Genomic DNA, 71076 nt, shown 5'->3' with positions numbered 1-71076 from the left:
GGGAATAATTAAGAAAGGGATAGATATTAGGAAAGAAAATATCATGTTGCCTCTATATAAATCCATGGTACGCCCACATCTTGAATACTGTGTGCAGATATGGTCGCCCCATCTCAAAAAAGATATATTGGAATTGGAAAAGGTTCAGAAAAGGGCGACAAAAATAATTAGGGGTATGGAACAGCTTCCGTATGAGGAGAGATTAATAAAACTGGGACTTTTCAGCTTGGTAAAGAGACAGCTAAAGGGAGATATGATTGAGGTCTATAAAATCATGACTGGTATAGAGAAAGTATATAAGGAAGTATTATTTACTACTTCTCATAACACAAGAACTAGGGGTCACCAAATGAAATTAATAGGCAGCAGGTTTAAAACAAATAGAAGGAAGTATTTCTTCACACAACACACAGTCAACCTGTGGAACTCCTTGCCAGAGAATGTTGTGAAGGCCAAGACCATAACAGGGTTCAAAAAAGAACTAGAGAAATGCATGAAGGATAGGTCCATCAATGGCTATTAGCCAGTACGGGAAGGAATGGTGTCCCTAGCCTCTTTCTGCCAGAAGCTGGGAATGGGCTACAGGGGATGGATCACTTAATGATTACCTGTTCTGTTCATTCCCTCTGTGGCACCTGGTACTGCCCACTGTTAGAAGACAGGATACTGGGCTAGATGGACAAGTGGTCTGACCCTGTAGGGCCATTCATATATTCTTATGTACAATCTCTGACAGGAGTTTGTCTAACCTGGTCTTAAAAATCTCCAATAACCGAGATTCCACAACCTCCCTCGGCAATTTATTCCAGTGCTTAACCATCCTGACAGTTAGGAAGTTTGTCTTCCTGTCCAACCTAAACCTTCCTTCCTGCAATTTAAGCCCACTGCTTTTTCTCCTATCCTCAGCGGTTAAGATTTTTTTTCTCCTTCCTCTTGTTAACAACCTTTTATGTATTTGAAAAATGTTTTCATGTCCCTTCTCAGTCTTCTCTTCAGACTAAACAAAACCAATTTTTAAAATCTTTCCTCATAGGTCATGTTTTCTAGACCTTTAATCAGTTTTCTTGGTCTTCTGTGGACTTCTCTGGACTCCAATTTCTCCACATTTTTCCTGAAATATGTCACCCAGAATTGGATACAACATTCCGGCTGAGGCATAACCTGCTGAGAGTAGAACAGAATAATTACTTCTGTCTTCTTTACAACATTCCTGCTGATACATCCCAGATTGATGTTTGCTTTCTTTGCAACAGTGTTACACTCTTGACTCACATTTTGCTTGTGATCCACTATGACCCTCAGATTCCTTTCCACAGTACTCCTTCCTAGGCAGTCATTCCCCATTTTGTATGTGTGCAACTGATTGTTCCTTCCTCAGGGAGTACTTTGAATTTGTCCTGGAAATTGATTCCTTAATTATTTCCTCCATTGTCTTTCATGACTCCTGTAGATGACTTTGGTGTAGTTTAGTTTGTCTATCTGAGCAGAACTGAGGTGGGCAGAACTGAGGCAGTCAGTTGTGTTTGTAACATCCTTGTGAAATCAACTTTTGGTCCTGTCATTTCCCCAAGGAGTGGATGTTGCTGTTGGCCAGTAGATGAACACATGTGGGCAAAGAGTCAGAGGAAGATGAATTGAACTAAGTTTTCTTGGTGCAATGAAATCCAAAATCTCAATGTGAAGCTGAACTATTTTTGCCCCATTGCCCTAAATCTTGTCAGCTCATGTCATAAATATAAAGGGAAGGGTAAATACCTTTAAAGTCCCTCCTGGCCAGAGGAAAAACCCTTTCACCTGTAAAGGGTTAAGAAGCTAGGATAACCTTGCTGGCACCTGACCAAAATGACCAATGAGGAGACAAAATACTTTCAAAAGCTGGGGGGAGGGAGAAACAAAGCCTCTCTCTCTGTCTGTATGATGCTTTTGCCAGGGACAGAACAGGAATGGAGTCTTAGAACTTAGTAAGTAATCTAGCTAGAGATTCGTTAGATTCTGATTTCTTTAAATGGCTGAGAAAATAAGCTGTGCTGAATGGAATGGATATTCCCGTTTTTGTGTCTTTTTGTAACTTAAGGTTTTGCCTAGAGGGATTCTCTAGGTTTTGAATCTGATTACCCTGTAAAGTATTTACCATCCTGATTTTACAGAGGTGATTCTTTTTACTATTTTTCTTCTATTAAAATTTTTCTTTTAAGAAACTGAATGCTTTTTCATTGTTCTTAAGATCCAAGGGTTTGGGTCTGTGGTCACCTATGCAAATTGGTGAGGATTTTTATCAAACCTTCCCCAGGAAGGGGGGGTGCAAGGTTTTGGGAGGATTTGGGGGGGAAAGACATTTCCAAATGGACTCTTTCTAAATTATATCCCAGTTAGACATTTGGTGGTGGCAGCGAAAGTCCAAGGGCAAAAGGTAAAATAGTTTGTACCTTGGGGAAGTTTTAACCTAAGCTGGTAAAAGTAAGCTTAGGAGGCTTTCATGCAGGTCTCCACATCTGTACCCTAGAGTTCAGAGTGGGGAAGGAACCTTGACAGCTCATCTCCAGCATTGCAAAGCGAGTGCAAAGTTGGTGTCAAGGAGGAGAGCTGCTTGAATTTACACCTCTCATTAGGTTGTCATAAAAGACTGCTTCCTAGATGGATGCTATGTGCTACATGTCACTGGAGGTCCCATCAGAGGAGAAGAGAAGAATGTCCTGGAAAAAGGAGAATTATTCTAAAAAAGGGCTGCTGACTCCATAATGATGTTTCAGTAGTGTGTCTGTTGGAGAGTTTATTATTCAAAATGCTCTCAAATGACATGCCAGAGATACATTCATTTAAACATTCATCCTTAGCATCTGGAGGAGCAGTGGTGATGGAAATGAGATTTGATTTGGTCTGAGAGCTCCAGATAAAGTACCCATAACAAATAATGAGGTTAGTAAAGTTTTCCCAGCATTCGTCTGTAGGAATAATCCCTGCTGAAACACCCAAACCCCGAGGAAGGGAAGCTCCATAGAACAGGGAGGGTGATTTGTGGAGTGCACTGGGAAGAGCTTTCTAGTGAAGAGCCAGACTTTCAAAGGGCTCTAGAAGGAAAGGCATCCTGTCCTGAAAGTTGCTCTGCCATTCAAGGAGTTTGGGGCAGAGTTAACTTTCCTTTATTAAAACAGGTAATGGAAGTTGGACCTCCACCCTGGTACAGAAGCCCCACATAATGCTGTAAACTACTTCAAGGGCTGAATTCTCCTATCACTCCAGGGCTTCAAAAAGTCACCTCTTGAGAAGTGCCTGATGCTGCTGGCTCTTCAGGGATGAATTTTGCCCAGGGCAATGTTTAAAGAAGGAGGGAGGAACAAGGAGAACCAGAAGACGGATATAACGATGCATCAGCGTTTTTAATGTGAGTGACATTGGCAGTACACAGTTACAGGAAAAATACATGAACAGAAAGAAAGTATTTTCAGTTTTTCAAGAAGGGCTGCAACCGAAAACCCACCTAAATGGGATGTATTTCACACAAGATGTGCTTTTTTGTTGTTGCAGCTGCAGAGGTGGACAAACAAGTTCCCTTCGCAACCATTTTTAGTTACTTTTATTACCCCAGTCAGTGGGAAGTGAGACAAAGCAAAACAGAAGCAGAGGACTACACAGCTTCTCAATTAAATGTCTACCGCAGAGAAGGTGAAAGCGAAACACTAAAGATACGTATTGATGGAAAGGACAGAACAGACAGGGTCTAATTCTGCTTCAGAGCAAGGTCACTTTTTTCCACGCTCAAGGGACTTAAAATGATAATAAATGTAACTGATGCCTGTCTTAAGGCCCCTATTTCCTTTAAACTGTGGAGTTACTATAAACAGCCTGCGTGTAATTCAGAATGAGTCTATATGTGAATACGAAAATCAGCACTCCACTGGCAAAGCCTTGAAAGAGTCATAAAGCGTAACATTAGAAATGCAGCATGGCTATCAGACCAAGGTGCTGAGCACACACAGCTCCCACTGAGCTCAACTGGAGCTATGTTTGCACAGCACTTCTGAAAGCCATGCCCAAAAGGTCAGGGGTGAATCTGTATCTTGCTGTTCAATTCCTGGTTCTTCCTTCATCCATGGCTGTTCCTGCTGGGTTTAGCATGGCCCACAGCTTCCACTGAGGTACCTATGGCAAGATACCCCAGAACCACATAATCCCCCAGAACCATAACCACCCAGGTAACCGCCTAATCCCCCAGAACCATATAATCCCCCATAACAATAACCGCCCAATCCCCCATAACCGTAACGGCCACCATAACCACCATATCCCCCTAAACCATACAATCCTCCATAGCCGTACAATCCCCCCGAACCGAATGAGCCCCCGAAACCGGGTCCGACCACAGGTGCTCCTACAGCTCCCACTCCGCTCTGCTGAGGGAAATTGCTGAGAATTGGTCCTGGGAGGGTCACGACAACTGGTGAGGGTCTGATCACCACTTCAGAGTCAGGGCATTGCCTAACGCACGGCTCGTTGCAGCTGCCAGTGACTGGACTGGGTCGGGCCACCCCGCATTCTGGATAGCAGAGGCCTGAGAAAGTCATCTTTCTGGGAAGGAGGTAAACCTGAAACACACAACAGGAACTAAAGTAAAGAGAAGGTAGAAGTGCTGGTGGAAGAAAGGCTTCAAAGCTCAGTGTGGCTCAAGAGAGAAAGAAAGAGGGACCTTAGTCCCTGTGTTCATGGCCATGTATTTCTTCCTATATCCTCTTTCTACACCTCCTGTCCACTCGCACTAAACTTCCCTCCCAACCGAGCCCCTAGAGCCCCTCTCAATGGCTTCGTCTGAAAAACACCGACTGGAACAAGTGTCACTATTTCTGTGCTGGGCACCTGGGATTCTGTGTCCATTTTAGAGATTTCTCAAAGAGAACATGTCTGGGATCATGGTAATCACTTCCTGTCATTGGAGGATTTAACCTCTGCATGCAAACCAGTTGAGTCTGGTTTCACAGTGTAGTTCTCTGGTTTTCCAAACCTTGGAAGTCACCAAAATTTGCTGATGAATAAAGAGAAAACTTTACTTTTCTCCAAACAAATCACTAAGGACAGGCTCCTCAGCTGGGATTCAGGTCCACTGACTTTCATGGAGCAACACTAAATTACACCATCTGAGGAGAAGCACCTTCAATGGGTATTTCTGCTCAGAAGAACATAGGAATTGCTAGGCTGGATCACACTACTTGTCAACTTCATCCATTCTCCTGTCTCCAATAGTGAGAAGTAACAGCTGCTTCAGGTGAAAGTAAAACACCACTGATTTGGCCCTTTCTGGACTAACCTGGGAAAGTTTCTTCCTAATACAGCTAAGTGAAAAATGGCTAAATGACTTTCTAAAGTTACTGAAAAGATTTCAATGCCCTAAATCTATTTCCAATTAATCAGAAATATGTTTCCCAATTGCACACGTTGCTCCTAAAATTCCCCTATTAGCTTAAAATCATGAGTCCACGAGCTCCTGTAACTGAATTACTACACAAAATAATTATGAGAGAACACCCTAATCCCTAATAAATATCACAGTGAGTACATGAAAGATTCCATCTTAAATGGAAATAGCCCCTACTGTCACATGTATAGAGTTCAAAAGCAATTGAGTTGAATTGGACTTACCCAGTTCACCGAGGAGATGAAGTCCGGAGAAGTGTTTAGAAGAGGTCTGAGTGGTGAGCACTTTTATACAGTTCCTAGGACTGCCTGGAGGATCTGCGATGCCGTTTGTGGAGGCGGTACTAATTAGTTACCAAACAAACTTGATTGCCTTGCAAAATCCTCCTTTGGATGGAGCTGTTTTCCTCAGGGGTTGTGATGATTGGGCTAATCTCAGCCTCACAGGGCGTGACATGCACATTGCGCTCTTCATCTTTCTTTCATCTTTAAATGGCATGGACCAACTACATTTCTCATGTCATTCGACTGACTTTATTGGTGCTGCAATGAGAATGAATGTCAAGGTGATTCTGAGCGACATCAGTAGTACAACTGGCTGTCATGAAAGGAATCCAATTTGAGCCTTCCAACTCATGCTGGTTGTGGTTATGGACATTGGGCAGTTTATTCTAAACTGGCCAGGAAGCAGGGAGCCATTTTTCTGCATTCTCACCACCTCCATTCCCAATGGGTGAGAACCAATTCCCTTTGAAGTCAATGGGCATCATTCCATTGCCACCAGTGTGTTTCCTGTCAGGACCTTAAGCCTGAAATTCACCCTTTGGCAGGGGGATGGTACCATGCCTATAGACAACTTTAGTCCCATGTTTAACTTACAACTAGGTCTTAACAGGGACTTAAGTGGAGCATGGGCCTTCGTGATGGCCCTCTGCCCATGGGTCAATATCATCATATGGTGAGTAAAAGGTGACCTACAATTGGACCTCCACTTGGGTCACCAATGCCGTCTCAAAGGGACGCCTAGATCAGATTTGCTCATGGGTCAAGGAGCGGGATGGCGGAGAACGAAAGGAAGCAGTGCTCTTTTATGTCAGGATCTCTCCATCCAGGAGCAGCCAAGAAAAGGACGTCTTCTGAGACAACGCAGCTGATGGAGCCCAGCAAGGAATGGAGGAGAGATGAAAATCACACATTCTTGAGGAAGGAGGAGATGGCTGTGGGATGGGATTTGACATTGACTTTGACCAGCCATAGGGCATGCTGTACAAAACATTCCTGCCAGAACCAGCATGCTGTTTAGAGTGTAACAGATATCCACAAGGGGGGGGTTCCATGTCCAGGGAATGAGTTGGAGGAGTCTTCCTTTGATGATGAGGCCCTGGACCTCTGTGAAGTTGAAGCAACTCTGCTGATTGACACCAAGGGGGCACCTTCATTTTCCAATAAAAATGTTTTAAAAAAAAACCAAATGCAAAATTACATTCGAATGAAAATGAAACAGACCCAGATTGTGTGGCTTTACGTTACGACCTCGTTAACTTAACGACACCAGAGCTTGGCCTCCATTTTGTTTAAAGTGACTGTATGACTCAGTGCAGAGGTGTCTAATCCCAACAACAATTTATTAATATTCCAAGAATACAACCTTTTGCAAACCAAGATTTATTGACACAGTGCAGCCAAGAGGATCTGCGCACCATCATCGCCAGGAGGTGTTGGAGATGGATCAGCCATGTGCTTTGGATGGAAACTGATTCCATCACCAGAGTAGCAGTAAGATGGACACCTGAAGGCAAGTGACAAAGAGGCCGACCAAAAACAACATGGTGAAGAGCTGTGGAAGCTGAGCTGAAATACCTGGGGCAAAGCTGGGGAACCACTGAAAGACTTGCGAGAAGCAGACAGGAGTGAAGGAGCTTTGTCACTGCTCTAAATGCCAGAGGCGTAATAGGAACATGATGATGATGATGATGACAACCCTGTGCATGTGTGAGTGTTTGTGAGGGGCTTTGAACTCTGGAGTTCTGAGGTCGCTGAAGGACTTCCAGCCTTCACACCCTGACTCTCTCTGTTTGATCGGCCTAGAAACAGAGACACACTGAGGTGAATGTCACACGGGGGTCAGTTGCAGAAACAAAAATACAGCCGAATCCTTTTGACTCTTCCTACCACAGGCTGAGCTCTAGGTTGATCCTGTTAAGGAAAAGTTAGCACATGTGACTCCATTTTGGTTTGGGGCCCACCATTGTTTAAATGCCAGCACATCATACACCAAAAGGAGTAATCCTTAGATACTGAATCCATGTGAAAATCCTCCTCCTTGTCTCCAGCCTGCCTTGATTCCCAGTATCTGGTTTTTGTCAGTCTCTAACTCCCTGTCTCTTGGCCTTGATGTGAGGCCTCCCATCCTGATAATAAAAGTTACTGATGCATGGCTTTAGAACCATGCTGTGTAATTAACATACTGGTATAGCACGAGGAATGCACCAAGCAGGGATAGGTGGTAGATAAGACAAGGGTTTGTTTATTGGCTAAGGTTTCCGATGCACGAGGGCAACATGCTTTGCTAAAAAATATATAACCTTTGTATAATCTGTATTCAGGGTCCCCTCCTGGCTAGCAGGGGGGCACCACGCTCGAGCGTAATAAACTTAGTGTCTTTTCGGAACTCTGCAGTTGTGGACTTTATTTCTGTGCCTCAGCCTAGATTCGAACTGTGCGTGTCCTATCAGGTATAATTCGCAGCATTGGTGTGCGTGTCCTATCAGGTATAATTCGCAGCACTTGTGTGCGTGTCCTACCAGGTGTAATTCGTAGCACTTGTGTGCGTGTCTCCTCAGGTGTAATTCGTAACAATCCCTGTTGCACTGTGTTACAAGACAAGGTTAATAACATGTCTGGTTACAAAATGTTTGCATCCTTGGATCTCAGCATCAACAATAAAAAGCTGGCTAATGTTTTGATCCACTTTCACTGTCATTATATGTGAGGATAATACTTCTCCTAGGGAATTACAGGTCTGTCAATTTCTCTTTTCCATGAGTGTGGTAGCATTAGAAACCTCAGTATATAATTCAAGCATCAAAAACTTGCTTAAAGTCATAGCACCCATTGGGATGAAGTCACCAAGTGCCCCGTTTGTAGTCCTTTGTCTTTCCTTGGAATCACATCTCTCTAATGGGTCAAAATAAAGCAGTGGAGACAAATTCTTTCAGGTTTGTGTAACAAGGCACAGGGTAGGTTCTCTCTTTAACATTGCCTTCTCAGTACAAGAGGATAATAATGGTCCTAAGGAATTACAAGTGTGTACATTTCAAGCTTGTTCATCTGCAGAATAGGAATAAAAATCTCAATATGGAATTCAAATGGGAAAAATTTTGGTACCAGACAATTTAAATCTGCTCAAGTGTAAATACCCACCACTGAGACAACATCTTCAAATAAAGGGAGTTAAAGTGCATTGGAAGACTCTCGATGGTTGATCATTGTTCTCACTTAGATTAGAAGATGTTTCACCCAAGAAGTTCCCCAGAAAATCAACAGAACAAAAATCCAGAATGGGCCTCTGTAAGAGTTACTCTCCAGTTAGTGATGTATTTGGAAGCCATGACATATGTGTCCAGTACGGTTTAGGAGATACAGGTTAGTGTTTGGCATGAGTAGTCCCAACTATTGGGGTTTATTTCTGATCCTGCCAATCACTCACTCCCTGTGTGATCTTCACCTGAATGTGCCTCCATTTACCTCCATGTCAAACAGGTATAATTGTAACTTTCATGGTGGATTTTCTCAGGCTTCCTCTGATCTAAGCACTTCAAAGCACTTCACAATCATTCATTAAATTTTATATGGCCAAAGAGGTGTATTATTGTAATAGTAGTAAATTTTGATTAGGATTAGATGTTCCAGTATTGAAAGTAGCTTCACTTTAAAAATGCATGTCAAGGTCTCAGATGTCACTCCAGTGCTCAGTTCATGATTCCCAGTCTCTGAAATTCTTTGCATTTCCCTTTTATATATATTAGGGCTGTCAAGCGATTAAAAAAATCATGCAGTTAATCATGCTGTTAATAATAGAATAATATTTAAATATTTTGGATGTTTTCTACATCTTCAAATATTGATTTCAATTACAACACAGAATACAAAAAGCACAGTGCTCAGTTTATATTTATTTTTTATTACAAATCTAACAAATATTCGCAGTGCAAAAAACCAAAATAATTAGTATTTTTCAATTCTCGATAACGATCCAAAGCAGTGCGGACTGACGCATGTCCGTTTTCATCATCTGAGTCAGATGCCACCAGCAGAAGGTTGAGTTTCTTATTGGAGGTTCGGGTTCTGTAGTTTCTGCATTGTAGTGTTGCTGTTTAAAGACTTCTGAAAGCATGCTCCACACCTCATGCCTCTCAGATTTTGGAAGGTACTTCCAATTTTTAAACCTTGGGTAGAGTGCTGTAGCTATCTATGGATTGAGTGCTGTAGCTATCTATAGAAATCTCACATTGGTACCTTCACTGAGTTTGTCAAATCTGCAGTGAAAGTGTTCTTAAAACAAACAACATGTGCTGGGTCATCATCAGAGACTGCTATAACATGAACTATATGGCAGAATGAGGGTAAAACAGAGCAGGAGACATACAATTCTCCCCCAAGGAGTTCAGTCACAAATGTAATTAACACATCATTTTTTTAATGAGCATCATCAGCATGGAAGCATGTCCTCTGGAATGGGGGCTGAAGCATGAAGAGGCATACGAAGGTTTAGCCTATCTGGCACGTATATACCTTGTAATGTTAGCTAAAAAAGTGCCATGTGAACGCCTGTTCTCACTTTCAGGTGACACTATAAATAATAAGCCGGCAGCATTATGTCCCATAAATGTACATAAACTTGTTTGTCTGAGCAATTGGCTGAACAAGAAGCAGGACTGAGTAGACTTGTAGGCTCTAAAGTTTTACATTGTTTTGTTTTTGTGTGCAGTTATGTAACAAAAAAAAATCTGTATATGTATGTTCTATTTTCACGATAAAGGGATGGCACTACAGGGCTTGTATGAGGTGAATCGAAAACTACTTTCCTGTATCATTTTTAGAGTGCAAATAGTAATCAAAACTTATAATATAAAGTGAGCACTGTACACTTTGTATTCTGCGTTCTAAGTGAAATCAATATATTTGGAAATGTAGAATCATAGAATCATAGAATATCAGGGTTGGAAGGGACCTCAGGAGGTCATCTAGTCCAACCCCCTGCTCAAAGCAGGACCAATCCCCAATTAAATCATCCCAGCCAGGGCTTTATAGAAAAACATCCAAAATATTTAATAAGTTTCACTTGGTATTCTATGGCTTAATAGTGCAATTAAAACAGCGATTAATCATGATTAATTTTCAATTGCGATTAATTTTTTTGAGTTAATCGTGTGAGTTAACTGCAATTAATCGACAGCCCTAATATATATTTTAAAGTTGATGGGTAGATGATGAACCAGTGTAAAGGAGGACAGTTCCATCAACTTCAGATTGAAGGAAGGCACTTTACCCAACCTGGGTGAGAGAAAACTTGATTAGGAGTGTATCTTTCTGTGCATACTCTGCATCTCCACCTACAGCAGCTCATCTCTAATATACAATGAAATCAATGGGAAACATCAGCTACTGCATCTCCATCCACGAGTAGCCAAGAGCGCTGGGTCTTGTGAGAAACTTCAGCTAATAAAGAAAAGGAAGAAGCACAACACAGACAGAGTTAAGGAACACTTCTTCAGTGGTCAGATTGCTGTGGGATTAATTGCAAGTCTATTCAAGCTAGGGCATTCTAAAGTGCAAAATTTACCCTCACTAGGATTTCTTCTAACCTGAACAGAATATCACAGAATATCACTGACATCTATGGAACTGTACTGATGTACACTAGCTCAGCATCCTTTTGTCAGTGCAGGCAGCTGCGGCATTCAGTCACCGGGGCGCACCCCTGGGTAGGTTTCCCGCTCCCACCCGGCTGGGGCACGGGGAGCCTGGGACTCCACAGGCAGCCAGTGAGTTCCCAACCCACGTTCCCAGGGTAGGCTCTCGGTCAAGGGCTCAGGGAGGCAGGGACAAAGAGACAAGTTTGTCAGTGGCCACCAAAAAAATTGTTGTGAGAACCCTTGAATCCTAACCCAAAATTTGGGGGCATCTGATCCCAGGAAAAAATTCTACTATTAAAATAATACAGCCCTGTGCACACACACAACTGTAATGAGCCTGCAGTGCTTTGAAGTCCTTTGATTTGAGGAAGCCTCTGAACATCAAGCACAATATCACTATGAGATCTGGTTGATGTGGAGGTGAACAAGCACACTGAGGTGAAGGTTACATAGGGAGCAGGTGGCAGAGTCAGCAATAAAACCAGTCCTAGTGATTACTCACCCCCTGCTCACCACTGCTCCTGAACTGCATTGGACAGTTACTTTTTTAGGCTTCCGAATATCCCACTGCAGCATCAGTGAAGTCAGTAGAATACCAGGAATGTAGCTGGCTCATAAAGTTTACAAATGAAAGAGAGCTGCCCGATATAATGTGCATGTAGGGCTGGATTGAGGGGCAGATGACCTGGGGTGATGGGCTTGGGAGGTGCTGGGCTTGCGGTGTTGTTTTTGTTGTTATCAGCAGAAAATAAAGTAGAATGTTTGAAGTAAAATGTTTCAGGTATTCCGTAGGTGGATTCATTTTTCCCTAACCTCCTAGAATGTTATGGACCTTTGTAGAATCTCGTGGAACCTTTCAAACATCTTCAGAACTATGTTTTCCTCAAACCTTCTAAAATCTTGTCAGCCAGGCCCTCATGGGTAGCTAAGGGACCAGGAGTTGCCAGTCAGTCTGTGAGATATAAGAACAACGTGAAGTGAGAGCCCAGCAGCGATACTGTCAACCTTTTTTTATTGTGTAATTGTGAAAGTGTACTCGTGTTTTAAGAGTTGAAGAGTGTAAGTAGCGACTAATACAGGACATATTTAATGAGACACCTGTGATATCTATCGAACCCCTATCTACGCAACAATAAAAAAGAAGTATGTTACTTCTTTTGCCATGCTTAACATGTAATGTTTGATGACTTTCTAAGACTGCAGAACATAGACCTTTGCTCTCCCTAATATTCTCTGTGTTCCTTCATGGAAAATAAAAGATGCCCCCAAAGAAGCCTTCAGGTGCTCAGTATAGGAAGCAAAAAACTCAGTTACAATCTAGTTTACAGCAAGGGGCAAATTTGATGGGAAAATATCAGAAACAGAACAACATAGACTGGGCATTAGCCATCGTCCCAGTGCAGAAGAAATTGAGAAATGAAGCATAAATGATGAAAGTCCTATTACTAAGGAATGAGAAGATGTAGCTGAAGATAAGGAATGCAAATGTGAGGAAAGTAATGGAGAATCATCCAGTTTTCCAGAATAAAGGAGAGTGATGATAATTATCAATGGTTCACAGCGATGACAGTTATCAGTGGTTCACAGTCATTCTGGAAGGGCATAACGAGTGAGATCCCACAGGGATCAGTTCTGGGTCCAGTTCTGTTCAATATCTTCATCAATGTTTTGGATAATGGAATAGAGAGTACACTTATAAAGTTTGCAGATGATAGCAAGCTGGTAGGGGTTGCAAGTGCTTTGGAGGATAGGATTAAATTTCAAAATGATCTGGACAAATTGGAGAAATGGTCTGAAGTAAATAGGATTAAATTCAATAAGGACAAATGCAAAGTACTCCACTTAGGAAGGAACAATCAGTTGCACACATACAAAATGGGAAATGGCTGCCTAGGAAGGAGTCCTGTGGAAAGGGATCTGGGGGTCAGAGGGAACCACAAGCTAAATATGAATCAACAGTGTAATGCTGTTGCAAAAAAAGTGAACTTCATTCTGGGCTGTTGTCAGAGTTCCTGCCCCACTCTGAACTCTAGGGTACAGATGTAGGGACCCGCATGAAAGACCCCCTAAGCTTATTCTTACCAGCTTAGGTTAAAAACTTCCCCAAGGTACAAACTTTGCCTTGTCCTTGAACAGTATGCTGCCACCACCAAGCGTCTTAAACAAAGCACAGGGAAAGAGCCCACTTGGAGATGTCTTCCCCCAAAATATCCCCCCAAGCCCTACACCCCCTTTCCTGGGGAAGGCTTGATAATAATCCTCACCAATTTGTACAGGTGAACACAGACCCAAACCCTTGGATCTTAAGAACAATGAAAAATCAATCAGGTTCTTAAAAGAAGAATTTTAATTAAAGAAAAGGTAAAAGAATCACCTCTGTAAAATCAGGATGGAAAATACTTTACAGGGTATTCAGATTTAAAACACAGAGGATACCCCTCTGGGCAAAACCTTAAAGTTACAGAAAACAGGAATAAACCTCCCTCTTAACACGGGAAAAATTTACATAAAACAAAAGATAAACTAATCCACCTTGCCTGGCTTACCCATACCGGTTGCAATATTGGAGACTTGGATTAGGATGGGTTGGAGAAGATGGATTTCTGTCGGGCCTCTCTCAGTCCCAAGAGAGAACAAACGTAAACAAACAGCACAAACAAAAGCCTTCCTCCCCCGCCCCCGGCAAGATTTGAATGTATCTTGTTCCCTTATTGGTACTTTGGGTCAGGTGCCAGCCAGGTTAGCTGAGCTTCTTAGACCTTCATAGGTAACAGGATGTTGCCTCTGGCCAGGAGGGATTTTATAGCACTGTATACAGAAAGATGGTTACCCTTCCCTTTATATTTACTTGCGCTTTTCAGAAACAATTACTGGCATAACTCAGCTGATGTTCTGAAGCAACATGAAAAGTCATCTGGCCATTTTATGGCCTACTCCAAATGGATGGAGGTCAAGTCCGGGCCCAAGCTGAATAAACACATAGACACAGAAAACCAGTGCATTATTAATGTAGAAACCCAGCACTGGAGGAATGTGCTCAAGCGTCTGATCTCAACTACCCTCTTCCTTGCAAAGAATAATTTGGCCTTGCCAGAGCTCGTCAGATAAGTTTTTCACTGAACATAACAGTAATTTCCTTGATTTGGTAGAGCTCCTTGGAAAATACGACAATGTCACACGTGACCAGCTACATCGAGTAGTTAGTAAAAAAACTATGGACTGTTACCGCAGCAAAACAATTCAAAATGAATCAATTGACCTCATAGCAAGGAAGGTGCTTGATAACACTGATGCGGCTCGCCAAAGCAAGGTACTACACTGTAATAATGGACTGCATTCCCTACATTAGTCACAGTGAAAAGATGTCATTTACAGTAACGACAAGAAGGATGGTTGTATCCAAGTAAAGGAACACTTTATCTGTTTCCGGTCTGTGGAAGACTCTACTGGAAAAGGCCTAACAGAATTGTTTATGAATGTTTTGAATGAGAATAAAACAAAGCTTCAGGTTACAACAGTGGTGTGAACATGAAGGGAAGAAACAGTGGTGTCCAGGCAAGGATCCTTGTGCTGAATTTAAGAGCTTTCTTATTGCCATGTGGCTGCCATTTTCCTCAACCTGGTTGTGTCAGATGCAGCATCATCTTTAGATTCAGTATCTCTCTTGAGAGTACTGCAAAGGATATATGTCCTGTTTTCAGCATCAACTATCATGTGGAAGATCCTCACGGACAATGTAACAAATCTGACCATGAAGCCACCAAGTGACACTTGCTGGGAGAGCTGCATTCACTGCATAAGGCCAGTGAGGTACCAAGTCACTGAGTTTTATGACACCCTGATGGAGTTGGCACAGTTGAGTAAAGCTGAGGCCGGAATCTGACACAAGGTGCAAAGCCTGGCAAACTAGATCACTGACTTCAAATTTCTGCTCTCCGTTGTGGTTTGGCACGATATCCTGTTCCAAGTAAACGTTGTCAGCAAGGCATTACAAACTCAGTCGATGGACATCATGACCGCTACTACTTTGAGGAGAAGCTGCCTTGACTTCGTTGTGGCCTACAGAGACAACAGATTTGAAGAGGCCCTCAGTGTTGCCAAAGAAATGGCAGAAAACTTAGGAGCTGAGCCTGTCTTCAAGGAAACTTGTATTCATCAGAAGAAAAGACAGTCTGGTTACTAGGGCAGAGATAAGGTGATGGGACGTTTGGAAGAAAAATTAAAGAGGGAGGTTTTTTTGCTCACTCATTGACACTGATCAGGTGTCCATCGGAAAAAGGTTGAGACAAATGAACCACAGTGAAAAGACCTGGGTTTTTTTGTATTACCGTAATAAGTGGTCAATGGACGGGAAAAGATTCTTGAGCAATTGTACAGACCTTCAATGAACGCTGATGCATGGGGAATATTCAGACATCAATGATAAAGACCTCTATGTCAAATAGGACAGCATCCATCACATTTTGCCACATGGGAAGCACTCTCCACTCCAAGTTCTCCAATTCATTCATGATGCAGAGCTGAAGGACACTTTTCCTAATGTGTGGACAGCTTTGAGGATTCCTCTCACACTGACAGTCACAATCGCTAGTTATGAGTCAGTTTTTCAGATTATTAAAATATATCTTCAATCGATGATGGCCAATGAGAGACTGACATTGCCTGCTATTTTATCTCTTGAGAATGCCATTGGCCAGTCTTTGGATCGCTCTGATGCTGTGCTTCAGTTTGCAAGGGCAAAGGTGAGAAAAGCGAACTTTTGAACTAAAGGACTAGGGTAACATTGTAAGGCTGTCAACTATGGTAACACTATTTAATACTGGTCTATCCAGTGTTGGTGCACAGTTCAATTTCTTGATAGTACATTTCAAAAATATAAAATTAAAATTAAAAAAAATTCTATAAGCTTAGAGGAAATGATTTTTTTTATTTGCTTTTATATGTCATGAATAAATACAGATTTTTAGATCCTAGCATGCAAATATATCGTCTTATGTGACGGATAAATCATGTATGCAAATCATACATCAAAGTCATGAAATAGGCTACAAATGCAATAAAAATAAGGTATTCAAAAGTTTTAAAAATGGAGGAGGGAGCACCGAAGATGCTCCTCACCTGGGGCACCATTTGGTCTAGGGCCGGCCTTGTGTGCACGTCACACCATGTGGAGTTAGGAACAAATTAGGTCTGTCAGGCGATTAAAAAAAATTAATCAGGTGATTAACCGCTCTGTTAAACAGTAATAGAATAGCACAACAGGCTCTGATTAAAGGAATCCAGTTTGGTCCTTTCAATTCATATTGGTCGTGGCCAGGGGCATTGGGTCGTTCATTGTAAACCTGCTAGGCATGAGGGAGCCATTTTTGTGCATTCTCACCATGTGCGTCCCAAGCGGATCAGATCCAATTCCCTTTGAAGTCAGTGGGAGCCATTCCATTTCCTCCAGCAGGTTTCCCGTCAGGACCTTAAATCTGAAATTCACCCGTTGGCAGGGATATAGTAAAATGCCCTATGAACAATTTTAATCCCACTTTAAACTTTCAAACTGGATCTTAGCAGTGACCTAAGTGGAGCATGGGCCTTTGTGATGGCCGTCTGCCCAAGGGTGAATCTTACCCTATGGTGAGTAAAACTTTACCTAACATTGGACCTCCCCTTGGGTCACTCATGCTGTCATAAAGGGCTGCCTAGGACAGATTTGCTCATGGGTCAAAGTAGGGATGGTGGTGAGTGAAAGGAAGCAGTGCTCTTTTATAGATATGGTTTGAGTTAAGTCTTGGAATCTGTACTCCGTCAGAAACCATCTCTCCATACATGAGCAGGAAACAAACTCAGGTCTTGTAAGACAACGCAGCTGACTGAGCCCCGCAAGAAGCCGAGGAGAAATGAAAATAACTCATTCTTGGTGAAGGAGGAGATGGCTGTGCAATGAGATTTGACATAACGTCTGACCAGCCATAGGGCATGTAGCAGAAAACATTCCTGCCTGAACCAGAATGTTGTTTAGAATGTAAAAGATATCCCCAAGGGTGGGTTCCATATCCAGGGAAGAGGGAGGAACCTCTTTGATTTTAAGGCCTTGAACCTCTTCGAAGTTGAAGCAACTGTGCTGATTTACACCAAGAGAGCACCTGCATTTTCCAATAAAAATGTTTCACAAAATACCACATGCAAAATTACATTTGAATGAAAATTAAATAGCACCAGATTGTGTGACTTTAGATCATGACCTGATTATGGGAATGACACGAGAGACCTTGCCCTCCATTTTTTTTAAAGTGACTCTGTTATTCAATGCAGAGGTGTCTAATCCCAACAATAATTTATTAATATTCTAAGAATACAACCCTTTGCATGTGTGAAATGTCATAACCATACAGTTAAAGGGTAGCATAAAATCCCTCCTTTATCTGTAAGGGATTCAGAAGCTCAAATAACCTGGTTGGCACCTGACCAAAAGGACCAATAAGAGAAGAAGATCCTTTCAAATCTGTGGGGGGAGGTTTTTTGTTGTGTGCTTCATTGTTATTCTCTAGGGACAAAGAGAGGGACCAGGCAGGAAAAAAACACCTCTCCTAAAACCATACCTGAAATAAGCCTCTAAGATTACAAATTGTAAGTATAGCAAGAGAATGCGTTAGTTTATCTTTTGTTTTAGATTGTGAATTTTCCCTGTGCTAAGAGGGAGGTTTATACCTGTTTTTTGTAACTTTGAAGTTTGGCCTAGAGGGGAATCCTCTATGTTTTAAATCTTATTACCCTGTAAAATTACCTTCCATTCTGATTTTACAGAGGTGCTTCTTTTACTTTTTTTTTCTTTATAATAAAGTTCTGTTTTTTTAAGAATCTGATTGGTTTTTAGTGTCCTAAAAACCCAAGGGTCTGGTCTGTGCTTACCTTGGTTACCTATCTGGTTGGTAGATTATTCTTAAGCCTTCCCTGGAAAGGGGGTGAATCATAGAATCATAGAATATCAGGGTTGGAAGGGACCTCAGGAGGTCATCTAGTCCAACCCCCTGCTCAAAGCAGGACCAATCCCCAACTAAATCATCCCAGCCAGGGCTTTGTCAAGCCTGACCTTAAAAACTTCTAAGGAAGGAGATTCCACCACCTCCCTAGGGAACCCATTCCAGTGTTTCACCACCCTTCTAGTGAAAAAGCTTTTCCTAATATCCAACTTAAACCTCCCTCACTGCAACTTGACACCATTACTCCTCGTTCTGTCATCTGCTACCACTGAGAACAGTCTAGATCCATCCTCTTTGGAACCCCTTTTCAGGTAGTTGAAAGCAGCTATCAAATCCCCCCTCAGTCTTCTCTTCCGCAGACTAAACAATCCCAGTTCCCTCAGCCTCTCCTCATAAATCATGTGTTCCAGACCCCTAATCATTTTTGTTGCCCTCCGCTGGGTGCTTTCCAATTTTCCACATCCTTCTTGTAGTGTGGGGCCCAAAACTGGACACAGTACTCCAGATGAGGCCTCACCAGTGTTGAATAGAGGGAAGGACAGGGAAGGATTTGTGCCCTGGAAAGTTTTTAAACTAAGCTGATAGAAATAAGCTTAGGGGGTCTTTCATGCGGGTCCCCACATCTGTACCCCAGAGTTCAGAGTGGGGAGGGAACCTTGATAATGAATATTCTAAGAATAAGCCCTTTGCATGTGTGAAACACCAGCAAGTGTTTGTGACGGGCTTTGAAATCTTGAGTTCTGAGCATGCTGAAGAACTTCCAGTCTTAACATGCTTACTACGTTTGATAGCCCTAGAAAAAATGGCACGTTGGGGTGAAGGTCACAGAGGGGTCAGTTGCAGAAACAGAAATACAGCCCAATACTTCTGACTCCTCCTACCACAGGCTGAGCTCTAGGTTGATCCCCGTTACACTGTGTTACAAGATAAGATTAGGAACATGTCTTGTTGCAAAATATTTGCATCTGTGGATCTAAGCATCAGCAATAAAAACTGACTAATGCTGTGATTCACTTTATTTGTGTCTTCTTTAAATATGAATGTAGTGGGGTGGCTGCCCCACTCCTACACTAGATGGGGCTTCAGCAGGCCAGGGAGGCGGTGCAGGTGGGGGGCCAATCAGAGGCTGACTAAGAGACAGCCAATCAGGGCCAGACTCAGCCAGGCTCAGCCATATATAAAGGCGGCCCAGGAAGGGAGCAGTCAGTCTCTCCCTGACTGGCAAGGGAGGAGGACTGGCTCCTGTGTGGAAAGGTAGCACCTTGGACAGAGTAGTGCTGGGGAAGGGCAGAAGGAGCTGGGGAGCTCCGGCCAAGAAAAACCCCAGGCTGCAGGCCTTGCTACAAAGGGCTGAGCAGGTGCAAAGGGCTGAAGGGGAAGCGGCCCAGGGACAATAGTTTGACAAGGGGAGAGAAGGAGGGCAGAGAGGCTGCCGCTAGAGGGTCCCTGGGTCGGGACCCAGAGTGGCAGATGGGCCTGGGTCCTCCCCTTTCCCCCTTGTACTACACCTGGCTGAGGAGGAGCATGGCCTGATACAGGCAGTGGCTGGCCCCTGTGACAAAGGGGCTAGACTCTGAGGCTGCAGTCGGCCACTAGAGCTAATGTAGATCGAAGACTGCTGATAACACCAAACCCCCGGAAGGGGGTGAGACCGGAGCAGGGGTCACTGCTGGAGGGCAATGTCCTGAAGAGGACGCTGCCGAGCGGGGAGCAACGAGAGTCCCCAAAGCAGCAGAGCAGATGAAGGGCAAGGCACCACACACAAAAGGTGCTCCACGACTGGACAGAGCTAATTCCCAGAGCAACCAGTGGGAGGCGCCAGCGGTGATGAGTCCTAATCCTGTCACAATGAGGATAATACTTCTCCAAAGGAATTACAAGTCTGTCAATTTTCCAAGAGTGCGATAGCCTTGTAAATCTCAATATATAATTCAAGTGTCAAAAACTTCCTTTAAATCATAGCACGCTTTGGGATGAAGTCACCAGGTGGACTGTGTGCGCTACCTTTCCTTCCTTGGAAACACATCTCTATAATGGGTCAGAGTAACTGAATGAATTCTTTCCGGTTTGTGAAATGAGGTACAGGGTAGCTTTAATATTACCTTCTTTATACATGAGGATAATAATTGTGCAAAGGAACTACAAGAGTGTACATTTCAAGCTTGTTCATCTGCTGTGTAGTAATAAAAATCTCAATATAGAATTCAAAATGGGACAATTTTTGTTACAATTTAATTCTGCTCAAGTGTAAATACCCACCACTGAGAAAACAACTACAGGTAAAGGGTGTTCAAGTGCATGACAAGACTCTCAATGGTTGGTCATTGTTCACACTTACATGAGAAGATGTTTCACCCAAAAGTTCCCCCCAAAATCTTCAAAACAAAATAAAAAAAGTTTCAGAATGAACCTGTCTTAGGAGTTACTCTCAGGCTAGTGACATATCTGGAAGTGTCCAGTAGGGTTCCGGAGATACAGGTTAGTGTTTGGCATGGGTCGTCCCAACTATCGGGGTTTATTTCTGACTCTGACAGTCGCTCCCTGTCTGACCTTCGCCAGAATGTGCCTCCCTTTACCTCCGTGGCAAACAGGTAGAATTCTAACTTGCAGGGTGGATTGTCTGAAGCTTCCTCTGATCTAAGCACTTCAAAGCACTTCACAAACACTCATGAAATTTTATACGGCCAAAGAGGTGTATTATTATAGTAGTTATAACTTTTTACTGGCATTAGATGTTGTAAAAATGCATGTCAGGCTCTCACATGTCATTGCAGTGCTCAGTTCCTGACGTCTAGTCTCCGAAATTGGGGCTCTTTGATTTTTGTTCAGTGTAGTTTTGCATTTCCCTTTTTTATATATTTTGAAGTTGAAGGGTAGGTGCTGAGCCACTGTAAAAGGGAACAGTTCCATCGACTTCACATTCAAGGAAGGCACTTTACCCAGCCCAGGGTAGACAAAACAGTGTTTGGAAACAGTGTTTCTTTGCAGAGTCTGCATCTCCACCTAGAACAGCTCATATCTAATATACAGTGAAATCAGTGGGAAACATCAGCCATTGCATCTCCATCCATGAGCCACCAAGAGAACGGAGCCTTGTGAGAGACTTCAGCTAGGAAAGAAAAGGAAGAAGCAGAAAACAGACGGATTTGAAGAGACACTCAGATTGCTGTGGGATGAGACTGGGTTAATTACAAGTCTGACCAACCGAGAGCATTCTGCAAGACCCGTCTCCCACAGAAAGCTTTTCAGCCATAATTTGAATGATTTTTGAAGTGGAAAAATACACCCCCACCAGGATTTCTTCCTTCCCTCAGTTGGAAGGCACAGAATGTCACTGAATTCTAGGTTGCAGAGTAGCAGTCGTGGTAGTCTGTATTTGCAAAAAGACAAGGAGGACTTGTTTAGTCTCTAAGGTGCCACAAGTCCTGAATTCTATGGAACTGCCTTGGGGGGACAGTGAGGGGGTGTAAGGGAAAAGCAGCGGCCCCTCCCTGCAGCACCCACCTGTTGCTCCTGAATGGCTGGTGCCAAGGGCAATGACATGCAGGACCCTGGTGTTTGCACCAGGGCGCTGCCGGCAGGGGTTGGCGCCCCGCAGGGCCCAGCCTTCTCGGGGGCTCTGGGCAGCGCTTCTGGCCAGACGCAGGGCCCCTGAGCGTGGGGGGAGCTGCAGTGTGAGCGGAGGCGGCTATGGCATTTGGCGACTGGCCGCGCCCCCTGGGCAGCTCCCTCGCTCCCACCAGGGCGGTGCAGGGGAGCCTGGAACTCCAGGGCAGCGGGGGAATTTCTGACCCTCCTTCCCCGCGCTGGGGGTCTCACTGGAGGCTGCAGAGACGCTGGCTGGTCAGAGCGGCCACCAGCAAGAATTGGTGGCCGCACTCTGAGCTGTGCTAAGCCCCTGGAGCCCTTTCCTCGGGGCTCCCACCACAGCTGGCCCAGGGGCCGGATCCGTGCCGAGCTGGGCACTGGGGCGGGGGGGGGGGACCCCAGGGGGAAGGGACCTGGCTTGGTGGCCGATACCAGGGTGATGGGCGCGCTCAGCAGGGCGGGAAGCAGAGAACGAGAGCCGGAGGGCGTGGGGGCTGCCCGGGGGGGATCTTTGGGGGGGAGGCGGTGGGGGGGGGGGTCCTCTGCCCGGCCCCGTTGCCGGGAGGCAGCGGGCGGGGGCGGTGCGGACCGGGCTGGTTGCCGGGAGACGCTGTAAACAATGGGGGGGGGGGGGGGGTAATCCCAGCCCCGCCGCCGCCGCCCGGCTCAGTGCTGCGGCCGCCGCCCCCGCAGGCTTCCCTCGGGTCCGCAGCGCCCCGCCGCAGGCTTCTCTCGGGTCCGCACCCAGGTCAGTGTTCTGTCTCAGCTGACGCGGGTGGGTTCCATCCGCCCCGCGCCCGGGTTCCCGGGGACACCCCTGCCCGCACCCCCCGATCCGCCTGGGGCCCGATCTCCCTGCCCGCACCCCCCCCCGATCCCCCGGAGCCCCCAGCTCCCTTCCTGCACCCCCCCATCCCCCTGGAGCCCCCAGACCCCTGCCCGCACCCTCCCCGATCCCCCTGGAGCCCCCAGTTCCCTGCCCGCACCCCCGATCCGCCTGGAGCCCCCAGGCCCCTGCCCGCACCCCCCCGATCCCCCTGGAGCCCCCAGGCCCCTGCCCGCACCCCCCCCCGATCCCCCTGGAGCCCCCAGACCCCTGCCCGCACCCCCCGATCCGCCTGGGCCCCGATCTCCCTGCCCGCACCCCCCGATCCCCCTGGAGGCCCCAGACCCCTGCCCGCACCCCCCCCCGATCCCCCTGGAGCCCCCAGACCCCTGCCCGCACCCCCGATCCGCCTGGGGCCCCATCTCCCTGCCCCCACCCCCCGATCCGCCTGGGGGCCCCAGCTCCCTGCCCGCACCCCCCCCCGATCCCCCTGGAGCCCCCAGACCCCTGCCTGCACCCCCCCTGATCCTCCTGGAGCCCCCATCTCCCTGCCCGCACCCCCCCGATCCCCCTGGAGCCCCCATCTCCCTGCCCGCACCCCCCCGATCCCCCTGGAGCCCCCAGACCCCTGCCCGCACCCCCCCCCCGATCCGCCTGGGGGCCCCATCTCCCTGCCCGCACCCCCGATCCGCCTGGGGGCCCCATCTCCCTGCCCGCACCCCCCGATCAGCCTGCGGCCCCATCTCCCTGCCCGCACCCCCCGATCCGCCTGGGGCCCCATCTCCCTGCCCGCACCCCCCCGATCCCCCTGGAGCCCCCATCTCCCTGCCCGCACCCCCCCCGATCCCCCTGGAGCCCCCAGACCCCTGCCCGAACCTCCCCCGATCCCCCTGGAGCCACCAGCTCCCTGCCTGCACCCCCCCCCGATCCCCCTGGAGCCCCCAGCTCCCTTCCTGCACCCCCCCGATCCTCCTGGAGCCCCCAGCTCCCTGCCCGCACCCCCCCGATCCTCCTGGAGCCCCAGACCCCTGCCCGAACCTCCCCCGATCCCCCTGGAGCCACCAGCTCCCTGCCTGCACCCCCCCCGATCCCCCTGGAGCCCCCAGCTCCCTGCCCGCACCCCCCCCCCCCGATCCCCCTGGAGCCCTCAGCTCCCTTCCTGCACCCCCCCGATGCCCCTGGAGCCCCAGACCCCTGCCCGCACCCCCGATCCGCCTGGGGGCCCCAGCTCCCTGCCCGCACCCCCCCCCCCGATCCCCCTGGAGCCCCCAGACCCCTGCCCGAACCTCCCCCGATCCCCCTGGAGCCACCAGCTCCCTGCCCGTACCCCCCGATTGCCCTGGGGGCCCCAGACCCCTGCCTGCACCCCCCGATCCGCCTGGGGCCCCATCTCCCTGCCTGCACCCCCCCCCGATCTCCCTGGAGCCCCCAGCTCCCTGCCCGCCCCCCCCGATCACCCTGGGGACCCCAGCTCCCTGCATGCACCCCCGGATTCCCCTGGAGCCCCCAGACCCCTGCCTGTACCCCCCGATCCCCCTGGGGCCCCCAGCTCCCTGCCCAAACCCCCCATCCTCCTGGGGCCCCCAGCTCTCTGCCCAACCCCCCTGATCCCCTGGGGCCCCCAGCTCCCTGCCTTCATCCCACATCCCTAGGGGCCTCCATCTTCCTGCCCAGACCTCCACATCCCTGGGGCCCCCAGCTCCATGCCTGCACCCTCAGATCCCCCAGATTCCTGCCTGCAACCCAGATCCCTCAGGGCCCCGAGCTCCCTGGCCAGGCCCCCCAGATCTCCCAGGGCCCCCAGCTCCCCTCACATACACACATCCCCGACTCCTAGGACTAGCGGGAGCAGCTGCTCTTTCTGAGCTTCCTCTCCATACAGGGTGTACTGAGCAAATCTCTCTGACTGCAGTGCTGATCCTAGCCCCTGTAACTTTCCTGCTGGGGGGTCGTCCCTTCACGGTCACTGCCTCTGTATTTCCAGCTTTACCAATTTATCATAGTGATCCTTTGCCCTCTCTAGTTTCTCCCAGCCAAAGATCTCAGAGTGCTTTACAGATATAAACACATTATATGGGATCAATATCATGATTTTACCTATTGGGAAACTGAGGCACAGAGACCCATAGTCAGAGGCACAACCAGAGAGGGAACCTGGGAGTCCTGATGCCCAGGCCTGTTCGTCTGCTCCACGCCCTTTCCTCCCCACCCTCTCCTGAAACTCTGCATCAACAGCAGCAGCTTGCCCAGCACTTGAGATCAGGCAGAACTGCAGAGGCCATGGTGTGTGGTCAGCAGCAGCTGTTCCTCTGAAAAATGGTGGGTTCTCCGCCTGCTCTGGCGATGGGACTCCCTCGTGCCTCTGTCGGAGTCCGAGCCCTGGAGCTCCCAGACATTGGTCTCTAGTCCCCCTGGAAATGAACTTTCCCCTTTGAGCTGTGGCTGACCCTGCCCCCGTTTCTTCCCTTGGCGAAATTTCAGCTGGCTCCACCCACCGCTTTCGGGCAGCCTCTGTTTGTTGTCCCTGATGCCGTGGTAACTGGACAAAAGAGAAAGCGAGAGCGTGCAGGATCTCCCTGGGGCAAACCTCATGAGGTTCTTTGCCTCAGGAAATCCCGGCCGCTGGGGCAGGTGGAGCTCCTTGGCCTTGCTGATCTTGTCTCCTTGTGCAGTTCACCCCCGGAGACCTTCCCGGTAGCCGGTGTGACCCTTGGGTGTGAGCGTAGGTGCGGAGCGGGTGCAGCAGCCCAGCTGTAGCCCAGCGTGGCATCTCAATGCACCAGCGCCTCTCCCTCTGTGCCAGCGCAGGCCTCCCTGGGGGGTGGCCTCTAATGCACCCCTGGGAGTGGTAGGAGCGCTCCAGAGAGCCGCGAAGGGGGGCTAAAAAAGCAGAGGGAAAGTAGGATCCTTCCTTGCCGTGCTGCAATCCACCAGGCGATCTCTCCTGCAGCCGAGCGACTGCTTCTGCAGACCCAGCGACGCAGGGACAGCGGCAACGTCCCCACCGATTCCTCTCCCGGGCCCAAGACCCAGCAGAGAAAGCTTCATCCCCAGAGAGGAATTCCGGCTCGGGCAGAGCGCGGGTGTGGGACAAGGGTGGCTGTGTCACCTTAGGGAGAGCCCAGGTCCGCCCGCCACCTCTGCCCTCGCCCCTGGGGTCAGGGCCCGGGGGACAGGACTCCTGCGGCGGCGTGCTGGGCTCTCTCGGGGGCTGCCCTCCCCCGGCTGACGCGTGACGGGGCCATTCCCAGAGCCGTTCTCTCTGCTGACTGAGGAGAAATAATGATCCTGGCGCAGGGAACCCAAAGACGGGGCTGTCGTGTGGCCATCCCCATTGTATCGAGGCACCCGGAGGTAAAGCAATCTGCCCAAGGTCATGCAGAGAGGCCGGAAAAGCTGGGAAGAGATCCCAGGTTGCCTCACTCCCAGTCCCCTGCTCTAACCAGCAGACATGCTGCTATGGTTTTAGATGTGCTGCTGCCCCCTACTGGAGTGTGACAGGCCAGCCTGTGTGTTGCAGGGGGATGGGCATCACGTAGGCGTGGGGGCCCCATTCCCACCTGTGGGGGCAAAGGGCTGTTGCTGCTGCCCAGCCCTCTCCCTAACCGGGGCTCTCTGTCTCCTCACCAGCTGTGGGAACGCACTGGGGATCCAGCATGTCTGCCGACGTCTGGGTGGGAACATGGAGACCCCACCGGCCCAGAGGGCCCATCGCTGCTCTCTACAGCAGTCCCGGGCCCAAGTATGGGCTCCCCACAAACGTAGGTGAGAGCAAGCGTCAGCGAGGAGCCGGCCACGCCAGCGGGAAGGGGAGCCCCCACCCCCCCCAGGCTCCATGAGGAGGGGTGGCCCGGGGCTCTCCGCGAGCATCATGGAGAGAGGAACACACGGGCCAGCTGGCAGCTCCATGCACATGCCCAATGCTCTGCTTTGGGGGCGCTCTCCACCCACAGCCGAATGGGGCTGCTCACCCATCCCGCTTTCACCCCAAGGGCGCCCCTCACCATGCCCCCCTGTACCAAGGGATCTCTTATTTCTCCCCCACTCACTGCTCTTCCTACACAACAAGGCCTGTGCTGAGGGAGCTCTCTCCTCCCCTTGCCCCTCTCAGATCTGGACTGGGGTCCATGCCTGCCCCAGTGGCCTGTGTGGAGAGAGCTCTGCCATGCCCCGTGCTCCCTTCAGGGCTTTGCTTGGGGGCTCTCACTATCTGGCCCATGCCGTCTGCACCCTGGCTTATCTCTCCTTCCTGTTGCAGGTTACCCCCTTCACGACCCCTCCCGCTACCGAGACCCTGCATACAGCTTCGGCATCCGCCACCCCTATCTGCAGGATGAGTGCTCCCCGGGGCCCAAGTACATGGTGCCTGCCAAGATGACCATGAAGGGCAAAGATGGTAACCCTGCCTACTCCATCTATGGCCGTCCCAGGGATCTGATGCCCTTCCTGACCCCCGGGCCAGGTGAGTCTGTCCCCTTCTCACTCGCTCTGTACAGCCAAGCTATGTGGGTGCGGCTTGATTTGTGTGTGGTGTGTGTGATTTAATGCCTGTGATGGAAAATGTCAGCACAGGGTTGCTCCTTCCAGTCCATGCTCCAGGGCTCTGGACAATCCACGTGTGTTTGTCCCGAGTGATAGAGCTCCCTGTAAAGCCGATTTTTTATTTATTTATTTATTTTTAAAAAGGCTCCATAGGCGATGCTGGCAATTACAGGCTGGTAAACCTGACTTCAGGTGCAGCCAGATTGGTTGAAAGGATGATAAAGAACAGAATGATCAGACACACAGATGAACACGATTTGATGGGGAAGAGTCAACACAGCTTTGGTAAAGGGAAATCATGCCTCTCCCATCTATTAGAGTTCTTTGAGGGGGCCTACAGACGCATGGATAAGGGTAATCCAGTGGCTATAGTGTACTTGGACATTCAGAAAGCCTTTGAAAAGGTCACACACCGAAGGCTGTTAAGCAAAGTAAGCAGCGACAGATAAAAGGGAAGGTCCTCTCATGGATCAGTAACTGGTTAAAAGACAGGAAACAAAGGGTAGGGATAAATGGTCGGTTTTCATGGTGGAGAGAGGTAAATAGTGGGGTTCCCCAAGAATCTGTACTAGGACCTGTGCTGCTCAGCATATTCAAAGATGATCTGGAAAAGGGGCGAACAGTGAGGTGGCAAAATTTGCAGATGATACAAAATTACTCAAGATAGTTAAGTCCAAAGCTGACAGCACAGAGCTACAAAAAGATCTCTCAAAATTGTGCAACACAATGGCAGGTGAAATTTCCATGTTGATAAATGCAAAGTAATGCACATGGGGAAAACATAATCCCAACTATACTTGCAAAATGAGGGGGTCTAAATTAGCTGTTACCATTCAAGAGAGAGGTCTTGGAGTCATTGTGGAGAGTTCTCTGAAAACATCGGTTCAATATGCAGCAGCAGTCAGAAAAGCTAACAATGTAAGGAACCGTTAGGAAAGAGACAGAAAAGACAGAAAATATCATAGTGCTACTATATAAATCCATGGTACGCTCGCACCTTGAATACTGTGTACAGTTCTGGTCACATCATCTTAAAAAAAAAGATTAGGGCTGTCAAGCCATTAAAAAAATTAATTGCAGTTAATTGCGTGATTAAAAAATTTAATCATGATTAATCGTATGATAAAAAAAATTAATCGTGATTAATGAGTGATTAATCGCACTGTTAAACAGTAATAGAATACCATTTATTTAAATAGTTTTGGATGTTTTCTACATTTTCAAATACACTGATTTTAACTACAACACAGAATACAAAGTGTACCGTGCTCACTTTAGATTTATTTTTGATTACAAATATTTGCACTGTAAAAAACAAAAGAAATAGTATTTTTCAGTTTACCTCATACCACTACTGTCGTGCAATCTCTTTATCATGAAAGTTGAACTTACAAATGTAGAATTATATACAAAAAATAACTGCATTCAAAAATAAAACCATGTAAAACTTTAGAGCCTACAAGTCCAATTAGTCCTACTTCAGCCAATCACTAAGGGTATGTCTACACTACGAAATTAGGTCGAATTTATAGAAGTTGGTTTTTTAGAAATCGTTTTTATATATTCGAGTGTGTGTGTCCCCACAGAAAATGCTCTAAGTTCATTAAGTGCATTAACTCGGCGGAGTGCTTCCACAGTACCGAGGCAAGCGTCGACTTCCAGAGTGTTGCACTGTGGGTAGCTATCCCACAGTTCCCGCAGTCCCCGGAAATGAGATGCAAAAGTTCGCGGTTCTTTTCCTGTCTACCTGGCTAGTGCATCTGACTTGAGAGTGCTGTCCAGAGCGGTCACAATGGAGCACTCTGGGATAGCTCCCGGAGGCCAATACCGTCGAATTGCGTCCACAGTACCCCAAATTCGACTCGGCAAGGCCGATTTAAGCGCTAATCCACTTGTCAGGGGTGGAGTAAGGAAATCGATTTTAAGAGCCCTTTAAGTTGAAAAAAGGGCTTCATCGTGTGGATGGGTGCAGGTTTACATCGTTTTAACGCTGCTAAATTCGACCTAAAGTCCTAGTATAGACCAGGGCTTAGACAAACAAGTTTGTTTACATTTGCAGGAGATAATGCTGCCCGCTTCTTGTTTACAATGTCACCTGAAAGTGAGAACAGGTGTTCTCATGGCACTGTTGTAGCCGGCGTCGCAAGATATTTACGTGCCAGATGCACTAAAGATTCATACGTCCCTTCATGCTTCAACCACCTTTCCAGGGGACATGCGTCCATGCTGATGACTTGGGTTCTGCTCGATAACTATCCAAAGCAGAGAGGACCGATGCATGTTCATTTTCATCGTCAGAGTCAGATGCCACCAGCAGAAAGTTGATTTTCTTTTTTGGTGGTTCAGGTTCTGTAGTTTCTACATCGAAATGTTGCTCTTTTAAGACTTCTGAAAGCATGCTCCACACCTCATTCCTCTCCGATTTTGGAAGGCACTTCAGATTCTTAAACCTTAAGTCAAGTGCTGTAACTATTTTTAGAAATCTCATAGTGGTACCTTCTTTGTGTTTTGTCACATCTGCAGGGACAGTGTTCGTTAATCAAACAGCATGTGCTGGGTCATCATCCGAGATTGCTATAACATGAAATATATGGCAGAATGCGGGTAAAACAGAGCAGAGGACATACAATTCTCCCCCAAAGAGTTCTGTCACAAATTTAATTAATGCATTGTTTTTTTAACCAACATCATCAGCATGGAAGCATGTCCTCTGGAATGGTGGGTGACGCATGAAGGAGCATATGAATGTTTAGCATATCTGGCATGTAAATACCTTGCAAAAGTGCCATGCGAATGTATGTTCTCACTTTCAGGTGACATTGTAAATAAGAAGCGGTCAGCATTATCTCCTGCAAATGTAAACAAACTTGTTTGTCTTAGCGATTGGCTGAACAAGAAGTAGGACTGAGTGGATTTGTAGGCTCTAAAGTCTTACATTGTTTTGTTTTTGAGTGCAGTTATGTAACAAAGAAACAAAATCTAAATTTGTAAGTTACACTTTCACAATAGAGATTGTCTTACAGTATTTGTAGGAGGTGAATTGAAAAATACTTTCTTTTGTTTATCATTTTTACAGTGCAGATATTTGTAATAAAAACTAATATAAAGTGAGCATTGTGCACTTTGTATTCTGTGTTGTAATAGAAATCAATATATTTGAAAATGTAGAAAAACATCCAAAAATATTTAATAAATTTCATTGGTATTCTAGTGTTTGACAGTGTGATTAATCATGATTAATTTTTTGAATTGCAGTTAATTTTTTGAGTTAATCGCGTGAGTTAACTGCGATTAATCGACAGCCCTAAAAAAGATATATTAGAATTGGGGAAAGTACAGAAAAGGGCAATAAAAATGATTAGGGGTCTGGAACAGCTTCCATAAAAGGAGAGATCAAGAAGGCTGGGACTCATCAGCTTGGAAAAAAGACGACTAAGGGGGGATATGACAGAGGACTATAAAATCATGAGTGGTGAGGGGAAAGTGAACAAGGAAGTGTTGTGTTATTTACCCCATCACATAACACACAAACCAGGGGTCACCCAATGAAGTTAATAGGCAGCAGGTTTAAAACAAACAAAGGAAGTATTTCTTCACACAACATACAGTCAACCTGTCGAACTTGTTGCCAGGGGATGTTGTGAAGGCCAAGACTATAACTTGGTTCAAAAAAGAATTAGATAAGTTCCTGGAGGACTGGTCCATCAATGACTTTTAGCCAAGATGGTCAGGGATGTAACTCCACGTTCTGGGTGTCCCTAAGCCTCTGACTGCCAGAAGCTGGGACTAGACAACGGGATGGATCACTCGAAAAATTGCCCGGTTCAGTTCATTCCCTCTGAAGAGCCTGGCTCCAGCCACTGTCAGAAGACAGGACACTGGGCTAGATGGACCATTGGATTGATCTGATGACCATTATGTTCTTATGTTACCCTGGAGAGATGATTCCCCAGCCCCATAGATATCGCTGCCAAGGACTGATCCTGAGAGTCAGCCTAAATTCCCTTCTTGTTAATTCTATGCCATTCCTCCTAATTCCCCTCCCCCTTGTGTAGCCTCCTTGCTAATCCCGCTCTGTCGCGGGCTTCACACCCTTCTGATATTTGCAGGCTTGTATGTAGAGCGCAGGGAGCAGGGCAGGAGCACTAGATATGGGGGGAGTTCTTAGTTACTCTAGTCCCACCCTCTCCCAGCAGGGGGCACTGTGGGGAGCAGGGCAGGGTGCTGGCGGTGGGGGGAGCTCCCAGCGACTCTAGCCCCAGCCTCTTCCAGCAGGGGGTGCTGTAGGGCATAGGACAGGAGTGCGGGCTATCTGTGAGCTCCCAGCTGCTCCAGTCCAGGGCCTGCCAATCAGTGGGGTATGGGGTGAGCCCCTCCCGTCTATGATCCGATATTATCCTCCCTCTTTGTTTCAGGTCGATATTCTCCAGAGAAGGCAGGGAAATGGGCCTATCGCTCCGCGCCCATCTACTCGCTTGCTTCGCGCACGAAGGAGTTTGCGAATGACCAGACTCCAGGTAGGAGAGCCCACGGGGCTAAGCTCCGACCCAGCTCCTGCTCCCCCCCGCCCCACTGCATGGCTGGCCTCGAGGTTCCAAGGTGCAAATCAGTGCCCGTTGGCTCAGACCTTTGTCTGGATTCTCCCCTTCCCCTTCCCGGAAGCCCTGACTCCAGCACATGCCTATCTCCACGCCCAGGGACCCTAGAGCCAGTTCACGGCTTTCCCAGCCTCTTATCCAAAGTGGGTGCTACCGGGCAGGGTGGCAAGAGACTGTCAGAGAAGGGATCAACCCACCGGTTCCGGGTGCGAGTGGACCCTGGATTCTTGCAACTGCTGAATGCTGCAGAGAGGCCAGAGCCGCTGGAGGAGACGATTCTGCCAAGCCTGTTGCAGGATTGGTCCCGGATCTGTTAGTGATCATCCCTCGCCCCCCGACTGCTCAGCTTCTCCCCAGCACACTTGTGGGAGAGGGGCCTGGTTCAGAGGGTGTGAACGGCACAAGCTGGGGGATAATGATCATTCCCCACGGCCCTGCATTCCCCCAGTTGCTCACGGGGGAGTGGGGCAGTGCAATCGTAAAATAACCATCTAATTGCAGCTTCCCCAACCTGGAACGTGCTGCCTGGGCCCTGTACGCTCGGCTGGGTGCTGCAGAATCCAAGCCCTTGGCAATGGAGCGCCAGGCGGGGATTTAGGATCCGAGAGATGGCAGGGGTCAGGGTCGGGCGTCAGTTGGGAGTTTCCCTGCTGACGTCACTGGAAAGGGGGGAGTCACCCTGTTCCCACAGCCGTGCACAGGGCCCAGCTCTCCACTGGGGACACCGTTGCTCTGGGTGCCCGCCCTCGATGCCAGCGCAAAGCTCGCCCGGCTAGGAGAGCGGAGACGGGCTGGCCCCGGAGGCATGTGAGGGGGCTTTTCAGATGCCTAAGGCCCAGGTAGATGGGGCTCTCGGAGCAGGGGGTCATGCCAATTCGTGGGTAGAGACTGTTCCTGCCCCTCCAGGAGCAGCAGGCAGTCTTGCTGGCTCCTTAGACCCACAGGCTTTGGCGCCGCAGCTGATCGAGTCCAGGGTCCCCGCCTCGGGGGACCCCGGCAACCGGGGGAAACGAACCCAGGTGGTGCTGCCACCCCTGGCACCGAGTCGTAGCCACTGGCTCAGATTTGGCCCGCCCGCCCCTCCGTCATGGCGGAGCAGCCAATGGGAGAGAGCAGGGCTGGCCTCACCCAGGGTGGGAGGGGAGGGATGCCACAGCCTCACAGCTGCCACTGCCCTCCCCCGAGCCCTGCCCCTCCTCAGTGTTGCCTCACACCTCCCTTCCCCACCCTGTCTCCTTCTGCCCTCGCCCCCGAGCCCTGCCCCTCCCCCTCCCCAGCCTCACCTCACTCCTGCCCTCCCCACCCCCCCATTCCCTTCTGCCCTCGCCCCCCTGAGCCCTGCCCTTCCCCAGCCTCACCTCACACCTCCCTTCCCCACCCTGTCTCCTTCTGCCCTCGCCCCCCTGAGCCCTGCCCTTCCCCAGCCTCACCTCACACCTCCCTTCCCCACCCTGTCTCCTTCTGCCCTCGCCCCCGAGCCCTGCCCTTCCCCAGCCTCACCTCACACCTCCCTTCCCCACCCTGTCTCCTTCTGCCCTCGCCCCCCTGAGCCCTGCCCCTCCCCCGCCCCAGCCTCACCTCACTCCTGCCGTCCCCACCCCTCCCCATTCCTTTCTGCCCTCACCCCCCAAGCCCTGCCCCTCCCCCTCCCCATCCTCACCTCACTCCTGCCCTCTCCACCCCCCCATTCCCTTCTGCCCTCACCCCCCACTGAGCCCTGCCCCTCCCCAGCCTCACCTCACTCCTGCCCTCTCCACCCCCCCATTCCCTTCTGCCCCCCCCCTGAGCCCTGCCCTTCCCCAGCCTCACCTCACTCCTGCCTTCCCCACCCCTCCCCATTCCCTTCTGCCCTCACCCCCCCCGAGCCCTGCCCCTCCCCAGCCTCACCTCACTCCTGCCCTCCCCACCCCTCCCCATTCCTTTCTGCCCTCACCCCCCTGAGCCCTGCCCCTCTCCCTCCCCAGCCTCACCTCACTCCTGCCGTCCCCACCCCTCCCCATTCCTTTCTGCCCTCACCCCCCTGAGCCCTGCCCCTCTCCCTCCCCAGCCTCACCTCACTCCTGCCGTCCCCACCCCTCCCCATTCCTTTCTGCCCTCACCCCCCAAGCCCTGCCCCTCCCCTCCCCAGCCTCACCTCACTCCTGCCCTCCCCACCCCTCCCCATTCCCTTCTGCCCTCACCCTGCACTGAGCCCTGCCCCTCCCCAGCCTCACCTCACTCCTGCCCTCCCCACCCCTCCCCATTCCCTTCTGCCCTCGCCCCCCTGAGCCCTGCCCCTCCCCAGCCTCAACTCACTCCTGCCCTCTCCACCCCTCCCCATTCCCTTCTGCCCTCACCCCCCACTGAGCCCTCCCCCTTCCCAATCTCACCTCACTCCTGCCCCCCGCCCCCTGCCCCGGAGCTGCCCTGTCAGATTTCTGATTTGTCCACAGTGGTGTTTGAATGGCAGATCTGACCCCTGCTGACCCCCTCTTCCCCCCCTCCCAGGGCCTGCCGCCTACGGGCTCCCCCCAATGATCGGGCCCAAGGTCGTCAGCAAGAGCTCTGCCCCCAACTATTCCCTCCTGGGGCGCAGCTTGATCGGCACCTTCTGTGAGGACCTGAGCAAGGTGAGAGGCAGCAGCGGCGCTGGGGAGGGGGGTACTGAGGGGGAAGGGGGAGATGGGGGACGCGCCTGGCCGTGGGGAATGGGGTTCAGGATGCCGGCTGGGCTGCGGCTCGGCCTGCTTTGGGGGGCGGGGGCGCCCCTGGGGGGGCCTGTTGGCGACTGAGCTCCCCTCTCCTTGTGTGCAGACGCCAGGGCCCTGTAACTACCGGGTGGTGGAACCCAGCGTGTACAAGACCCGGGCCCCTCAGTACAGCATGCTCGCCCGCAACATGCTTCCTGGGGACAACACGCAGAAACCAGGGCCCGGGGCACACAGCCCGGAGAAGGTGAGGAGGGGGCTTGGGACACACACACACACACGGGCTCACAAGAGCTGTTGTGGATGGGACGTGTTGGCTGGCGGAGAGACTGGAGAGCTCATGGAGAGATTTCCCTGGCAGTTGAACAGCGTGTGTGTGTGTGAGTGTGGGGGGGTGATGCAGTGTTTGTGGGGGGGTGATGCAGTGTGTGTGCAAGTGGGGGGGTGATGCAGTGTGTGGGTGTGCAAGTGGGGGTGATGCACTGTGTGTGTGGCGGGGTGATGTAGTGTGTGTGTGTGTGTGGTGGGGTGATGCAGTGTGTGTGTGGTGGGGTGATGCAGTGTGTGTGTGAGTGGGGTGGTAATGCAGTGTGTGTGGTGGGGTGATGCACTGTGTGTGCGAGTGGAGGGGTGATGCAGTGTGTGTGCGAGTGGGGGGTGATGCACTGTGTGTGTGGTGGGTGATGCAGTGTGTGTGTGTGTGGTGGGGTGATGCAGTGTGTGTGTGTGTGGTGGGGTGATGCAGTGTGTGTGTGTGTGGTGGGGTGATGCACTGTGTGTGTGGTGGGTGATGCAGTGTGTGTGTGTGCGGTGGGGTGATGCAGTGTGTGTGTGGTGGGGTGTTGCAGTGTGTGTGCGGGTGGGGGGTGATGCACTGTGTGTGTGGTGGGGTGATGCAGTGTGTGTGTGTGTGGTGGGTGATGCAGTGTGTGTGCGAGTGGGGGGTGATGCAGTGTGTGTGTGGTGGGGTGATGCAGTGTGTGTGTGTGTGGTGGGTGATGCAGTGTGTGTGCGATGGGGTGATGCAGTGTGTGTGTGGTGGGGTGATGCAGTGTGTGTGCGAGTGGGGGGTGATGCAGTGTGTGTGCGGTGGGGTGATGCAGTGTGTGTGCGGGTGGGGGGTGATGCACTGTGTGTGTGGTGGGGTGATGCAGTGTGTGTGTGTGTGGTGGGGTGATGCAGTGTGTGTGCGAGTGGGGTGATGCAGTGTGTGTGTGTGTGGTGGGTAATGCAGTGTGTGTGGTGGGGTGATGCAGTGTGTGTGCGAGTGGGGGGTGATGCACTGTGTGTGTGGTGGGTGATGCAGTGTGTGTGCGAGTGGGGGGTGATGCACTGTGTGTGTGGTGGGGTGATGCAGTGTGTGTGTGTGTGGTGGGTAATGCAGTGTGTGTGCGAGTGGGGGGTGATGCAGTGTGTGTGTGTGGTGGGGTGATGCAATGTGTGTGCGGGTGGGGAGTGATGCACTGTGTGTGTGGTGGGGTGATGCAGTGTGTGTGCGGGTGGGGGGTGATGCAGTGTGTGTGGTGGGTGATGCAGTGTGTGTGCGAGTGGGGGGTGATGCAGTGTGTGTGCGAGTGGGGGGTGATGCAGTGTGTGTGTGGGGGGGGTGATGCCGTGTGTGTGTGTGGGTGATGGAGGGTGTGTGTGTGCACATGCAGTGGGGGAGCTAAGGTCTCATGCAGGATTGTAGTTGTGGGCCGGGGGGGTGCCTTGAGATCTGAGGGGGGAGGGGGCGCGTGTGTGTTTCTAACGTGGAAGCCAGGCTCTCCGCAGGGTAGCAGCGGGTGCTGGGGGGAGGAGCTGAGATCTCAGGCACTGACCCTGCGGTGTTCTGCCCCCTCTCCCTGCAGTACGTCCAGCAGCGTGGCCAGACCTTTGGGATCCGCCACTCCGACTACCTGGCGCCCCTCATCGTGGACGTGGTGGATTAAGCGAGCGCGGCCGGAGGAGCCGAGGGAGCGGCTGATCGTGGGCGTTAGTGAGAGGGACGGGGCTGGACAAGAATTATGCATTTGAAAATCTTTACTGACTTAACACTGTGCAGTCGTCTTTGGCGAGTCAGGCCCCAGCTCCTCAGGCCCAGGGAGACCCGGGGAGCTTGGCCCTGGCTCCTTCAGCCGGACAGGGGAACTGGAGCAGGCCATCGTGTGAGTGCTGAGCTCCAGGGGGCGTGTGGAAAGGGGGTGAGGCGAGGTCAGGCTGGCTGCAGTGCCCCCGACAGGCCAGGGTCATTTGCACTAACCCCAGTAGCTCGAGGGCCCCCCTCACGTTCTGACTTTCACTCCTGGGGGAGATCCATTCACAGTGGCGGACACCGGGGGTGGCCCACACGCTTGAGCTCTCCTCCCTGTGGTGCCGAGGACGGAGCTAGTCCCAAGTGGGGAGATTAGGGGACCTAGTGCAGCAACTGGCTCCACGCAACGCAGCTCAGCCCACCAATGCCCCTCTCCCGTGGCTTCTCTCCTGGGCCTCTGGCGAACAATTGCTGGATCCTTGCCCGGCGCTTTTTGCCCACCAGTGAGGAAGTGGAAGGGTCTTATTTGGACTGCTCTGTGCCCTAATGTTTCCCATCAGCCCCTGGGATTGACCTTCTCTGAGCACAGGTCACTGCCACCATCAGCTATGAGCTATTGTCCAGGGCTTTGTCCAGCCTACAATGGGCTTCCCACCATCCCCTGGCTGGCCAGTTCGCTCTCCTCACCCATCTCTCTGCCAGGGCGTCTTCCCAGACCCTCAGGCTACATTCCCTTTGCTCAGTTTGAGCCCACTCCTCCTTATCACACCCCCTTTATCATGCTGATTCCTCTCCCTGTTCTCCTGCTGCCTCTTGGCTGTTCCTAAGCCAGCCTCGGCAGGGTTAGTGCTTTCAGCCTCCCCCTCGCCCCACAACTCAGTGGCCCCTGGCCCCTCAGCAGTGTAGCTGCTCTTATTTGAGTTCCCTCCATTGTGTTGACATCTTTCTGGCGCTCAGATCCCTGGAGCTGAGCACAAACTGGGCTCTCCCCGGAGCTGTGCAGAGAGGGCCCCGGCCTGCACTGGGATGAGAGGCTCAGAGCTGAGCGTTCCCCGAGCTGCTCCTGCCGAGCCCCGTTCACGAGCCCCTGTCCCGTTCTGCTTTCCATTTGCTGACCCTTTTCTGTCTTCCTTGTGTCAGGGGAAGGGTCCCACTGCAATATGCTGCACGGTCTGTGCTCATGCTGCGGGCACTCAGGATAGAAATTGGATCCTCCTGCTCCAGATACACAGGACCCACCCACTTGCGTGACAGGAGAATCACCCCCTAGCTGCCCCTCTGACTGGGCTCACAATACACCGTTGTGCAGTTCTGATTCTGTCCATTAGAGGGCAGGTCTCTCCCTATCGTTTCCTGTGTCACACACACTCTAGCCGGTTCCTTGCAGACAGGATATATTTATACCCAGATGTGGTTACAATAACCACATCCCCATCTCTGTAGGGAAACTGAACACAAAAACAAGCTCCAGGCGAGGCACAAACCACCCTAGGGGGTTCTGGGGAGGGAGGACCTGCTTTGGCTCGCTGAGCAGGGGGGTTATCTTGGCCTAGATGTTAGAGAGCCGACAGCTCTGTCTGGAGTGTTATTCAGTCTCGGGAAGTTATAAATATTCCGTGAGAGCGAACTCCCACTCCTTCCCTGGGAGGCACGTCACCACTCCCATAGCTTCATAGACAGTAAGACCAGAAGGGACCATTATGATGACCCAGCCTGATCTCCTATATAACACATGCAATTGTTTCTGCATCATGCCCAGAACTCCCAATTGAGCTAGTGCATATCCTTTAGAAAGGCATCCAGGCTTGACCCACTGCGTCCCTAGGTCAGATTTCCCAACGGTTAATTACCCTCACTGTGAAAACAGGACATCTTATTTCTAGTCTGAATTTGTCTGCCTACAGGTTCCTCCTTTGCCTGCCAGCTTAAAGAACTGTCAACAGTCAGAAATCTCTTCCCCCGGTGGGTAATTGCAGACCATGGTCAAGTCCCCTCTTAACCTACCCTTGGATAAACTAAAGTGGATGAGTTTCCTTAGTCTCTCACTGTAAGCCAGGTTGTCCAGAGCTCAGATCGTTTTCCTGGCTCTTTCCTGAACCTTCTCCAATTTTTCAACATCTTTTTTGAAGTGCGGACACCAAACCTGAGCACAACATACACTAATGTCGGGAAGCCATGACTGTACCTGGCCATGCGTCAGCTCCCTACCTCCTCTGCCGTGGGCAACACAAATCCCACCTTCTCAGCCTAGGCAGGCTCCACTGTCCCTCTGCATGTTAGCAATAGGCCCACCTCAACCCCCGAGCCCTCCGAGGGGCTCCCTGGAGCATCCAGCCCTGCTCCACTGGACACTCGCATATTTCACTGCTCCCGAAGGAACAGCCCAGCCCACCTTACCGGCTCCACCTGACATCACGGCACCGCTTCACACACAGCCCTTAGGCATGTTTAGAGTGAAAAGAAGCAGAGTTTATTTAACAAAGAGAGTCAAATGGTAGCAAATAGGAATACTGGAAACCAATGGTTACATATCAAATAAAAGCAGAACCCGCATTGTAAAACCTGGACGTATGTAACTAACGCTCATCCAGAGCCCTTGCAGTGTTTTGCAGCCAGGCCTAGCTGTGCTCCGTTTTCATGAGGGAAGCCATGCTGTCAGCTTGTCTCCTTGGTGAAGGGGACGGGGCGGGGGAGGAACCTCTGCCCCCCCAGGGATGCTCCAACACTCCAAGGTCTTTACTCACAAACAGGGTGCTGTCCTGCTGGTTGTTGTTTTTTCCTGTGTGCCTCTTTGCTGTTGATTTCACATGCTCTTGATCAGCATTCAGCGCCGTCTGTGGACAGGTCTCCTTTGTAAAGCGGACAATACCCAATACACACAGGACCAGCCGGAGAGCAAGAGAGACAGGTCTCTTCCCTCCTGCCTGATAGGAGCAAGTTCATCCCTTTGTGCAATCTGCCTTAACTCCCAGACCTTAAGCACATGATTTCCAGTACAGGTACATAATTCCAGAAACATTATCTGTCCGTACGCTTTGCAACGATTATGATGACCAGCTCTGGGCAGAGCCCTCATGTCATAAATGTAAAGGGAAGGATAACCACCTTTCTGTATACAGAACTATAAAATCCCTCCTGGCCAGAGGCAAAACCCTTTCACCTGTAAAGGGTTAAGAAGCTAAGATAACCTTGCTGGCACCTGACCAAAAAGACACAAAAACAGGAATATACATTCCATTCAGCACAGCTTATTTACCAGCCATTTAAACAAAAGGAAATCTAATGCATTTCTAGCTAGATTACTTACTAACAAGTTCTAAGACTCCATTCCTGTTCTGTTCCTGGCGAAAGCATCACACACAGAGACAGACCCTTTGTCCCTTCCCCTGTCCTCTCCACTGCATCTGCCACCACATTCCTTTTGCCTTTAATATGTGCTCCAGGGCATCACTCTGGAGTTGCTACCTTTTCTCCTGTGTAACTGTACCAAAGGAGAGGGGTCTGGTAGGGTCTCCCTTGGAAGCTTGTTCCAATACTCAACTATCCTTATAGCTAGCAAGTTTGTCCTAATATCTCACCTAAATCTCCCTTGCTGCAGGTTAAGCTTGTATTGTCCAGGAGAGGGCTGAGCAGTACAGGAAATCCATTTCTGGGGGGAAATCCAGGACTGGGTCTGTGTGGGCATCACCCTGCAGTAGAAACAAGGCTGGTAAGAGCTGAGCTGTGCCTGGCTGCAGATCACATACACCCCAAGCTGGAAGCGACTGATGGGCTGGAGCCTGTTGGGGAGCAGTCCAGGACTGGAGGCTACAGAAGCAGAGCAGTGTGCCGGGCCCCCCAGGTTAGAGCCAGGGTGACACAGCTACTCCCTAGTTTGGACTGTGCCCTGGGTCTGTCACACTCTCAGGGCTTTGTCCTGTTTAGGTACCATTACTATAGGCTTCTCCCAGGGGTTTTTTGACTCAGTGATTACCCCTGTTTCAAGCACGCTTCCCACCTCCTCCTGAACTTGTTTCTGCATTTCCCCTTCAGCCGGGGATGCTCTGCTAGGAGCAGGGCGGGGCCCTGAGGTTTGCATGGAGTGTGCAATCTTGGCAGTTAAACCTGGTGAGGAAAATACCTCTTTGTGGTACTTTGAAAGGGCCAGCGTTTCCTGCTTTAGGGTGGGATTTAAACCCGCCCTAAATTCAGAGCTTTTCAGGGGATTCTCTGCCATGCTCTCCCTGACCAAATCCATTAAAGGGACACAGAAGGTTTCTTCATCAGCACAACTGTCATAAATATAAAGGGAAGGGTAAACACCTTTAAAATCCCTCCTGCTCAGAGGAAAAATCCTCTCACCTGTAAAGGGTTAAGAAGCTAAAGGTAACCTCGCTGGCACCTGACCAAAATGACCAATGAGGAGAGAAGATACTTTCAAAAGCTGGAGGGGGGGAGAAACAAAGGCTCTCTCTGTCTGTGTGAAGCTTTTGCCGGGGACAGAACAGGAATGGAGTCTTAGAACTTAGTAAGTAATCTAGCTAGATATGTGTTAGATTCTGATTTCTTTAAATGGCTGAGAAAATAAGCTGTCCTGAATGGAGTGGATATTCCTGTTTTTATGTCTTTTTGTAACTTAAGGTTTTGCCTAGAGTGATTCTCTAGGTTTTGAATCTAATTACCCTGTAAGGTATTTACCATCATAGAATCATAGAATATCAGGGTTGGAAGGGACCTCAGGAGGTCATCTAGTCCAACCCCCTGCTCAAAGCAGGACCGATCCCCAATTAAATCATCCCAGCCGGGGCTTTGTCAAGCCTGACCTTAAAAACTTCTAAGGAAGGAGATTCCACCACCTCCCTAAGTAACCCATTCCAATGTTTCACCACCCTCCTAGTGAAAAAGTTTTTCCTAATATCCAACCTAAACCTCCCCCACTGCAACTTGAGACCATTACTCCTCATTCTGTCATCTGCTACCACTGAGAACAGTCTAGAGCCATCCTCTTTGGAACCCTCTTTCAGGTAGTTGAAAGTAGCTATCAAATCCCCCCTCATTCTTCTCTTCCATAGACTAAACATCCCCAGTTCCCTCAGCCTCTCCTCATAAGTCATGTGTTCCAGTCCCCTAATCATTTTTGTTGCCCTCCGCTGGATTCTTTCCAATTTTTCCACATCCTTCTTGTAGTGTGGGGCCCAAAACTGGACACAGTACTCCAGATGAGGCCTCACCAGTGTCGAATAGAGGGGAACGATCATGTCCCTCGATCTGCTGGCTATGCCCCTACTTATACATCCCAAAATGCCATTGACCTTCTTGGCAACAAGGGCACACTGTTGACTCATATCCAGCTTCTCGTCCACTGTAACCCCTAGATCCTTTTCTGCAGAACTGCTGCCGAGCCATTCGGTCCCTAGTCTGTAGCAGTGCATGGGATTCTTCCGTCCTAAGTGCAGGACTCTGCACTTGTCCTTGTTGAACCTCATCAGATTTCTTTTGGCCCAATCCTCTAGTTGGTCTAGGTCCCTCTGTATCCTATCCCTACCCTCCAGCGTATCTACCACTCCTCCCAGTTTAGTGTCATCTGCAAACTTGGTGAGGGTGCAATCCACACCATCCTCCAGATCATTTATGAAGATATTGAACAAAACCGGCCCCAGGACCGACCCCATCCTGATTTTACAGAGGTGATTCTTTTTATTGTTACTTCTTTTTTACTGTTACCTCTATTAAAATTCTTCTTTTAAGAATCTGAATGCTTTTTCATTGTTCTTAAGATCCAAGGGTTTGGGTCTGTGTTCACCTGTACCAATTGGTGAGGATTTTTATCAAACCTTCCCCAGGAAAAGGGGTGTAAGGTTTGGGAGGATTTTGGGGGGAAAGATGTTTCCAAATGGGCTCTTTCCCAGTTATATACCTGTTAGATGTTTGGTGGTTGCAGCGATAAAGTCCAAGGGCAAAAAGTAAAATAGTTTGTACCTTGGGGAAGTTTTAACCTAAGCTGGTAAAAGTAAGCTTAGGAGGTTTTCATGCAGGTCCCCACATCTGTACCCTAGAGTTCAGAATGGGGAAGGAAACTTGACATGGTGGCAGAGCGGTGGGATTAACTTGAAATCATTTTGAGATCAATTTGAGATTTTTTTGAACCAGAAGCACAGATCTTAAAAAGGAATTTTTTTTTCCTTTGGGCTGCCGAAAAGTAGGTTTTTCGCTGAAAGCAGTTAGATGGGTTTTTTTTTCTCTGCTTTGGGGCCAGAGCAGAGACAAAAGGGAATTGTCTTTTGTGAGCTGGAGTTTTCTCTACCTAAAGGCAGGGTAGTTAACCTCCTGCAGCGAAATTCACCAGTCTTCACAGACCTGAAGAAGTTTTTTTATCTAAGAGCAACTAGAGGGGTTTTCTGCCTATTTGCCTGGAGACAAAGGTGTTAGGGTTTGGGTATTTTTTTTTTTTCTGTAGGCTGACAATCACTATCAGAAAATATAGGTATCATATTACAGCACAGCAAAATTTTACAAGCCAAGTTTTTTGTTTGTTTGTTTGTTTTATTTCTAACTCTCGGGTGTAAAGTTAGTTAAAAGCAGAGAGGCAAAGATGACAGAAACCAAGACACAACACTAATTGGAGTTAGCCAGACTGGAGGCAGCGAAAGAGGCAGAAAAAGCCCTAGAAGCTGCCCGCAGGAGAGAAATGGAGGCAGCAAAAGAGGCAGAAAAAAACCAAGAGGCTGCCCACAGGAGAGCTATGGAGGCAAGGGCCAAAGAACTGGAGGAGAAGGAAAAAGAGAGGAAGCATGTGGAGGAGGAGAAGGAAAAAGAGAGGAAGCATGCACTGGAGATGGAGAAGGCAAAGCCTCAGCAGAATATATCAACAAACCCTAAGAATCCTTCTCCAGGTACCACTTCCCATCCCAGAAAGTTCCCCACCTACAAGGCAGGCGATGATACCGAGGCCTTCTTAGAAAACTTCAAAAGGGCCTGCCTTGGGTACAGCATCTCTACAGACCAATACATGGTAGAGCTGAGGCCGCAGCTCAGTGGACCCTTAGCTGAGGTGGCGGCTGAAATGCCTAAGGAACACATGAACAAGTCTGAACTGTTTAAATCCAAGGCGAGTGTGAAAATGGGGATAACACCCGAGCATTCTCATCGGAGGTTCAGAGCCCTAAGGTAGAAACCAGACGTATCATTTACCCGACATGCCTACCACATTGTGAAACATTGGGATGCCTGGATATCAGGAGCAAGTGTTAAATCTCCAGAAGATTTGCCCTTCCTAATGCAAATGTAGCAGTTCTTAGAGGGTGTTCCTGAGGAAATAGAAAGATACATCCTAGATGGGAAGCCCAAAACTGTAATCGAGGCATGGGAGATTGGAGCCAAATGGGTGGAGGTGGCAGAGAAGAAAAAAACTGGTCGCAGTTGGAGCAGATACCAGAAGGGACAACCTCAGACCACACCCTACTACCGGGGGCAGCCCAAGGCCCCACCTACCCCCCAAGGAACCCTCCAGACACCTTATCGTCCCTCCACACCGTTCTCCAGCAACCCGCCTCACCCCAGTGACCCGTCAGCTGGACAATGTTTTAAATGTAATTAGCCGGGGCATGTAAAGGCCAACTGCCCCAAGAACCCCAACAGATTACAGTTCATTGCACTGGAATCACACCAGAGGTCCTCAGGCCCAGATACCTCCCAGATACCCTTGGAGCAGAGGGAAACTGAATGTGGGTGGGAAGAAGGTCATCGCGTGGAGGGACACCGAAGCACATGTGTCAGCTATCCATGCTTCCTTAGTGGACCCCAATTTAATCAACCCAGAAATCCAAGTGACGATTCAGCCCTTCAAGTCCAACTCTTTCAATTTGCCTACAGCCAAGTTGCCTGTCCAGTACAAGGGCTGGTCAGGAACGTGGACTTTTGCAGTCTATGATGATTATCCCATCCCCATGCTGTTGGGGGAAGACTTGGCCAATCGTGTGAAGCTAGACAAGAGGGTGGGAATGGTCACCCGCAGCCAGGCTAAACCAGCTGTCATGCCTAGTTCTTTTCCAAAAACTTCTCAGAGGACCCAGTCAGAGGTGATGGACCCAGACCCCAGGCCAATGTCTGCAACAGCAGTAGTGGATCCAGTCCCAGAGACCCAGACAGAGCCAGTCCCAGAACCAGAACCAGTGGAACAACCAGCACCTGAACCATTGCCAGCACTGAATCCAGTACTTGCAACCCCAACACCAGAGGGCGCCACCAAACCTGAACCGGCAGCAGCCGTTAACCCTACACAAGAGGCTCAGCCAGAGCCTGAACCCCAACATAGTGCTCCACCACCTTAATTAGTTTACACCCAGCAAAATTAATTATACAGCAGACAGAAACAATCTCAGAACCAGGCAGAGACCATGCAAATAAACAATAGCAAAGTGGAACCTATAATGACAAAACAATACAGAAGTGAGGATTTCACAACTACATCTATAAAGACATAAAGGTTTCCCAGCTGTATCTATTGATAAGTGAGTTCTTACCAGACAGAAAACTATCAACCTAAATTTCCTTTTACATCTTCTAGGCTCTTCCCTTTCTCTGGAGGTGGTAGATTGGATCCCCTTCCTAACAGCCCCATATTGACTAGGTTGGAATGTGAGGAGGTGACCAGTCACTTCCCAGCTTATGGCTGCCTCTGCTGCTTAGCCAAAGGCCTTAGCCTAAGAACAAGGCCTCAGACTGTGACAGTGAGAAAAGACCCTTACACAGATTCTTTCTTGTATACCTCTATTACTAGCTAAATGATAAATATATACCTACATTCTTAGAGTATAGGCCTTTGCAGACAGGCCTGAATATCTATATCCTAACAAACGGTAAGGGTATTTGTGTAGCCAGATATGTATACTTTTGTCATATTTGAATGAAATGTCTATATTTAGAGAGAATCTTCTTTTTCCCATCTCTCCTTTATTTATCAACCGATTTTGATAAAATTTGACATGGAGTCAGTTTTTTCCTTTTTAGAGGACCCTCACATTGTGAGGCCCTAAGCTGTATCTTAGTTAATTTGTACCTTAATCTGGCACTGATGAGCAAACTGCATTTCATCAGCACCACTGCAAACCTTCCTAATGATTCCCATGTTACCCTTGACGGGTTTCTTCTAATGACTTCCTGGCTGTGGACTTCTTCTATTATCAACAAAATGGGCCTGATTTTCAAGTACACTGAGGGTTTTTACATCACTCTCTAAAGTGCAAATGGAGCAGGGGCCATAAGGAATATGTTACCTACATCTACATTGACTTGAATGCTTCTTTTCCATACCAGAACAGTGTCAAAAGACTTTAGTGTCATTTAGAATTAGGCTAGTTTATCTCCTATCCATGAATATGGACCATTTCTTTCTTCCTTTGAACTTTCTAACATCAGCTGCAAAATGGATAAACTTTTTCAGCTTCTGCTTCTATTGTGTTTTGCTTCAGTTGAGACTGACTGGGGTGAAATAAGTAATTAAAAATGGTGGCAAACAGACTTGATGGTAAAACTCTACAGCTGCAATAAAGAAGTAATACAACTGTGTAAGAAATATATCACTTTGGAGCTGGGGATAGGATAGGGCCCTTCATGAACCCATTGAAATATAGTCTAGCTAATCTGCTTTCCTTCTTTATTCTTTATTTTGACAATTTTCTACTCCTCTTTATTTCAAATTCAAATATATACCACATAATAGTATCGGTTTCCCAGTATAATTTATTTTCCATTCATTCTCTTTTAACATCACCAAAGGCTTGGACATTGTTTGGACAAAAGTCTCCTCCTATTTTGGATACCTCCAGTGCTGGTGAACAAGTCAAGAAAGCTTGTGGCCTGAAATCAAGAAATGTTGAGTATGAACAGTCCCCATGAACTACAATGGGAGTTTTGAGTCCTCAGCACTTCAGGAAAACGGGCCTGCCTCTCCTCTAAGGCATCTAAAATCAGTGACTCCTTTGGAACGAGGTTGGCTTAGCTGTGTCCAGGATCCAGATCAGTGTAATAGTGGCTGATTTAAGCCCAGGTCCAGTCCTGTTGCGTCTGGAATCTTGCACGAAATGCTCTCACTGGAATTCAAAGGACAAGAATTACCAGATCTTCCAGATTACAACAAAACAAAACAAAAAACAAAAAAACAAAACTAAGGTATTTTAGAATGGGACCATGGCTATATATGGGCATTTGTTCTCAACGAAGCTTGTGATGTGCCAGTGAAAAGATCATTGCTTAATGGCAAAAGTTTATTCATCAGTAATTCACTCTTTAATGCTTCAGCTTTAAATTCTTTATTGATCCTGGTGTATCTCAAAGGAGAGAGGGATGAGTTGAGACGTGTCTCTTGGTGATGTGGACAGAATGGTGCTTGCAGTACTCTAGAGCAAATGGAGACTCAGATGGATTTACTGTATTTCTTCAAGTTTGGCAAGGATATAAACTCACATGTTTCAGGGTATCATCCAATCATGGAGATAGATCTGATTGACAGGGAGACAGTGAAAAAGTTACTCAGTGGGCAGATGATCCCAAACCTGCGTTCTTCTGGATTTTTACCCCTCCCTGTGAAGCACCTGGTATTGACCACTGTGGGAGAGAGGCCTAATCTTCTGTAGCGCCTATGTTCTTCCGTTCCAAGGAACAGTCCGTAGGTCTGGTCTGATATATAGAAGACTAGAGCAGGATTGTTCTTAAACCAAATCTGTAGCCAGATGGTTAAATCTCCCCTCGCCACCTGAGTATTATACCATGTCCTTAAAGAGGCAGAATGGTCTGGATATTAGAGGTCTTCTAGTCCAGTCCCCTGCACTCAAGACAGGCCTCAGTATTATCTAAACCATTCCTGACAGGTGTTTGTCTAACCTGCTCTTAAAAATTTCCAGTGGCAGATATTCCACAAACTCCATAGGCAATGTACTCCAGTGCTTAACTACCCTGACAGTTAGGAAGTTTTTCCTAATGTGCAACCCAAACTGCCCTTCCTGTAAATTAAGCCCATTGCTTTTTGGCCTATCCTCAAAGATTAAAGATAATTTTTCTCCCTCTTCCTTGTGTACGGGGAGATTTTGGCAAACCAGTAAATTGCCTGAAACCATTATTGCTTATTGCTAAAAGCAGTCATGTCAGCAGGCCATAAATTGGCCATGCAGCAGCCCCGGCTTAACCAAGACAGGAGGGGGAGGGAGTTTTGGGTGCCACAGAAAGGGCAGTCTGACCCCGCGTCCTTTCTGATCAGAATTGTGTTGAAGCTGCTGATACATGCATTGTAGGAGAGCAGGATGTGCCCTCAGGAATGTGTCTCTCAAGGCATGCAAACTCTGGAAAAAAACCCACACCTGGTTAACCAATAATCAGAAGGAAACCTCTTGCTTGACCATTGAAACTGCTTGCTTGACAAGTTTTATTTAAGGGACATGTCATTGTATTACTAATGTATAACTAAGGGGGAAACGTTTGAGGCAGTGGGGCTTCTCAGAAGGGGCAGTTCAGGGACTCTTCCTCTGGATGCATCTTGTGTTCCCCACTGGCAGACGGGCTGCCGCTGTGCCACTAGAGAGACACCCTCAGCTTCAGTAATTATCGAGGGTTGGGGGTGTTTTACTAATCTGTTGCAGACGTGTGTGTAAGTGCTTGAGACTTAGTAAAGTTTAGCTTTAAGTGAAAGCACTCTTGCGTTGTCCTGTTTGTGCCAGCCATCGATCGGTCGGACGGCCGTGTCTCCCCTGATTTATTTCCTGACACCATCTCGCACAGAGTAAAAGTTACCGAGAGCTTTGGGTTGCAAGAACCCCGGGTAACACTTCTAGCAATGTTTTATGAAGTTAAAAGTTGTATTTATGACCCCTCTCAGTTGTGTCTTCAGACTAAACAATCACACTTTTTTCAATCTTGCCTCATAGGTCATATTTCTAGACCTTTAATCATTTTTTTTGCTCTTCTTTGGACTTTCTCCAATTTGTCCACATCTTTCTTGAAATGTGGCACCCAGAACTAGACACAATATTCCAGCTGAGGCCTAATCAGCGCAGAGTAGAGCAGAGGAATAGCTACAAGAAGGGGGAGAGAGGCAGGTCCAAGATATGGGGAAGGGCAGGAGCATGGTGCACACGGAGGAGAGGAGCCAGCAAGGGTTAGGAAAGGAAACAGCATGACTCTTGGAGGCAGGGGTCCTGTGAAAAGCCGGTATATGATCATGGAATTAAGAACTAGCTCAGCACGCACAAGGGGCTGAATTCAGGTTGTCAGCAGAGCAGTCTGTGGCATGGGTTGCTGGTCATTTCCCTGGGCAGCTTCCCCGCTCCCACCCGGCCGGGCCATGAGGAGCCTGGGACTCTGCAAGCATCCAATGAGTTCCCACCCACCTTCCCCGAGACAGGCTCTGCACTGAAGGCCATGGGAGGCCAGGACACAGAGATGAGTTTGTCAGAGGCCACCAAAAATATTGTTGTGAGAAACCTACAGTCCACAATTTGGAGGCATTTAATCCCGCGAAAGACTATAACCATCAAGCATAATATCACTATGAGATCTGTTTATGTGGAGGTGAATGAGGACATTGAGGTGAAGGTAACACAGAGAGCAAGCAGCAGAGTCATCAATAAAACACAGTTATAGTGATTACTCATGCCACATACTTACCATAGCTCCCGAACGGCACTGGAGAGTTTCCATTCAAGGCTTCCGAATATCCCATTGCAGCATCCATGAAGTCAGCAGAATGATCCCAGGAATGTAGCTGGCCCACAAAGATTTCAGAGGAAAGAGAGCTTCAGGATGTAATGTGCTCCTCAGCGAAGAACAAACTGATAGTCACAAACACAGAGGAAAAAATTACATCCATTGAAGGAGTTCTCAAAGTTTGGTTTTAATACTATCCCAGCCATGTTCTGCGTGATATATATTTTTAATGGACTGTGAATCCCAAGCATTAATGATAAAAATTCTACACATCTATATTTCTTCGAAAGAGTATTTTTGTAGGACAAAGGAAGTAACAAGGACTCAAAAGAGCTGGTTTAGGTTTTTCTTTCTTTCTTTCTTTCTTTCTTTCTTTCTTTCTTTCTTTCTTTCTTTCTTTCTTTCTTTCTTTCTTTCTTTCTTTCTTTCTTTCTTTCTTTCTTTCTTTCTTTCTTTCTTTCTTTCTTTCCATGTCCTCAATTGCAATAGGAGCTTATCATTAAAGTTTTCATTCAAACGACCCTTATAGATTAAGTTTACTGTCTTCCATGCTGCATGCTTCAGATTTATCTCAATGGCAGAAAGCTGTCTTGCTTCACAAATGTGTGGAATGATATTCCAGAAAGCATGTGTGGACAGCTACAACAGGCCATATGTAAGACAGTGTCCTGATTCCACAGTGCTAATACACGCCCTACCTGCTGTTGTGACCTTCCCAGGAGCAATTCAGGAAAGTATAGTGGGATCCCAATGAGCAGCTGACATCAGATGTGGTGATGGGGGTATATGTGGTCAGAGAGGCTAAGAATGTTAAGGAGGAATGTACGGTTATGGGGATTCCTGTGGTTATTGGTGATTATACTGATCCCAGTGGGACTCATTTTGGTATATTCCTCCAGCATGACCGTGGACATCTGATCACTAGTCTCTGGGAATGGTTTACCAACCAGTTATACATCCACCTTTTAGTAGCTGCGTCTAGGTTGTATTTCCCAAGTGTGTTTATGAGAAGATCATGCAAGAAAGTATCAAAAGCCTTACAAAAATTAAGATATTCCACATCTACAGCTTTCTCCCTATCCACAAGTCTTGTTACCCTGTCAAATAAGTTATTAGTTTGTTTGATGCAATGTGTTCTTGATAAATACATGCTCACTATTACTAATAATTTCTTATCTTCTAGTGTTCTTCTTCTTCTAGGGTTCATCTTCTGCAAAATGATCCCTTAATTATTTGCCACATTGTCTTTCGTGACTCCTGCAGATGACTTGGTGTCATGCAATTTATATATACGGGCAGAATGCATGCACTCAGGTCTATTTGCAATATCGTTCTGAAATCAACTTTAGCTCATGTCATTTCACCAAGGAGTGGACATTGCTGCTGACCAGCTGATGAACACATGTGGGCAAAGACTTAGAGAAGATTAATTGAAATGAGTTTTATTGGTGCAATGAAATCCTAAATCCCAATATGAAGCTGAACTATTTCTGCCCCATTGCCCTAAAACTTCTCAGTTCATCTCCAGCATTGCAAAAGGAGTACAAAATTGGTGTCAAGGAGCAGACCTGGTTGAATTTACACCTCCCACTAGGTTGTAGTGGGTTTTCTAGATGGATGCTAAGTGCTACATGTCACGGGAGGTCCCAGCAGAGCAGAAGAGAAGAATGTCCTGGAAAAAAAGAGAATTATTCTGAAAGAGGGCTGCTGGCTCCATAATTAAGTTTCCACACAGTCTCTGTTGGAGAGTTTATTTTTCAAAATGCTCAACAAAATAACATGCCAGAGATACATAGGTTTGAACATTCATCCTTACCCCAGGCAGAGCGATAGGAATGGAAACAGGGATTGGTTTTGGCTGAGGGCTCCAGAGAAGAAATTAAGAACATAAGAAAAGCCAAACTGGGTGAGACCAAAGGTTCATCTAGCCCAGTACCCTGTCTTTCATCTATCGCCAATGCTAAGTGCTTCAGAAGGAATGAACAGAACTAGAAATCATCAAGTGATCCATCCCCTGTCTCCCATTCCCAGGTTCTAGCAAATAGAGGCTAGGAACACCATCCCTGTTCATCCTGGCTAATACCCATTGATGGACATGTCTTCCTTGAATTTATCTAGGGTTTTCTTTTTGAACCCTGCTCTAGTCTTGGCCTTCACAAAATCCTCTGGTAAAGAGTTCCACAGGTTGACTGTGAATTCTGTGAAGAAATACGTCCTTCTCTTTTTTTTAAACCTGCAGCCTATTAATTTCATTCGGTGACCCCGAGTTTTTGTGTTATGAGAAGGAGTAAATAAGATTCCTTATTTACTTTCTCCACCCCAGTCATCAATTTATAGACCTCTATCATATCTCCCCTTAATCATCTCTTTTCCAAGGTGAAAGGCCCAGACTTCTTAATCTCTCCTAATAGAGAAGCTGTTCTACACCCCTACTGCTTTTTGGTGCCCTTTTTAATCTTTTCCAATTCGAATATACCTTTTTGGAGATGGGGTGACCACATCTGCATGCAGTATTCAAGACGTGGGTGTGCCTTGGATTTATCTAGAGGCAAGAAGATATTTTCTGTCTTATAATGTTTACCTGGCATTTGTCTTGCTGAATAATCCCTACTGAAACACTCAAAGCCAGGGGAAGGCAGTCTCCATTGAATAGGGTGGGTGGTCTGTGGAGTTCAGGTTGAGAAGACCTTTCTCGTGAAGAGCTAAACTTTCAAAGCATTCCAGAAGCAAAATCAGCCTGTCCTGAAAGTTGCTCTGCCAATCAAGGAGTTGGGGCTCCAGTTAACCTTGCCGAAACCAAGCCATTTGGTGGCCACTTGTCTTTTCCTTCCAAAAACCTGGGTCGCTATCCCGCAAAGACTCACAAACACTCTCACTGTGGACCATGTGACTGGTCTTCTTCAAACCATAGGAAAACTTCCATTCTTAAATGGAAAAGCTGTCTGGTCTTTGCAGGAAAAGAGTCTTTGCTAAAACAGATAAACCAAGGAGGAACTCCACCAGGGTAAGGACGGCTCTCATAATGCAATGAACTGAAGCGCTTCAGTGGCTCCGATCACTCCAAGGCTTCGAAAAGGTGCAACTTGAGAAGTACCTGGTGCTGCCACTGATAAAGGGATGAATCTCATCCAGCACGATTTTAAACGAGGAGGGAGGAACAAAGAGAACCAGAGACTGATCTTATGATGCCGCATAGGTTTTAATGCAAATGAAATTGGCAGTACAGAGTTACAGGAAGAAATAATACAGAGCAGAAAGAATGTATTTCCAGAATTTCAAGGAGAGCTGCAACCGATCACAGGCCTCAGTGGGATGTATTTCAGACACAATGTTCTTTTTGCATTGGTGCAGTTGCAGAGGTTGACAAATGAGTCCCCATTGTAACCATTTTAAGTTTTTTGTTCTACCCCAATCGATGGGTAATGAGACAAAGTAAAAGAGAAGCAGGAGTTAGGCAGCTTCTCCATTAGACATCTTCTGAAGCAAAGGTCAAAGTAAGACACTAGAGGTACGGATTGATGAAAAGGATAGAACATATATGGCCTAATTCTGCTTGAAAGCAAGGTCTCTTTTTCCCACTCTCGAGGGACTTCAAGTGATAATAAATGTAAATGATGCCTGTCTTCAGGCCCCTGATGCCTTCACCCTGCGGGGTTAGTGTAAACAGCCTGCGTGTAATTCAGAATGAGTCCACATGTGTAAGCGAGAATCAGCACATGGCTGGAAAAGCCTTTGCACAAAGGGTCCTAAAGTGTAACATTAGAAATGCAGCATGGCTATCAGACCAAGGTGCTGAGCACACACAGCTCCCACTGACTACAAATGAAGCCTTGTTTGCACAGCACTTCTGAAAGCCATGCCCAAAAGGTCAGGGGTAAATCGGGTTCTTGCTGTTCATTTCCTGGTTCTTCCTTCATCCACGGATGTTCCTGCTGGGTTTAACATGGCCCACAGCTTCCACTGAGGTACCTATGGCAAGATACCCCGGAACCGCATATTTCCCCCCCAAAACCATAACCGCCCCGGTAACCGCCTAATCCCCCATAACCACATCTCCCGTAACCCAAAGGGCCACCGTAACCACCATATCCCCCTAAACCATACCATCCTCCATAACGGCCTCCATAGCCGTACAATCCCCCAGGACCGAAGGAGCCCCCGAAACCGGGTCCCACCACAGGTGCTCCTATGGCTCCCACTCCACTCTGTTGAGGGAAATTGCTGAGAATTGGTCCCGGGAGGGTCACGACCACCGGTGAGGGTCTGATCACCACTTCGGAGTCAGGGCACTGCCGAACGCACGGCACGTTGCAGCTGCCAGTGACTGGACTGGGCCGGGCCACCCCGCATTCTGGATAGCACAGGCTGGAGAAAGCCATCTTTCTGGGATGGAGGTAAACCTGTAACACACACCAGGGACTAGAGTAAAGAAAAGGTACAAGTGCCAGTGGATGAAAGGCTTCAAATCTCAGTTACTATTGCAGCGAGGTCTTCCTGGGGCCCGAGAGAGAGAGAGAGAGAGGAGAAGTGGCCTTAGTCCCTATGTTCATGGTCACATATATTTCCTATATCCTTTTTCTATGCCTCTTGTCCACTCGCACAAAACTTCCCTCCCAACCAGCCCCTTTGAGCCCCTCTCAATGACTTTGTCTAAAAAACACCGACTGGAATAAGGGGAACTATTTCTATGCTGGACACCTAGGATTCTGTGTTCATTTGAGACATTTCTCAAAGAGAAGATGGCTGGGATCATGGTAATTGCATCCCTTCGTTTGAGGACTTAAGTTCTGCATGCAAACCAGTTGAGTCTGGTATCACAGTGTAGTTCTTTGCTGATGAAGAAACAGAGACTTTGCTTTTCTCCAAAGAAATCACTAAGGACAAGCTGGGGTATAATGGGTTTAGGTCCACTGACTTCCATGGAGTGACACTAAATAACACCATCCGAGAAGAAGCACCTCCAATGGGTATTACTGCTCAGAAGAACATAGGAATTGATAGATTGGATCACACCACTTGTCAGCTTCATCCATTCTCCAGTCTCCAAGAGTGAGGAGTAACAGCAGCATCAGCGTAAAGGAGAAGACCACTGAATTGGCCCTTTCTGGACTAACCTGAACAAGTTTCTTCCTAATCCAACTAAGTGAAAAATGGCTAAGGGACTTCCTAAAGTTACCGAGAAGATGTAAATGCCCCATTTCTATTTCCAGTTAATAGGAATTGTTTCCCAGTTGAATATGTTGTTCCTAAATTCCCCGATCAGCTTCGAATCGTGAATCCTCTAGCACCTGCAAGTGAGTAACTGCACAACATAACAGTGGAAGAAAATCATGATCTCTGATACAAATCACAGGGAGTAAGTGCAAGATTCAGTCCTAAATATAAATGGACCCTACTGTGACAGCTCTATGGTTAGTAAGAGATTGAGTCGAAATGGACTTACGTAATTCACTGAGTGGATGAAGTCCGGAGAAGTGTTTAGAAGAGCGCTGAGTCTTGTGTGCTTTTATACAGTCCCTGGGACTGCCTGGAGGATCTGCCATGTCATTTGTGGAGGAGGTCCGAATTACTTACAAAACAAACTTGATTGCCTTGCTATGTCCTCCTTTGGATGGAGCTCTTTTCCTCAGGGGTTGTGATGATTGGGCTAATCGCAGCCTCAGTGGGCGTGACATGCACGTTGCACTCTTCATCTTTCTTTTATTTTAAAATTGTACAGGCCGACTGCGTTCCTCGTGTCATTCCACTGACTTCATGGGGGCTGCAGTGAGAATGAGCTTCAGGCTGTTTCTGAGTGGCATCAGTAGCTCGACAGGCTCTGATGAAAGGAATCTAGTCTGGTCCTTTCCATTCATGCTGGTCGTGGTTAGGGGCATGGGGCAGTTCATTCTAAACCGGCTAGGAAGGTGGGAGCCACTTTTTTGCATTCTTACCAGCTCCATCTCCAGTGGGCCAGATCCAAGTCCCTTTGAAGTTTCATTCATTGCCTCCAGTGTGTTTCCTGTCTGGACCCTTAGTCTGAAATTCCCCCTTTGGCACAGGAGATAGTACGATGCCTATAGACTACTTTAATCCCACAATGAATTTATAAATTAGATCTTATCAGGGACTTCAATGGAGCCTGGGCCTTTGCGATGACCTGCTGCTCAGGGTGAATTTCACCCTATGGTGAGTACAACTTGACTTACCACTGGACCTCCATTTGGGTCACCAATGCTGTCTCAAAGGGCTTCCTCCAGCAGCTTTGCTCATGGGTCAAGTCCAGGGATGGCAGAGAGTGAAGGAAAGCAGTGCTCTTTTATAGAAAGAAATTGAGGTGTTGTAAGACAATTCAGCTGACTGAGACCAGCAACAAGACCACGAGAGACAAAAATCACGTATTCTTGGAGAAGGAGGAGATGGCTGTGTGATGAGATTTGAGATAAAATCTGACCAACCACAGGGCATGTTGCAGGAAACATTCCTGCCAGAACCAGAATGTTGTTTAAAGTGTAAAATGTGTCCTCAAGAGTGGGTCCCATGTGCAGGGAGGAAGTCAGAAGTATCTTCCTTTGATTTCAAGCAACCACTTGAAGCTCTTTGAAGTTGAGTCAGCTGTCCTGATTTACACCAAGAGAGCACAGTCTACTGAGCCATTTTCAACATAAGCCAGCGACGGAGGTGAGGAGAAACTACTGAGCCATTTTCAACATAAGCCAGTGACGGAGGCGAGGAGAAGCTATCCTCCCTTGCACAGTCTCTGTTGTCTCCCAGTCTCAGTGATTAATCAGGGGGGCAAAGAGGAGGAGCCTGGGCCCACCCTCTCCTCCAGACTCCAGCCCAGGGACCCTAATACTATTAGCTATAGTAGCTGACCTTTTAGAAACATGGCACGTACAATTCCCTGGGCTTCTTCCCCACAACAGCCCCCACTTCCTCAGACTCCATTTCACCCTTACCTCAGGACCTCCTTCCTTGTGCCTGATACGGTGTGTACTGCTCAGTATCTCCAACAGTGCAGCTTCCTCCCACAGCTCCTGACATGCACACCCACCTGACTGACTGGGAGGCTTTTAACTAATTTCAGCCAGCCCCTGATTGGCTTCAGGTGTCCCAATCAACCTAGCGTCCTCCCTGCCTTCTGGAAAGCTCTTCATTGGCCCCAGGTGTCTTAACTGACCTGGAGCAGCTGCCATTTCACTTATCCTGGTAGCAGGGATTTGTTTAGCCTGGAGCTAATATATCTATCTCCCACTACTTTTCTATAGCTAGCGGGCCTTGCCCCCTCACAATACCAAATGCAAAACTCTCTTTCAATGAAAATGAAACAGCCCCAAATTGTGTGGCTTTAAGTGATACCCTGATTCACAGAAGGATACTAGTGACTTTGGCCTCCACTTTTTTTATAATAACTCTGTTAATCAGTGCGGAGTTGTGTAATCCTCACAACAATTTATTAATATGCTGAGAATACTACCCTTTCCATGTGTGAAACACCAGTGAGTGTTTGTGAGGGGCTTTGAAATCTTGAGTTTGAAGCACCCTGAACAACTTCCCGCCTTAACACCCTGACTCTCTTTGTTTGATAGGCCTAGAAACAGAGGCATGTTGAGGTGAAGGTCGCATGGGGCTCAGCTGCAGAAACAGAAATACATCCTAATACTTCTGATGCATCCTACCACAGGCTGAGCCCTAGGTTGATCCCTGTTACACTGTGTTCCAAGACAAGCTTAGTAACATGTCGCGTTAAAAATGTTTGTATCCTTGGATCTAAGCACCAACAATTAAAGAAAATGGCTAATGTTCTGATCCACTTTCACTGTGTCTTCTTAAACATGAGGATAATACTTCTCCATAGGAATTACAAGTCTGTCAATTTCAATTTTCTCCACGAGTGCGGTGGCCTTGGAAATCTCCATATGTAATTCAACCATCACAAACTTGCTTTAAGTCAAAGCACCTGTCAGGATGAAGTCACCACATGCCCCGTGTGTAGTACTTTTTCTTTTCTTAGAAATACATCTCTGTAGTGGGTCAGAGTCACGCAATGGTAATGAATTCTTTCTGGTTTGTGAAATGAGGTACAGCATAGGTTATGTCTGCCCCATCGCCTTCTTTATACCTGAGGATAAGAATGGTCCAAAGGAATTGTAAGTGTGTACTTTTGAAATTTTTTTATGTGTACGGAAAGAAAAAAACCTCAATATAGAATTCAGAATGGAAAAATTTTGTGACAAGACAATTTATGTCTGCTGAAGTAAGCAGCAGCAGCTCCCTGCAGTGCCCAGCTGTTGCTGAGGAATAGCTGTTACTGAGGGCAGCGAGACGCGCCACCTTGATATTTGTGCTGGTACCACCAGCAGGGGTAGGCGCCCTGCACTGCGCAGCCTCCTCGGGGGTTCTGGGCCGCGCCTCCGCAGACATGCAGAGCAGGTGTACGCAGAGCCAGAGGTGCTGTCTGTCTTGTCTTTGGAGCCGGTTGTATTATTTGATTGATGGGGTTCTCCCATACGCAGCTCCTCCACTCCCGCCTCCCCAGGGCACAGGGAGTCTGGACTCCACAGTGGGCCGATGCGTTCCCAACCCACCTTCCAGGGAGCGGGCTCTCTCTGAAGGGCTGCAGGAGGCAGGGAGAGAGAGACAGGATTTTCAGAAAGAAACCAAAAAATGGTTGAGAGACCATATTGAGATGAAGGTTACACAGGGAGCAAGTGGCAGAGTCAGCAATAAAACCAGTCATTGTGACTACTCCTCCCCATACTTCCCATTGCTCCTGAACTGCATTGGACAGTTCCCATTCAAGGCTTCTGAATATCCCAGTGAAGCATCTATGAAGTTAGTAGAATGATTGAAGGAATGTAGTTGTCCCATCAAGTTTTCAGAAGAAAGAGAAAGAGGAAAGAGGAAAGACAGCTGCAGCTCCCATTGGCCAGGAAAGGCGAACTGCAGCCACTGGGAGCTGCGGGGAACCATGCCTGTGGATGATCAATGTAAACAAAATGTCTCACGGCCTGACAGCAGATTACCCTGATGGGCCGCATGCCCCTGTTCTAAACTATGAAGAAATAAATGCCTGCAGCTCAAGAATAGGGGAAGGGGGGAAACAACAAAAGTCCCAAACCCTTCCCACTGTTTGATAGAAGACCCCTGAGTCATGAGTGGTTTTGAACAGTTTTTTAGGCTGCGGGAGGACTTGAGAGGCCCTTTGTTCCTGAAGCCCAATTAGTTACAAACCAAATTTTGAGAACTTCTTCCACTCACAGAAATTTTTTCCTCTGTGTTTGACGATTAGTTTGCTCCTAATTCCACATGGGGCGAAGAGCATATTACATCATGCAACTCTCTTTCCTCTGAAAACTGTATGGGCCAGATAACATTTCTGGGATCATTCTGCCGACTAATTGCATCTAATCCCAAAGCAATGTGACCATTGAAGAAGTTCTCCTTATCTCTATCTTTCTTGTGCTTCTTCCTTAACTTTATTAGCTGAAGTGTCTCACAAGATCCAGTGCTCTGGGCTACTCATGGATAGAGATGCAGGAACTGATGTTTCTCATTGTTTTCACTGGCTCAGCATCTACCTTTCAACTTTACAATATATCTAAAAGGGAAATGCAAAGGTACAGTAGCGAAAATCTAAGAGCCCTAATTTCGGAGGCTAAAGAAATCAGGAGCTGAGCACCGGAATGACATCTGGGAACTTAACACGCATTTTTAAAGTCAATGTAATCCTCAAGCTTGGAATGTCTAATGCTAATAAAAAGTTATTGCTATAATGAATACAGTTTTTTGGCCCTGTAACACTTGATGAGCATTTGTGACGTGCTTTGAAATGCTTAGATCAGAGGAAGCCTCAGACAATCCACCCTGAGGGTTATAATTATACCTGTTTACCCCGCAGGTCAACGGACACACATTGAATTGAAGGTCAGAGAGGAGTGATTGGCAGAGTCAGAAATAAACCCCAATGGTTGGGACTACTCATGCCAATACTACCCTTTATTTCCTGAACCTGGATGGACACTTACCGTCCACAGCTTCCAGATACCTCACTGACCTGGGAGTAAATCTTACAGAGGCTCATTCTACCTGTGGTAGGAGGAATGAGAAGTGAATTAGGAATGAGAAGTGTATTTCAGATTCTGCCACTGATCCCCAAGTGACCTTCACCTCAACCTGCCTCTGTTTCTAGCCCTATCAAACAGAGAGAGTCAGGGTGAGAAGCTGGAAGTTCCCTCAAGATTTCAAAGCCCCTCTCAAACACTCACTTGTGTTTCACACATGAAAAGTGCTGTATTCTTGGAACACTAATACATTGTTCTGGGGATTAGACACCTGTGCATTAAGCAAGAGAGTCGTTATAAATAAAACGGAGGCCAAGGTCCCTTGTACAATTCTGTGAATCAGGTTATCACTTAAAGCCACACACTTCGGGGCTGTTTCATTTTCATTCAAATAGACTTAAGACCTAGTTCCTAAGAATGCAAAACAGTGGCTCCCACCTTCCTAGCCGGTTTAGAATGAACTGCCCCATGCCCCTAACCACGACCAGCATGAATGGAAAGGACCAGACTAAGCTGACAGTTTAATGCGAGTGGACAAGAGGCGTAGAAAGAGGATATAGGAAGAAATACATGGCCATGAACATAGGGACTAAGGCCACTTCCCCTCTCTCTCTCTTGGGCCCCAGGAAGACCTCGCTGCAATAGTTACTGAGATTTGAAGCCTTTCGTCCAGTGGCACTTGTAACTTCTCTTTACTCTAGTCCCTGGTGTGTGTTTCAGGTTTACCTCCATCCCAGAAAGATAAGTTTCTCCAGCCTGTGCTATCCAGAATGCGGGGTGGCCCGGCCCAGTCCAGTCACTGGCAGCTGCAACGTGCCGTGCGTTCGGCAGTGCCCTGACTCCGAAGTGGTGATCAGACCCTCACCGGTGGTCGTGACCCTCCCGGGACCAATTCTCAGCAATTTCCCTCAACAGAGTGGAGTGGGAGCCATAGGAGCACTGGTGGTGGGACCCGGTTTCGGGGGCTCCTTCGGTCCTGGGGGATTGTACGGCTCTGGAGGCCGTTACGGAGGATTTTATGGTTTAGGGGGATATGGTGGTTACGGTGGCCCTTGGGGTTACGGGAGATGTGGTTATGGGGGATTAGGTGGTTACCTGTGCGGTTATGGTTACGGGGGGGGGAATATGCGGTTCCGGGGTATCTTGCCATAGGTACCTCAGTGGAAGCTGTGGGCCATGCTAAAGCCAGCAAGAACATCCGTGGATGAAGGAAGAACCAGGAAATGAACAGCAAGAACCTGATTCACCCATGACCTTTTGGGCATGGCTTTCAGAAGTGCTGTGCAAATACAGCTCCACTTGAAGTCAGTGGGAGCTGTGTGTGCTCAGCACCTTGGTCTGATAGACATGCTTCATTTCTAATGTTACACTTTAGGACTCTTTCTGAGTGGGAAAAAGAGACCTTGCTTTCAAGCAGAATTAGGCCATATATGTTCTATCCTTTTCATCAATCCGTACCTCTGGTGTCTTGCTTTGACCTTTGCTGCCCCAGATGTCTAATGGAGAAGCTGCATATTTTCTGCTTCTCTTTTGCTTTGTCTCATTACCCATCGATTGGGGTAGAACAATAAGCTTAAAATGGTTACAATGGGGACTCATTTGTCAACCTCTGCATCTGCACCAATGCAAAAAGAATATTGGGTCTGAAATACATCCCATTGAGGCCTGTGATCGGTTGCAGCTCTCCTTGAAACTCTGGAAATACGTTCTTTCTGCTCTGTATTATTTCTTCCTGTAACTCTGTACTGCCAATTGCATTTGCATTAAAACTTATGCGGCATCATAAGATCAGTCTCTGGTTCTCTTTGTTCCTCCCTCCTCGTTTAAAAATTGCCCTGGAGGAGATTCATCCCTATATCAGTGGCAGCACCAGGTACTTCTCAAGTTGCACCTTTTCAAAGCCTTGGAGTGATCGGAGCCATTGAAGCACTTCAGTTCACAGCATTATGAGAGCTGTCCTTACCTTGGTGGAGTTCCTCCTTGGTTTATCTGTTTTCGCAAAGACTCTTTTGCTGCAAAGACCAGCCAGCTTTTCCATTTAAGAATGGAAGTTTTCCTATGGTTTGAAGAAGACCAGTCACATGGTCCACAGTGAGAGTGTTTGTGAGTCTTTGCGGGATAGCGACCCAGGTTTTTGGAAGGAAAAGAGAAGTGGCCGCCAAATGGCTTGGTTTCGGCAAGGTTAACTGGAGCCCCAACTCCTTGATTGGCAGAGCAACTTTCTGGACAGGCTGATTTTCTTCTAGAGTTCTTTGAAAGTTTAGCTCTTCACGAGAAAGGTCTTCTCAACCTGAACTCCACAGACCACCCACTCTATTCAATGGAGCCTGTCTTCCCCTGGCTTTGAGTGTTTCAGTAGGGATTATTCATCTGCACAAATGCTGGGAAAACATTATAAGATGGAAAATATCTTATTGCCTCTAGATAAATACAAAAAGAAAAGGAGTACTTGTGGCACCTTAGAGACTAACCAATTTATCCGATGAAGTGAGCTGTAGCTCACAAAAGCTTATGCTCAAATAAATTGGTTAGTGTCTAAGGTGCCACAAGTCCTCCTGTTCTTTTTGCAAATATAGACTAACACGGCTGTTACTCTGGAACCTAGATAAATCCAAGGCACACCCACGTCTTGAATACTACATGCAGATGTGGTCACCCCATCTCCAAAAAGGTATATTCAAATTGGAAAAGATTAAAAAGGGCACCAAAAAGCAGTAGGGGTGTAGAACATCTTCTCTACGAGGAGAGATTAAGAAGTCTGGGCCTTTCACCTTGGAAAATAGATGATTAAGGGGAGATATGATAGAGGTCTATAAATTGATGACTGGGGTGGAGAAAGTAAATAAGGAAGTCTTATTTACTCCTTCTTATAACACAAAAACTAGGGGTCACCGAATGAAATTAATAGGCATCAGATTTAAAACAAAGAGAAGGAAGTATTTCTTCACAGAATGTACAGTCAACCTGTGGAACTCTTTACCAGAGGATTTTGTGAAGGCCAAGACTAGAGCAGGGTTCAAAAAGAAAACCCTAGATAAATTCAAGGAAGACAGGTCCATCAATGGGTATTAGCCAGGATGAACAGGGATGGTGTCCCTAGCCTCTATTTGCTAGAACCTGGGAATGGGAGACAGGGGATGGATCACTTGATGATTACCAGTTCTGTTCATTCCCTCTGAAGCACTTAGCATTGGCCATTGATGAAAGACAGGGTACTGGGCTAGATGGACCTTTGGTCTCACCCAGTTTGGCTTTTCTTATGTTCTTAATTTCTTCTCTGGAGCCCTCAGCCAAAACCAATCCACGTTTCCATTCCTATTGCTCCAACAGGGGCTAAGGATGAATGTTCAAACCTATGTATCTGTGGCATGTTATTTTGTTGAGCACTTTGAAAACTAAACTCTCCAACAGAGACTCTGCGGAGACTTAATTATGGAGCCAGCAGCCCTCTTTCAGAATAATTCTCCTTTTTGCAGAACATTCTTCTCTTCTGCTCTGCTGGGACCTCCAGCTTCATGTACAGCAAAGTCATCTGCAGGAGTTTTGACAGACAGTGGAGCAAATAATTAAGGGATCCATTTGAAGATTCCTAGATAATAAGATGATAAGTAATAGTCAGCATGGATTGATCCAGAACAAATTGTTTCCAAAAAACTAATAGCTTATTTGACAGGGTAAGAAGCCTTGTGGACAGGGGGCATGCGGTAGATGTGGTATATCTTAATTTTAATAAGGTTTTGATACTTTCTTGCATGACTTTCTCATAAACACGCGAGCGAAATATAACCTAGATGGCGCTACTAAAAGGTGGTGCATAACTGGTTGGTGAACCATTCCCAGAGATTAGTTATCGAGGTCCACACTTAAGCTGGATGGATATTACAAAATGGGTCCCCCAGGGATCAGTTCTGGGTTCAATTCTATTCAATATCTTCATCATTGATTTAGATTATGACACTCATAGAGTTTGCAGATGATACCAGCCTGGCAGGGGTTGCAAGTGTTGTGGAGAAGAGCATTAAAATTCAAAATGAGCTGGACAAACTGGAGAAATGATGTGAAGTAAATAGGAGGAAATTCAATAAGGACAAATGCAGACTATTCCACTTAGGAAGGAACAATCAGTTGCACAAATACAAAATGGAAAATGACTGCCTAGGAAGCAGTGGTCTGGAAAGGGTTCTGAGGGTCATAGTGGATCAGAGGCTAAACATGAGGCAACAGTGTGATACTGTTGCAAAAATAGCAAACATCGTTCTGGGATGTATGAGCAGAAGTATTGTAAGCAAGACATGAGAAGTCATTCTTCTGTTCTACTCCGCATTGATTAGGACTCAAGTGGAGTCTTGTGTCCAGCTCTGGGAGGCACATTTCAGGAAAAATGTGGACACATTGGAAACAAGTCCAGAAAAGAGCAATTAAAAATTATTAAAGGTCTCGAATACATGATCTATGAGGGAAGATTGAAAAAATTGGGTTTGTTTAGCATGAAGAGAAGGCTGAGAGCAGACAGGATAACAGTGTTCAAGTACATAAAAGGTTGTAAGAAGGAGGAGGGAGAAAAATAGCTCTCCTTAACCTCTGAGGATAGGACAAGGAGCAATGGGCTTAAACTGCAGCCAGGGCAGTTTAGGTTGGACATTAGGAAAAATGTGCTAAGTGTCAGAGCAGCTAAGCGCTGGAAACAATTGCCCAGGAAGGCAGTGGAATCTTCATCAGTAGAGATTTTCAAGAGCAGGTTAGAGAAACACCATTCATAGATGGTCTAGAGAATATTTAGTTGTGCCTTGAGTGCAGGGGACTGAACTAGAAGACCGCTCGAGGTCCCTTCCAGCCCTATGCTTCGATGATTCTTCACTCCAAGTCCCTTTATGTACCATGACTTCATATTGCCGGAACTGCATTTCCCATCACGGAGTTCCTCAAGATAGTGGGGGCTCCCCATTCCCAGAAGACGACCCTACTCCTCTTATCAGGTTTTGGATCTGACGACACAAAAGGAAAAATGTATCCCGACCCGCCTACCTCTTTCAGAACATGATAAAATATTCAGGTGGTGAAGGGAGATTTAGCCATCTGGCTCTGGGTTTGGTTTATGAGCGATCCAGCTCTAGTCTTCTGTATCGGACTATGCCTATGGACCGCTCCTTGGAATGGAAGAACATGGGCATTGGTACAGAAGATCAGGCCTCTCTCCCACAGTGGGCAGTACTAGAGACTACGCAGGGAGGTGCAAGAAACCCAGTAGAACACAGGTATGGGATCCCTGCCCATCGAATAACTTTTTCACTCTCCCCCATCAAGCACATCTACTTCCTTTAATGGACGATACCCTGAAGCACAAGAGTCTATATCATTGCCAGAGTTCGGTCTACTCCACACATGTGGCAGGCCTATCAGCTCAGATGTGAATCCATATCGTGCCTTTCATTTCATGGATCTTTCTTTTCCCATGGATATGCCTGCTGGGATTAACATGGCCCGTAGTTTCTATTAAGATACCAATGGTCCCATTGCTACCTAACTCTGCATTCCCCTACCAACATTTGCACCCCTGTGACCATATAATCCCCCACCACCATATGGGACCCTACAACCATAAAGCCCCTACTAAGTGCATGGGGCCCCATAACCGGATAATCTCCCATTACCACAGGATCACCCATAACCTTAGCATCCACCCATAACCTTATAAGTCTTTATCACCACATGCGCCCCTGTCAAGGTTCCTCCCCCACTCTGAACTCTAGGGTACAGATGTGGGGACCTGCATGAAAACCTCCTAAGCTTATCTTTACCAGCTTAGGTCAAAAACTTCCCCAAGGTACAAAATATTCCACCGTTTGTCCTTGGATTGGCCGCTACCACCACCAAACAAATACTGGTTACTGGGGAAGAGCTGTTTGGAAACGTCTTTTCCCCCCAAAATACTTCCCAAAACCTTGCACCCCACTTCCTGGACAAGGTTTGGTTCAAAGCCTCACCAATTTGCTTAGGTGACTACAGACCCAGACCCTTGTATCTTAAGAACAATGAACAATCTTCCCTACACTTGCACTCCCCTGTTTCCTGGGAAATGTTGGATAAAAAGCCTCACCAATTTGCATAGGTGACCACAGACCCAAACACTTGGATCTTAGAACAATGAAAAAGCATTCAGTTTTCTTACAAGAAGTCTTTTAATAGAAATAGGAGTAAAGAGAAGTAAAGAAATCCCCTCTGTAAAAAAAATCCCCTCTAATGGTAGATACCTTACAGGGTAATTAGATTCAAAACATAGAGAATCCCTCTAGGCAAAACCTTAAGTTACAAAAAAGATACACAGACAGAAATAGTTATTCTATTCAGCACAATTATTTTCTCAACCATTTAAAGAAATCATAATCTAACACATACCTAGCTAGATTACTTACTAAAAGTTCTAAGACTCCATTCCTGGTCTATCCCCGGCAAAAGCAGCATATAGACAGACAGAGACCCTTTGTTTCTCTCCCTCCTCCCAGCTTTTGAAAGTATCTTGTCTCCTCATTGGTCATTTTGGTCAGGTGCCAGCGAGGTTACCTTTAGCTTCTTAACCCTTTACAGGTGAGAGGATTTTTCCTCTGGCCAGGAGGGATTTTAAAGGGGTTTACCCTTCCCTTTATATTTATGACAGCCCCCATCAACACCTCTGATGTCAGCTGCTCCTGAGGATCCCACTCTGCTTTCCTGGGAAAGAGCTGAGCATTGCTCCTGGGAAGGTCACAACAGCTGGTGGGGGTTGGATCAGCACTGTGGAGTCAGGGCACTGCCTTACATCTGGCTTCTTGTCGCTGTTAGGCATGCTTTGTGGAACGTCATTGCACATGTTTTTGAAGCAAGACATCTTTCTGCTGTGGAGATAAATTGGAAACACATAGCAGGCAACACAAAACTGAAGGTACATGGGTCAGCGGAATAAAAAATTTAAAGAGAAAGAAAGAAAGAAAGAAAGAAAGATTCAACAAGGTCTTTTGAATCCGTTTTATTTCTTTGTCCTAAAGAATGCTGTCACTAAGACGTATAAATATGTCATATTTGTATCATTAATGGTTGTGATTTCCAGTCCATTAAAACAAATATCACGCAGAACATGGCTGGGATAGCATTATTAATGCCAGTTTCCTTACCAGGATGTAACCTCTACTTACAGATGAATTCAATCCAGCATCACTGTGCGGTACTTTGGTTTGTAAACCTTAGCAAGTCACCAACACTTGCTGATGACTAAACAAAAGTGGTGGATTTTTTACTCAAAACAAAACACAAACCACCACGTGCTCCCCTGCTGTAAATCTACATTAATCCACAGATGAAGCTCTGCACCTAGAATTACTTCTGCACATGAGAATGTAGTAATTGCCAGGCTGCAAGAGACCAGTGGCCCATCAGAGCCAGTATCCTGTCTTAATGTGTATCACTTACCAGCTGCTTCAGAAGGCAGCAGAAGAATAATGAATTAGTCCTTTCTGGAGAAAATTTAGAGAATGTCTTCCTAAACCCGAAATGAAAAATTGGGGGTGAGATTTGTCAGAGCTCCCGAAGGGATTTGAATGCCCAAGTTCCTATTAAAATCAAAAGACTCTCGTGTCCCAACTCCATGTCTTGCTCTGAAAATCCAGGGCTTAATGTCTAAACCATGAAGAAACCAATGCCTGAAACTCAATAATGCGGAGGGGAGGGGGATGGACAGGGACGGGGAGGGACAACAAAACCCCCAAACCCTTCCCACTGTTCAGAATCACAGAGTGTCTGTGCAAGAGGCAGTCCTAAAATAAAAGGATCCCTAGCACATTGTCTGAATGGTTATGGAGAGAGCAAGTTGAACAGGATTCTCTAGTTCACATTGGAGAATTAGATAAAGCTGATAGAAGACCCCTGAGTCATGAGTGGTTTTAGACAGTTTTTTCGGCTGCGGGTGGACTTGAAAGACCCTTTCTTCCTGAAGACCCAATTAGTTACTGTCATAAATATAAAGGGAAGGGTAAACCCCTTTAAAATCCCTCCTGGCCAGAGGAAAAATCCCCTCACCTGTAAAGGGTTAAGAAGCTAAATTAACCTCGCTGGCACCTGACCAAAATGACCAATGAGGAGACAAGATACTTTCAAAAGATGGGAGGAGGGAGAAAAACAAAGGGTCTGTGTCTGTCTGTGTGATGGTTTTGCCGGGGATAGACCAGGAATGGAGTCTTAGAACTTTTAGTAAGTAATCTAGCTAGGTATGTGTTAGATTATGATTTCTTTAAATTGCTGAGAAAAGAGTTGTGCTGAATAGAATGACTATCCCTGTCTGTTTTCAGAGTCTGTTTGTCTTTTTTGTAACTTAAGGTTTTGCCTAGAAGGATTCTCTAGGTTTTGAATCTAATTACTCTGTAAGGTATCTACCATCATGATTTTACAGAGGTGATTCCTTTACTTCTATTAAAAGTCTTCTTGTAAGAAAACTGAATGCTTTTTCATTGTTCTAAGATGCAAGTGTTTGGGTCTGTGGTCACCTATGCAAATTGGTGAGGATTTTTACCAAACCTTCCCCAGGAAGTGGGGTGCAAGGGTAGGGAGGATTTTGGGGGGAAAGAAGTGTCCAAACTACGTTTCCCAGTAAACCCAGTTAAAGTTTAGTGGTGGCAGTGGAAATTCCAAGGGCAAAGGGTAAAATTAATTTGTACCTTGGAGAAGTTTTAACCTAAACTAGTAAAAGTAAGCTTAGGAGGTTTTCATGCAGGTCCCCACATCTGTACCCTAGAGTTCAGAGTTCAGAGTGGGGAAGGAACATTGACAGTTACAAACTCCTTCCAATCATGGAATTATTTTCCTCCGTAGTTTTGATGATGAGTTTGTTCCTAACTCCACATGGGGTGAGGTGCACATTACACCCTGCAGCTCATTCCTCTGAAAACTGTCTGGGTCAGCTACATTGCTGGGACCATTCTATTGACTTCACTGATGGTGCAGTGGGATATTCAGAAGCCCTGAATGAAAACCGTCCAATATAGTTCAGGAGCAGTGGTGAGCAGGGAGTGAGTAATCACTAGGACTGATTTTATTGCTGACTCTGCCACTCGCTCCCTGTGTAACCTTCACCTCAATGTGCTTGTTCATCTCCACATGAACCAGATCGAATAGTGATATTCTGCTCGAGAATCACAGGCTTCCTGAAATCACAGGACTTCAAAGCATTTGAGGCTCATTAAAGTTGTGTGTGTGCATAGGGATGTATTATTTTAATAGTAGAATTTTTTCCTTGGATTATATGCCCCCAAATTGTGGATTAGAATTAAAGGGCTTTCTCAACTGTTTCCTGGCCAGGTGTGAGTGGGGGAGTTGTGCATGGGAGAGTCCCATCGATTGAATACTACAACCGACACCACAGACAAGACAGACAGCACCTCTGGTTCTGCGCACACCTGCCCCACATGTCTCCAGAGGGGCAGCCCAGAGCCCCTGAGTAACGCTGGATTAAACGAACTTTACAAATGCATGTTAAAGTTTCCGATGTCATACCAATACTAAGTGATGATTCCTAGCCTCAGAATTTGGGGCTATTTGATTTTCATTCCAAAAAGTTTTACATTTCCCTTTCTTTAAAAAACATTCCCTTGTAATGCTCAAGGGGCAGATGCTGAGCCACTGAACATTAGTAGAGTTCCATAGACTTCACTGACTTCTGTGCCTTAAAACCGAGCTAAGCCGTTTTATGCTGCTCAGGTCAGAACCAAACCTGTTGGAGGCGTACTTTCCACTTTAAAAACCATTCTAATAATGGCTGAAAAGCTTTCTCTCAGAGAAGAGTATGGCACAATTCTGTAGGTTGGTCAGTCTTGTAATTTAATTGTGTTGAATTCCACAGCAATGTGATCATGGAAGAAGAAGTTCTCCTTATCTCTACCTTTCTTGTGCTTCTTCCTTATCTTTATTTGCTGAAGTATCTCACAAGACCCATTTCTCTTGGCTACTCATGGATAGAGATGGAGTAGCTCATGTTTCCCATTGATTTGAGGAGAGGCTGAGGGAGCTGGGATTGTTTAGTCTACAGAAGAGAAGAATGAGGGGGGATTTGATAGCTGCTTTCAACTACCTGAAAGGGGGTTCCAAAGAGGATGGCTCTAGACTGTTCTCAATGGTAGCAGATGACAGAACGAGGAGTAATGGTCTCAAGTTGCAGTGGGGGAGGTTTAGATTGGATATTAGGAAAAACTTTTTCACTAAGAGGGTGGTGAAACACTGGAATGCGTTACCTGGGGAGGTGGTAGAATCTCCTTCCTTTGAGGTTTTTAAGGTCAGGCTTGACAAAGCCCTGGCTAGGATGATTTAACTGGGACTTGGTCCTGCTTCCAGCAGGGGGTTGGACTAGATGACCTTCTGAGGTCCCTTCCAACCCTGATATTCTATGATTCTATGATTCTATGATTCTATGATTTCACTGGCTCAGCATCTACCCTTCAACTGGAAAATATGTATAAAAGGGAAATGCAAAGGTACAGTAACGAAAACCAAAGAGTCCCAAGGCAGGCCCTCTCAAAATTTTCTAAGAAGGCTTCTGTATCATCACCTAGCTTGTATGTGGGGAATTTCTTGGAATGGGAAGCGGTACCTAGAGAAGGACCGTGAGGGCTACCTGGTTGACCCAGCTTAGCCTTTTCCAGCTCTAAAGACTTCAGCTCCATTTCTCCCTCCAAGCGCTTTGCCACTTTCCTCTCTTCTACTTCCAAGTGCTTCGCCTCCGCTTCTGCCTCCAGGCACTTTGCCTTCAAGCGCTTCACCTCCCTCCTCTCCTCTCCTCCGGTTCGACCTTCAAGCACTTCATCTGGAGGAAGAAATTCCTTTCTTCCACAGTACGAACTCGACCGGGGTTAAGGGCATCCCTCCATCTTGGCACCGGGATCTCGGGTGGGAGAGGGCTGACCCTTCCCTCCTGGGAACTCTAAGATCCCCTATCTCCTCCCTGCATTTCTGACATGGAGCTGGCTGGCTGGGCTTGGGCTTGGTCTGTCTTCCCCGTGCTGTGCCGCTATGGGAAGACAGGTTGTTCTCGTCTTTTGCACCCTGGCAATTATGTTCTCGTGTGCAGAAGTAATTATACGTGCAGAGCCTCGTCTGGTCTAACTTAGTGCAGCTCCAGTGAAGCCAGCGGAACGCTGCAGATTTACTCCCGGGGAGGAGATGGTCTTTAGTGGGTTTTTTGTAAAAAGAAAAAAAACGCACTTTTGTTCTTTCATCAGCTAGTACTGGTGTCTCGTTACGGTTTACAAACCAAAGCACCGCACTGTGATGCTGGACTGAACTCATTTGTAAGTAGAAGTTACACCCTAAGAAGGAAACCAGCATTATTAATGCTATCCCAGCCATGTTCTGCGTGATATTATTTTTAATGGACTATGAATCCCAAGCATTAATGATAAAAATTCTACACATTTATACTTCTTTGAAATGGTAGCATTTTAGGAGAAAGGTAGACACAAGGATTCAAAAGAACTCGTTAAGGGTGGATAGATTTATCTAGAGTCAATATGTTATTTTCTGTCGTATATAGTACCCATACAAATGGCCAGGTTACCAAAGTTTTCCCAGCATTTGTCTGTATGAATAATCCCTATTGAAACCCCCAAAGCCAGGGGAAGGCAGGCTCCATTGAATAGGGTGGGTGGCCTGTGGAGTTCAGGTTGAGAAGACCTTTCTTGTGAAGAGCTAAACTTCAAAGCACTCTAGAAGCAAAGTCATCCTTCTCCTGAAAACATTGCTCAGCCAATCAAGGAGTTGGGGCTCCAGTTAACCTTGCCTTAATCAAGCCAT

At 47.5% G+C, this 71076-nt stretch overlaps 2 protein-coding genes across 3 annotated transcripts; one reads left to right on the top strand and one right to left on the bottom strand.

The window, feature by feature from the left end:
• Nucleotides 1–4109: 4109 nt before the first annotated feature.
• On the bottom strand, nt 4110–11856 carry LOC122461554 (claw keratin-like). The gene is made up of 2 exons (XM_043521574.1): nt 11827–11856; nt 4110–4583 (listed from the first exon to the last, which is right to left on the bottom strand). Exons 1-2 carry the CDS (start codon nt 11854–11856, stop codon nt 4110–4112), a joined length of 504 nt encoding a protein of 167 aa, XP_043377509.1.
• A 10647-nt stretch (nt 11857–22503) lies between these two features.
• Nucleotides 22504–48112, top strand: ODF3B (outer dense fiber of sperm tails 3B). Of its 2 annotated transcripts, none has more exons than XM_037889459.2 (8): nt 22504–22631; nt 26340–26474; nt 26968–27171; nt 31667–31768; nt 34337–34458; nt 34643–34783; nt 36387–41272; nt 47334–48111. In XM_037889459.2, the coding sequence occupies exons 2-7, from the start codon at nt 26366–26368 to the stop codon at nt 36465–36467; spliced, it is 759 nt and encodes a 252-aa protein (XP_037745387.1). In that variant the 5' UTR covers nt 22504–22631; nt 26340–26365; the 3' UTR covers nt 36468–41272; nt 47334–48111. The 2 variants fall into 2 exon arrangements, with proteins under 2 accessions (XP_037745387.1, XP_037745388.1); XM_037889460.2 differs by lacking the exon at nt 22504–22631 and adding an exon at nt 25951–26063 and having other exon boundaries at nt 47334–48112.
• The last annotated feature ends 22964 nt before the right edge of the window (nt 48113–71076 follow it).

The sequence above is a fragment of the Chelonia mydas genome, chromosome 1 (assembly GCF_015237465.2).
Source record: "Chelonia mydas isolate rCheMyd1 chromosome 1, rCheMyd1.pri.v2, whole genome shotgun sequence".
In the NCBI taxonomy this organism is placed as follows: domain Eukaryota; kingdom Metazoa; phylum Chordata; order Testudines; family Cheloniidae; genus Chelonia; species Chelonia mydas.
The sequence above is the reverse complement of the archived record's forward strand: the minus strand, read 5'-3'. Positions and strand labels throughout refer to the sequence as shown.

Coding starts and splice junctions, on each gene's coding strand:
- LOC122461554 (XM_043521574.1), bottom strand. CDS start 11,856: ATGCAGTTCAGGAGCAGTGGTGAGCAGGGG. Junction 4,584..11,826: donor GGAGCAGTGGTGAGCAGGGG/GTGAGTAATCAC, acceptor TGTGTGTTTCAG/GTTTACCTCCTTCCCAGAAA.
- ODF3B (XM_037889460.2), top strand. CDS start 26,366: ATGTCTGCCGACGTCTGGGTGGGAACATGGAGACCCCACCGGCCCAGA. Junction 26,475..26,967: donor TGGGCTCCCCACAAACGTAG/GTGAGAGCAAGC, acceptor TTCCTGTTGCAG/GTTACCCCCTTCACGACCCC. Junction 34,784..36,386: donor GGGCACACAGCCCGGAGAAG/GTGAGGAGGGGG, acceptor CTCTCCCTGCAG/TACGTCCAGCAGCGTGGCCA.